Raw genomic sequence first — 60,948 nt, forward strand, 5'->3', positions numbered from 1 at the left:
AATCAAACGAGGTGTTACGCAAACTGACTCGGACGTCCGGCCATTAAAATCTTTTGAGTCACTCTTTTTGAAAAATTGTTGCCGTAAGGTGTCGGCTAGTGCTAATCTTTTACTTTTCTTTTTGAGCCACTTGTGTGCCCATCTAATCATCCCGTGTCCAACACGGTGACGGAACTCGTCCGCTTCCTACGGCGCGCCGTTAGCTTCTCAACGTCCGCCAACTCCGTTACTAGGCCGTCCGCTAAATGTCAAACCTGGTGTGCGTTGCTAACACCTCCACGCGCTTAATCAATCAGACTCTAACGGACGGCAAAGGAATTCCAAGAATTTACCAAAGAATGATCTAGTAGTTAATTACTTTACTTAATTTGTAATTCAAATGAATTATTCGTTCCATTCAAGTCTACTTGACAAATGTGACAGATACATAGCGACAGCCGGCATTCTGAGTTTTTCTTTTAATAGTCAAACCCAAATTACTCTTCCCGTTCGGATTTAATAGATCTTCGTTCAATTCTAATCGAAAAAAAAGAGAGTTATATTTTTAAATTAGTAATGAATTTTATATTCAATATGAATTTTGTTTAATAGATGCCGATTAGTTCTATAATACAATATTTTTAAAATTACATAAAACATTATAAATTACAAAATATAATCGATTGAAAAGTGGCACGAACTCGTAAAAATGACTATTAAATCCGGACAAAGGGAGTATGTGTTTTTAGCTTCCACCGAGTTTGGATTTTTTTGTGCGTACGGGTAAGTGACATATGTCTTTAGTAGTTTTAATATAAATTTTGATTAATTCTTATTGTTTTACAATTCATCCCCGACAAATAAATAAATAACAAGAAAAATGGGTTGCTTTTAAAAATGTGTGTAAGAGGAGGACATAAAATCAGTTTCAAAATTTTGGCATTCGAAGTATTTTTGGTGGTGAAATTTTTATTGTTTGATTGTCAATCCCTCGAAGTCGAGACGAATCGAAAAGAGTATTAAATTTTTAACCAAAAAACTAAAATAATAAAGTACACTTTAGACAATCTAAACAAAACTGCAACACATTTCATAGCCCAGGAGAAGGGCCGATAACCGATCTAAACAATCTAAGTAAATTATTAAGGTTTGATTTCAAAGTGTTAAAAAAAAAAAGTTTGCTTCAAAAATTTACTATATCAACTAATGTTAAAACTGGATTAAAGCTTGATTTTTTTACGGACTGAGCTATCTCAAACAAATTTTCATCAAATCGGTCACTCGTAACTTGAATTTTTAACAACTCGAACGAGCCGAGGAGTAGCTCGCCCGAGCTTTGACTTAAAAACTTCACAGAGCTCAAACGAATACTATTCGAATTACTACTAGTATTTACACGAGCGTGGGGTGCGCGTGGTCAGAAAGGGAGTGGGGAATCCGTTTTCCTTCCTGCGGTGGATTACCTCACCGTATCGGTTGGTGTATCCTAATCCAACACGCCATTCGTTACGTGTGGCTCCTAAAATTCTCATCGGAATTTTCTCCAGGGGCAGTTTCGTCCCAACACCACCAATCCCCGCCTTTAAATTGAGGCCTCCTCTTGCCCTAATTCCATTGCAATTGCTCTCTCTGATTTCTCATCTGTCTCTCATAATCCGATTGCTTCAATTCTTCTCACTTCTCTCTCAAGGTATGGGGCTTCTTCCTCCTCTCCCTTCTCTTGTTTTTGTTCATATCTTCGTTGTGTTTCGTGTATATATAGACTTGTTCTAGATCTTTCATTGAATCGGTCGATTTTGCTTTTGCTGGTTGTCTTAATGAATCAAACGATTTTCTAGATCTGTTTGGGAATCAAATGATTTTGCCCCCTAGATCAAACGATTTTTGCCCTAGGTAGATCTGTTAATGGATCAAACGAGTTTGCCCCAGGTAGATCTGTGGATGGATCGAACGATTTTTTCCTGGTTGATCTGTTGATGGATCTAACGATTTCGCTCACGTTATATCTAGATCTGCGTGAGATTGCACATAATATAGCGTTAACCGCTTGCTTTTTTTATTAATCGCAACTTTTTTAGAAAACAATCAACTTCATAGATTTTGTTCATTCGAGATCGGTACGGAAAGTTCCAAACTATATCGTTAATTGCTCTACTTTCTTCTGGTGAATTTCCTTTTGTGTTTTTGTTGTATTTTCCAATTTAAATCTGTCTGTTCGGAAAATGGCCTCAGATCTGCTGATTTCTGGAATTTTTTTAATGTATTTTTCATAAATTTCATTTACGGTCTGTTTGGTCGAGGAAAACCTATTGTTTATTCTCGATAACGGATGTCTTATTTCCGTTGATTTCTGATTTGATTGTTTATTGAATACTGCAGATGCAGATCTTCGTGAAAACTCTGACCGGCAAGACCATCACCCTCGAGGTGGAAAGCTCCGACACCATCGACAACGTCAAGGCTAAGATCCAAGACAAGGAGGGTATCCCTCCGGATCAGCAGAGGCTCATCTTCGCTGGGAAGCAGCTCGAGGATGGACGTACCCTGGCTGATTACAACATCCAGAAGGAGTCAACCCTCCATTTGGTGCTCCGTCTAAGGGGTGGGATGCAGATCTTCGTTAAGACCTTGACCGGCAAGACCATCACCTTGGAGGTGGAAAGCTCAGACACCATTGACAACGTCAAGGCCAAGATCCAGGACAAGGAGGGAATCCCCCCAGACCAGCAGAGGCTCATCTTCGCCGGCAAACAGCTCGAGGACGGCCGAACCCTTGCGGACTACAATATCCAGAAGGAATCGACCCTTCACTTGGTGCTGCGTCTCCGTGGTGGGATGCAAATCTTTGTGAAGACTTTGACCGGGAAGACAATCACTTTGGAGGTGGAGAGCTCCGACACCATTGACAACGTCAAGGCCAAAATTCAGGACAAGGAGGGGATCCCTCCGGATCAGCAGAGGCTTATCTTTGCCGGAAAGCAGCTCGAGGACGGCCGTACCTTGGCCGACTATAATATTCAGAAGGAGTCCACCCTTCACTTGGTCCTCCGCCTCCGTGGTGGGATGCAGATTTTCGTGAAGACTTTGACCGGAAAGACCATCACCTTGGAGGTGGAGAGCTCTGACACCATTGACAACGTGAAGGCCAAGATCCAGGACAAGGAGGGAATCCCTCCGGACCAGCAGAGGCTCATCTTCGCCGGCAAACAGCTCGAGGATGGCCGCACCCTCGCGGATTACAACATCCAGAAGGAGTCCACACTCCACTTGGTGCTGCGTCTCAGGGGAGGCATGCAGATCTTTGTCAAGACCTTGACTGGGAAGACCATCACTCTGGAGGTGGAGAGCTCCGACACTATTGACAATGTGAAGGCCAAGATCCAGGACAAGGAGGGTATCCCCCCGGATCAGCAGAGGTTGATCTTTGCTGGGAAGCAGCTTGAGGATGGAAGGACTTTGGCTGACTACAACATTCAGAAGGAGTCCACCCTGCATCTAGTCCTCCGTCTCCGTGGTGGGTTTTGAGCTGTGTCCGGTGGTGCTTTAATTAAGTTTGTAATATCTGTGTCTTGTGCGGTGGTTGGTTTGTGGGTATGAGGAGTCGTATGGGGTTTGTGATTGTATGGACAATCTGTTTTCTTTTCTTTTCGTTTCTGTGTTTGGGTACTATGGCGGCGTGCTATGGCGGCGTGTGATCTTAGAGGCCAATGGCCATAAGATCTTGTTGGGTCTGGAACATCGAATAAAAATTTAGTTTTTAATATTTTTGGCTTATTATTACGATTAGTTTTGTGCTTATTTTGCATTCTCTGGTAAAGTCTCGTCTTGGTTAGAAGCACGTTGTATTATGGCTGTAGCATGAATGGGGTTTTGTTGTTGCATTGTTGATCATCCTGTTTTCTTTCAGATAGTAACGGTTGAACAAGAATAAGGGATGTCTTCTCCAATCAAGAGTAGAGTTGAGGAGCCCCTGTTTTGGGAGTTAGTTATTTAGGTTTTTCTCTTCTTATGTCTTCTCGAATGGGGTTTTGTTGTTGCATTGTCGATCATCCTGTTTTCTTTCAGATGGGGTTTTGTTGTTGCATTGTCGATCATCCTGTTTTCTTTCAGATAGTAACGAATGAACAAGAATAAGGGATGTCTTCTCGAATCAAGAGTAGAGTTGAGGAGCCCATGTTTTGGGAGTTAGGTATTAGGTTTTTCTCTTCAGCGTCGGACGATTCCAATATTCGTGTCGTGATTCATCATTACTCATTCACAAAACCCAGCTACCGGAGGTTTTAGATGGCGGTATCTGAGGCACACTTATCATGCCATAGAAGCTGAATGATGGTATGCGTTCATAGATTTTGACATACGTTACCAGTTCCAAATTTCACTTATTTCTGCTTCAGCATACTTGGGTTGTGGACATGCTGTGGCTTCAGAAATGCCTCGGGCCTTCAACGTTGTTCTGGGCTTTTCAACTTTTTTCACCGGATACGGGTCCATAACTGGCCCAGGCATTGGCTTCTAAGCCCAAATTCATTTGGACAGTCCAAAGTACTCCCTGGGCTATCAACTTGGTTCTTTTCTGCTCGTCTCCTCACTGTTTGCCATTCTACCGTAATTTGGATGTTTGTAGGTTTTAGAAAAGCTTCATGCGGTGTACCTCACTATCTCTGAAACTAGTAAATTGAAAATCCATAGCTTTTTGTTGATACTTTCGGGACCGTTAATGTGTGACTCGACTAATTTTGGAGAATTAATCGCACAGTGCACTAACAGGGTTTAATTAAAGACTGGAGTATGAATTTGATGATGACAGCTAGGTTTAAACACAGGTTTCAAACTTAAAAATTTAAGTGAAAACAAACCTTTAAGTCTCCACGATTAGGCCAAAACCTATTGTATCCACGATTAGGCCAAAACCTATTGTATTGTACTGTGTAATGACGAATCATTTTTTCTACCCTAATTTCACACTTCCTATTGTTGGGCTTCACCCAACATGTGAGAATTTATTGAGGGAGTGCTCGGTAATTATTCAAGAGTGTAGTTATGGTATATTCAGTTTTGGTTAGAAAATCCAATCCTATGGCAAGTTCGAAAAGATGCAGGGGAGCAAGAAAAAATCCTGTAATGTTTAACGTTATTTTTTGTTGCAGGTAAAGGTTTTTAAAATTTTTTTTTTTATGTTATTTACCTCTCATTATTCATTTATGATGATGTAACATTAAATGTAAAAGTTTAATGAGAGAATGTTTGAGCATGAAAAGAAAGTTTTAATTTTTTTCCCTAAATTTTATATTTAACTTTTGACATTTCAAAAGTGTTTAAAAAAAAAAGAATTTTATCATGAGAATGCCACATAAGAGAGAGCTTGATTTTATTTTTAAAAACTACATTTGCTTATTAGATAGTATAGATGGGATATTAGAGCATCCACAATGTAATAATTGATCGTGTCGTTTCCGGATCAAAAATAATTAATAAAACAGAATAATTATTACTATCTAAAAGATAGTGGTAAGTACTTCGAGTATCATCCTCAGGGATTACGAAGACTAAATTGCGATTGCTTTAATTGATTTCTAACTTAATTCGAAAAGAGATTTGATTGTTGATTTCTAAAATATTTAAAGTTGAATAAAAATAAGCAATAAAAAGTGAGAGTTTATGAGAGAAAAGATCTAGGGTTTCGAATCCACTCAGACCCGTTGTAACAATCTCTATACGATGATAAAGGTCTATTATTCGAATCAATCCAGATATCGTTAGGGTTTGCGGGCCCTCACGGTTTCGCCAAAAGATTTCTATGAATCATCGAATAGCATGAGGTATCGCCGCCTAGCACGAACCGTCTTACTAGTACGATCCGTCTCTATGGCACGGATCGTCTAATAGCATGACGCGTCTTACGGAGCATAACCCATCTTACCCAGCTATCACAGAACAATTAAGAACTGTTGCATGAACGTTGATAAAAATCTAGAAAATTATACACAAGATTTGATAGAGAAAATTAATACCGCAAATAAATCCTTATATCATACAACCACGATTTGAATAATAAAACACTAAATTAAAATATAAACATTATTACTCAAAAATCGAGTTTCATCTATACCCTAAAAGAGAATTTAGCCAGACATCGGAAGGGAAAGCATTGAGGTTCGGCTGACAGTAGACATGAAACTGTGAGATGGTTTTCCCGTAGCAAATATTCTCGACTTTTTGCTCGAAGCGGCAGCCTTTCTTTCTTTTCTCCACTGTCAATGCGTGTGTCCCCAAGATCGCCGTGGGTCTCCTTTTTTATAAGCTTATATGTGCAGCCATCAAAATAAAAACCCTGTTTTTCTTTTCTTATTATTATTCCCAGCCGACTCTCTTAATTGCAAGCCCAAAGTCCGCATGTTGGTCACCGCATAGGAATTAGATTGGGTACTTCTCGCTCTGGTTATCCATCACGAATTTTGGCCCATCGTTTTATTAAATTGACCGCAAGCTTTGTTTCGATACCGAGTAAAATTCAAAATTATACTTTATTTTGTATCAAAGCCTCTAAATACCTGCAACACAAAAATAGAGCATAAAACTCCAAGTAACAATACAAATTGACTTAGCAATGATAAATTAGAGGTGCGTATGTGAACATTTACACGCCTATCAATAATAAAAATTAGATAAACAAAAGTTATCACATCATCTTTTAATTATCCATTTAAAAGTTGTTAAAGTTAGCAATGTCAAATCTCACATTGTTTACTTTTTGCCCATAATCAAAAGAGAATAAATTCTTTACACCGCCGGTGTAAACATTTATTTCCTCCAAATCAATTTCATTGCGTCACGTCGTCATGTTTTATTAATTGGAACCACTGTTTTGACACGTGTCGTAATGTAATTGATTTGGAGGAAACAACTATTTACACCGGCGGTGTAAAGAATTTATTCTCTAATCAAAATGGGTTGACAAAAATTTAAATCTAACGAAGAATTTTTTTTCTTCTCAATCTAATGGTCTACATTGAATGACATTCTAGTAAAATAAGTGAAAGTGGAGAACATTTGTTAAGATTCATAAAATAATCAATATATTGTTAAATGCATAACCACTTGCCAAAATGGAGAGTGGGTTTCACCTACCAATAAAACATTTGCTTTATGGAGAGTAAATTTTACTTTTCCATGATGGGTGTACATGATTGAGAAGATGTGGGGTCCAATAAATTTGGTTATTGGCAAAATATTGCTAGTTTTAATTATTCAAAGGCCAAAATTTGATGAGTTGCTAAGAGGTTACTAAATTTGGTTATTATAACGTGAGCACTTTTTTGAACACACATTGCTAACTTTAGCAACTTTTTGATTTTGATTATTACATTGTGGATGCTCTTAGGAGGTTGTTAACTTTGATTATTACAATGTGATCACTTTTTTAAGCACACATTGCTAACTTTAGCAATCTTTTATTTTTGATTATTACAATGTGGATGCTCTAAAAATGCTCACATTGGAATAACCAAACTTAACAACATCTTAACAACTCATCAAATTTTGGCTTTTGAATAATCAAAATTAGCAACATTTTCCCAATAATCAATTTTTTTTTCTCTTAATCAAGTACACCGTCATTATACAAAAACCTTCTCTCTCTTCCCTTTTCTTTCTCTCTCTCAATAATGTTTTCAAAAAATAATTTAAAAAATATATTTTCAGATATTTTTTTTATAACGTGTGTGTTTTTAAAAAACTGTTTTTGAAATTTCAAAATTCTTCTACACAAAGCTGTTTTTAAAAAACCTGTGTTTTTGGTGAACGGTTTTTGAAATTTCAAAACTGTTTTTTACATGAAATCTGTCTTTAAAAAATCATATTTACAATTTTTGAATTTTCAAAACTGTTTCTGTAAATACAATTCTTTCAAAAATTCTCATAACTATATTTACAGTTTTTAAGTAAACAAAGTGGGTTTTTTGAAAAAACTATTTTTTTTTTCCAAAAACTTTTTTTCATACAACTATTTTTGACATAAACTGTTTTTTTTTCTTTAAAATTTTTTTTTTCAAAAAATATGCGTGAAATAAAGGGAAAAAGTTTGGAGCGTCCATTGGTTTGATTACGGATAAAAAATAACCAATGTGAGATTTTACATTGTTAACTTTAGCAACCTCTAAATGCATAATCAAAATTTAATGTATCATGTTTTGCTTATTCCACTGTGGATGGACTAATCAAAATTGGATAATCAAAAGGTGATGTAAATTGGATAATCAAAAGTTGCCACATCACCTTTTGATTATCCATTTGAAGGGAGGTATTTATATGTGTGTGAGACATACACAATTGGGAGAGCAAGAGAGAAAAATATATTGTGAGAGTTTGGGAGAGATACAAAAAAAATATTAGTGAGCGTTGGTTTAGAGATTAATATTTTTCTATCTCATCGCTCTCAATTTCTCTTTCGTTTGCGGAATAGATATCGAGATTGAACCGCAAAAATCCTATGTTCTTTATCGTGCTTGTTTAATTTTGCGTTGTGCTTGTTTAATTTTGTGGCGTGCTTCCGTTGCAGCGACGGACTAAAACGCGGATCAAAATCAACACCGTGAACAACATTGATTTGCCAAAACGCGGATCAAAACGCGCGTTGATAAAAACACCTCGCAATTTCCTTCGAGCAGCTTCCGTCGAACTTTCAGAAAAGCAGAAGAGAAGACCCGCGACGACCCACAGACCCCATTAAAATCAAAAGGTAAATAAAAGCATAGTACTACTCTTCTTCACAGTTCATATTCTTCACCCTTTCCATCACTCCTCTTCCTCAATCTCCCTCTCTCTCATCACTCAATAATTCCCCTGATCTCAACCCAGTTTTCTCTCTCATCATGGCGGATTCCGGCGAGGGCGGAGGAGTGTGCTGCCGGTGCTGCTTCAGCTTCATCCTCACCTCGGGCCTCACCGCCCTCTTCATGTGGCTGAGCCTCCGCACCTCCAACCCGATCTGCTCCATCCAGGATATCTACGTCCCGCCCCTCAACAAATCCGAGAACTCCACCTACTACAAGATCTACTTCGACCTCAAGCTCGACAACGAGAACAAGGACAAGGGAGTCTACTACGACGCCCTCAACCTCACCTTCAACTACCCCCCGACGAACCGAACCTCCCCCATCGGCTCCCTCTCCCTCCCGGCCTTCTACCAGGGGCACAAGAAGAACGCGCGCCGCAAGGAATGGGTGGACGTAACCGGGGTGCCGTGGGCGGAGGCGCGCGCGGCGGCGGCGAACGGGTCGGCGGTTTTCCGGGTGGACTTGGCGACGGCGGTGAGGTTCAAGATCATGGCGTGGAAGACCAAGAAGCACAAGCTGCTCCTCGGCGCCGACGTGGAGGTCGATGAGTTCGGCGGGAAGAAGCTCAAGAAGAAGGGGGTTAGGCTCAAGTCCGGGTGCTATCGTGCGCGGCGGGGACCGTTGGTGGTTATTTTTAGTGTCTTAGGCTTGCTGTTAATTATCTAAAATTAGCATTGCCACTAGTTTTTCCAATATTTTATTTAAGTTTCATATTATTGATTGGGACCATTGGCTTCCTTTTTTTGATTTCTGAATTGTTTGTATTTTTTGATTCCGAAATGCAAAAAAATTATTTCCAATGAAGTCGTAATTGCTCGATCAAGTCGAATTTGAAAATAGCATAAAATTTGAGATATAATGGCATGATTACTTGTACTGTGAAATTAAGTGAAAGAAATCGATCCCATGTCATTTTCGGGGTTGTGGAGAGTGTAATAAGTGTGTTAAAATGGCAAACCATTCTTAATATTTTTGGGTATATACATAATTACCTATCCTGTTAAAGTGCTAATTTGAATGAGCAAAGAGGTAAATACAAATGCTAGAAACGAAACCATTACAGAAATGGACAATTTGCTAGAATGGGGTTCGCTGCAGTTAATTATCAATGTGCTTGGAGACAATCATCAATGTGCTTGGAGACAGGTATAGAATATTTCAGATTTACCAATTTGGAAACTTGTTTTAAAATAAAAAATAATTACATAATATATAAGTTATTCTAACATGGTATCAGAGCAAACTCTATACAAATATAACTAGTAACTTAATACGAGTATAGACTTTGTTCGGGTACCAAATTAGAAATACCAATATACTACCTAACTCATAGTTTAAGCTAGACAACTCATATTATAATTGCATTAGGAAGTTTGTTCTTAGACAATGTGGGACAAAACAAGATGTGAAGCCCCAACTATTGCAAAAATCATAAGCAGCCACACTTTTTTTTTAAATAACCGAATGTTAATGGGACAACTTACGCGCACCTCGACTAATTCTCGAACCAAGAATTTAACGATCGGACAAACCTCCAGTACTCCTATCGTGCGTGGCGGGGACCGTTGGTTATTTTTAGTGTGTTAGGTTTGCTGTTAATTATATAAAAATTAGCATTGCCACTAGTTTTTCACTATTTTATTTAAGTTTCATATTATTGATTGGGACCATTGGCTTCTTTTTTAAATTTCTGAATTGTTTGTATTTTGATTCCGAAATGCAAATTTTTTCTTTTCGATGAAGTCGTAATTGCTTGATCAGGTCAAATCTAAAAACAGCGTAAATTGTGAAATATAATGGCATGGTTACCTGTACTTTGAAATAAGGTAGAAAAAATCGATCCCATGTCATTTTCAGGTCATTGAGAGTATAATACTCATGGGCTATATAAATAATTACCTACCCTATTTAAGCACTAATTTGAATGAGAATATCAAACAAATGCTAGAAAGGGAATTGATTTATACATTTTTTTTTATATCCATACTCCTTTTTTTTTGTCTTTCAGCAAAAAAATACATATACTCTCAACACTAAAATCCAAAAAAGGGAGTGTGATTATTAAAAAATGGAGGGTAGAAATCCATTCCCGCTGGAAACCATGACAGAAATGGGCAATTTGCTAGAATGGGGTTCACTGCAGTTAGTTTGCAGACAGGTATAGGATATTCCAGATTTACTAATTCGAAAACCTGTTTTAAAATTAAAAAAAAATAGTTACTTAATATATAAATTATTCTAATATGATATCAGAGCACACTCTATACAAAATAAAACTAGTAACCTAATACTAGTATAGACTTCATTATGGTACCAGGTTAGAAATACCAATATACTACCTAACTCGTATCACAATTGCATTAGGAAGTTTGTTCTTATACAATGTGGGACAAAAGCTCGGCAGCTACGCATTAGGAGGTGGGTGCTTTTGGATCCTTGGTGGTTTGGTTGGTATTTCTTCAATCTAATTGATCAGCTCACTGCATTTTCAACAATCTTGATGGCTTGATCTACTTCAAAATTCACATACTCCTTGTCTTTAAAAATTGACCTTTTAATCTGAGATTATGGCGTTTGGCATGAATTTTCTTTTGACAAAAACTACCTCCACTAGCTTGCTTGTAAGCGTCGTTGGGCTCTTATGAATGAGAATTATTGGCTTGGATTAAAACAAAAACTTATTAGGTGAATTTAATTTACTAAAACTAATTACCAGGTATTTATTAGGTAAAATTCACCTAATAAAGTGCAATGGTATTTATGATTCCAACACTAATTACCCACTTCCATATATCTTATTCACTTCAACTAAAAATACATGCCATTAACATGTAAAAGTAGGCTGGATTGTCATCAATATGCTAACAGATTTAAATAAGAAACAATCAAGCATAAATTGTGTAACAATAATTCTCCGTACACTTGTTTTAAATAAAAAAAATAGTTACACATTATACTAATTTTTGCAACATGGTATCAGAGCATCCTCTCTTTAGAAAATGCTCTCATACCATATTACAAATTACAAATACTAATATACTACTTAACTCATAATTAAAATAAGACTTTCCCTATTATTAGTTCGTTAAGAAGTTTATTCTTAGACAATGTGGGACAAAACAAGGGGTGAAGCCCCAACTATTACAAAAATCATAAGCAGCCACACTTCTTTTTTTTTCATAACCGAATGTCTGGGAAAGTTTACGCGCACCTCAACTAATTTTCGGACCAAGAAATTAACGATCGGACAAACCTTCACTAATATTTAGAATGTTTAACCTTCGTGGTAGTCAAACTTGTGACTCTTGGGATAGACAGCTACATACGCATTGGAGGTGGGTGCTTTTGGAAATTGGTGGTTTGGTTTTGTTTTTCTTCTACCTAACAGATCAGTCCATTGAAAATTTGCCCATGTTGCTGGCTTGATCTACTTCAAATTCTCATAGCCCTGGCCTTAAAGAATTGACCCTTTATCCAAAGTCATGGCATTTGCCTTGCCTTTTCTTCCAGGCAAAGAACTCGTAACTTCCCTGAATTTAGCTTCTATGACGTGCAAGGCAACTGTTGCAAAAAATCACAACCAAATGGTAAAATCAACTAATGCTACAGTAGAAGGATATTAGGAGAGGATGACAGTTAGTTAACCCAGTAGATGTTCTTGGCAATAGTCACGTGTCTGCAAGCGGAGGGGACAGTATTGAATTCTGTTTGGCGGCTGCTGCCGCTCGAGTTATCACAAGAAGCATGAATTCGGGTCGAAGGGCAGGAGTTTTTTTTTTTCTTTTCGTCAAGCCCCTTTGATAGAGATAAAACGAGAACCCAGCCTTTTGGCTTCAACTCGCTCGAATAAAAGGCATGAAATCGTGAAAACACCTTACGGGTCGGACATACTTCTTGCCTTAGCCATACAATGCCTAAATAATCAAAAAGGATTTGGGTCATAGTAGCAGAAGTTTCTCTTCATCATTCTGTAATATTGGAAGGACATAGTTTTGTTCCAGTCCTTGATTAGAACTTGCACAAACAGCAAGTTGACTAGGGCCCCTCTTTGGCCTGATTGTCTGTTGAGTCCAACGATTCGATGTATAAATTAAAAACGTACCCAAGTTAAGACTCGGCTTGACTAGACACATTTTTAGTAGTCAAGCTCGAGTTTAACCCCTGTTTACTAAACGAGTCGAGCTTAACACTCAAAAGCTCAACTCGTTTAAAGAGATTGGTTAAGTAAAATTATTCAGACCAGACTCATGGGATTCTGCTCGTTAACTAACGAGCCGAACTTATTAACAAAGAAAAAAAAAAACGAGTCGAGTTCGAGTTCTAATTTTATAACCGAGGTCGAATACTATATAAAGCTAGATCTGCACGGCTCGGTTCGTTTGCAACTTGAGTACTCCGTATGTTTTTCTAGCATCTGAGTTTTTTCCCCTTCCACGACGTCCAAGTGAGAATTAGAAGCAGCTGCGCCGTTTCTGTTGCGGGATGGCGAAGATGGGAGTGGGACTGGGGCTTGAGCCGGTGGTGGGGTCGCTAGCGCCGTCGAGGAAGAGAGAGTACAGGGTCACCAACAGGCTCCAAGAGGGGAAGCGCCCCCTCTACGCCGTCGTTTTCAACTTCATCGACTCCAGATACTTCAACGTCTTCGCCACCGTCGGCGGCAATCGGGTACCCATCTCCTTTCCCTTTCCTTCCTCTCGTTTGCTTTCTCGATAAAAGTCTCGTTTGCTTTCTCGATAAAAGAGATACTGGTAATTTAGGGCAGGCTTGTTGAGCATCTCTCTCTCTCTCTCTCTCTCTCTCTCTCTCTCTCAAGCTCGAGAGAACTGAAGCAGGTCTCCAGTCACGGTGGGTAGGAGAATCGCGAACGTTAATTGCGAAAGCTTTGATTCAGTTGGCTGAAATACCAAAACAAAATGCCAGACTTAAGCTATGTTTTTCTTCTGCTGCAGTAGTCATAGTTCGTTTCAAGCAAATGAACGGTAAAGATTATGCCAGACTTAAGATTGATGCATTGCCAAACTTAGTGCCAAATTTGGCAGAACAAATGGGATTTCCAAAATTTGGCCGGAGGTATAGCTAAATGATGGAATGGAGCCTGGTTTTGGTCATCTTGCCAAGTTTCGTCAATGGAACTTAGTTCTCATACCCAATGGAGGTGCTCTAAAAATACCCTTATATACAATGTAGGCTAAGAAGAACAGACACAAGACACGGATATGACACGACAAGGACATGGAGATACGTTATTTCTCTAAAATGTAGGGCACGTACACGTTGAGGATACGTTCAATTATGTATCTGAATACTTTATATCTTTGTGTATATACATCACCATCCGTTCCAAATTATTTAATAGATCATAAGATACACCACGTTACGTAAAATTTCGTTGACATGAGACTTGAGAAAATCTTAAAATGAAACGGGCACAGTTAGGAATCCTCGTGTAATCCTTAGCGATGTCGTATTTCGATATCTTTTCTAGTCACATGTTAGCAAGTGTCTAAGAAGTGTTGATCACAGATTTATTTCTTAGGTATAGAAGCCAAAGAAGTGTCAGACATGTTGTAGAAAGAGTGTCAGAAACGTGTCCGAATTAAAATATTCATTTCTTATTATGGACACGAAAAAAAGAGTAATCGGACATGCGTCTGAGAGTGTCTGAGGAGTTTCGGTATCCGACACGTGTCAAACACAGACATGCCACCTTCTTTTAAGTGTCTGTGCTTCTTAGAATGTAGGTGATTGTTGCAGAATAAAAGAGTTTCTTTAAGCTTTTTCAGCGAGGAGTTTGGGCCGATGGTTAACGATACTATATTGGTTATACTGTCCAAGTCTAAGGAAAGAATTTGGATCCCAAATTGACGGGTTAGTGTGAGCTTATCCATGCGGTTATGCACTTAGGAATTCCTTTTGTGAACTACTCTGTCTTTGGTGCTTTCCCTCGAGCCCCACTGTTATGCGCTACATTCAACTGGGTCTGGGGTTGAATCAATTTTTTTATCTGTTCTTTCAATGCAAAGAGCGAAGAAAAGAAGAAGAAATATTAAGTCTTTCTGATTGGGTCTTATATTAGGAAGTGTATGAGTGATATTACTTCTCAATCCAATTTATTCTGCCTTTTCATTGGGATTGGTTTTTTTCCTGTACCCTTATTTTATATTCTATCAAACGTATAAGCAGCTTCAATTAATAGGGGAGGGAAGGGTTTGTTTGTAGATAGGCTAAGAACATGGCAGCAATCAACTGTCTATGCGGCAAGCATCAGTAGGAATCCATAAAGAGTTGAATGAATAACTAAAATGATAGAGGGATATAATGAAAATGTGTTGAAAAAACTGAAGTCTAAAGTAGGAGGAAAAGTAGGAAGAAGAAATTTAGGGTCATGTGATTGGTTTACATAGTCCAGGTAACCTCATGTCTGGTGTTTAAGTGCAACTATTTCAAATCCGTTGGACAACTAATCCCCAAATTGTGCCATATAGAGTAGCTTGGGAGATGTGGCATTGGTAATCCCGTCACTACTAGTCCGGTTTGACAACTCAATCAAATGGGGGAGTTATTCTCTTTGTACTTTTGGTAGCTATTTTTCTGTTACTCCCTTGAAGGTGCTCATTGCTCAATGATGCTGCCACTTAATGAAAAAGCTTCACATGGTTGTACCAAGTGTTCACTGGTAAAAACACATTCAATTAAATATCACTTTGTAGTTTTATATGCTTAGTTAAGCAGTTTGGTGCCATACCTTTCAGTTCTAGGTGATATTAGGCTGAAGTTCCACTGTTGACTGCCATGAGACTGTTCACTGCTATGAAACAGAATGTATATCTTTGCCTTAGAATTGGCTCTCACTGGATCTGTACGGCTTAGGGTTGTGAAATCTATGGAACGGCCTCCGTATTGCTTATTCTCAGGGCTGCTGTTTAGGAAAGTAGAAGTCCATAAATGGTTACGGCCTTACGGGGATAGACTGTCACTGTGCTGCACTTGAAGATACTACCTTCATTAAAATGATTTCTCGATACTCGTCATAAATATAAAAACGATAACAATTTCAAAGTTATATATTTGACCTGCTAGTGTCGCCGTTACTGATTCCTTATTTCAGGTGACCGTGTACCAGTGTCTTGACGGGGGTGTTATTGCTGTGTTGCAATCTTACATTGACGACGATGTAAGAACCAAGACTTTCTGTTTGATGCATTTAGAATATTTATCTATAAGACTCTCTTCTTAAAGATATTTACGGTTTCCATGTGTTTTCTCAATCAGAAAGATGAATCCTTTTACACTGTGACATGGGCGTGCAGTACTGACGGGACTCCATTATTAGTTGCTGGAGGAATCAATGGTATTATCCGTGTCATTGATGCAGGCAATGAGAAGATACACAAGGTATTGGATACTAGATATTTGTGATCTACTTTTCATTGTATTTATGTTAGTACTTGCTCTAGTGTGCTGGCGATAATGCTCTGTGTAAAAGAAAAATTTTGGACAGAAGGGATCCGATTGTCTATCTTTTTGGCTGTGAACATCTAAATAATGGAACTCCTAGTTATCGTTTTCCTTTCTAACATTTTATTATGTAGCTAGGATGACACTCACAAATTGCTCTGTTACGTGGTGTCCCTATGCCACATATTGTCTATAGACCTCCTAAATGCAGACTTTTATGTTTTAACTGATATAGCAGATAGTTTTACTGTTAGCCAAAAGGGTCATAACTAAACTTACTGCATTATCGGGTGACTTATTTATTTATTAACTTTGCATGTTTATACAATGGAAACCTTACTGCCTGGCTCTGCACCCATTTGGTATATAACATGTCTATACAATGGAAACCTTACTGCCTGGCTCTGCACCCATTTGGTATATAATTGTGCAAACATGATTCTTGTCACTTATTGCCTCAAAATTTTTTGATATCCAGAGTTTTGTGGGCCATGGGGACTCAATAAATGAAATTAGAACGCAGCCATTGAGACCATCACTTGTAGTGTCTGCAAGCAAAGTAAGTGTTTCAACAATATATGGGCAACTTCCATGTTAATTAATAGTGTTTTCCTTTGTGACACCATAATTACTGATCTAGATTGGATCAGGATGAATCAGTTCGGCTGTGGAATGTTCATACCGGAATATGCATTTTGATATTTGCTGGTGCCGGCGGTCATCGCAATGAAGTCTTGAGCGTGGTAAGTCTAGATTATGAAGATTAATGTGCCATCCCTTCCAAAGTCTTTTGACAATCGCCAATGTGAAGTGAGGATTTAAACCTTATTGAAACTGGGATCTCTAACTCTCTTGTGGCTGCTTTTAGGACTTTCATCCTTCAGATATATATCGTATTGCAAGTTGTGGAATGGATAACACTGTCAAGATCTGGTCAATGAAAGGTAAAATTTGGTTCTACTATTGGCTATTAAGAAAGAAGGAAAGAAGTTGGTTTGCTATTAGAAGATGTCATGGAGCTTGGCAAGGCTGAGTGCCGCTTGCATGATAAAGAGAATATAGATAGTGATCCATCTTTTGTTTCCCCAATGCATGGAACCTGAGTTTTGAAATTTAACTTATTATATTTGTTGGGATTTCTAAAATAGCTGGGCCCTATTTAAAGAGTGAATGTTCTTACGGTTGGTTAAAGAGAAGGTTGAAGGGTGGGACCATAGACTTAGAATGTTTCATCTCTTGGCTTTTGTTGTCCAACTTAATGGACATGCAATGATGTTGCGTTATTGTTGTTGAGCTCGAAGATGTTTCCTTTTAGTTATTACTTGTCAGAATTTTCCTTGATATAAGGCTTTCTTTTGTATGCTTTTTGAATTACTGTTTTTATTGGTCAATTTTTGAGCCAAATAGGTTGAGCCGTGCAAGCTGGATTTTGAACAGCCATGGACACTAGAGCCAAATAGTAATTCTCAGTTATATAAACAGAGTACAATTGAACGGCAAACAAAGAGAAGAAAAGTAAGTTTAGTAATGGTGGAATATTTGTTCTAATTTTCTAGATGTGATATGGTCACGTACTGGGAAGCATTAAGGGCAGAGGTCGACCAAAAAAATGACTTTGGAGGCAATAGTTTGAAAGGATCTATGTTTGTTGGATATCACGGAACAAGATGCCCTTGACAGAGCTCCAATGGACAAAACAGATTCTTATAGCCAACCCAAATTGATTGGGACTTGAGGCTTGGTTTGGTTTGATTTGATTTGTCTAATTTGTTTGAAGAAACTTGGTGAATAGAGAAATACATAGTATTGTTTATCGAGAGAGCTAGGAGTAAAAGACTAAAGACTGTTGTGAATTCTGGTATAATTATCGCAAAGTGGCAACTGTCAACTTCAACTCTCCATCTCATGCTTTGCAGTCCTAGCTTTTCCCATTGCGGCTGTGCAAAAACCTGGGGTACAAAGTCAGGGAAGTATAGATGAGTTGTCCTTAGTGTTTTAGTGATCCTTTCTCTTTTTGGCTTGCCTTAGTGTTGCATAAATGAGCTTGCCCTTAGGATCACTATAAAGGAACTTATCTCGGTGTTGTAGTGAAGGTGCTGCCGTTTATTCTGGTTTTCTGCAACTAATTAGGGTTGTTTCATTTCGATTTTGTGGACCGTTTAATGAGTGTGGGCCCATGGCTGATTTTTTAGAAACTTGTGTTTATGAGTCAACGTGCGATTTTTTGTTCCCTCTTCCCTGTGACCAGGTGGCCAATATCCACAATCTTCCTAGTTAAATGGTCTGGCAAATTGGCCACATCTACACTAGCAAGAGTAAACATCAACCTGTACTCTGTAAGTTTTAATCCTTCTTTTTCCATTTTCTTAAATTTATGCAGAGTTCTGGACATATGTAGAAAAGTCTTTCACATGGACAGATCTTCCTTCAAAATTCCCGACAAAATATGTACAGTTCCCTGTGAGTAGCTGCACTTCCCAATTTTACAGATAGTGTATTTCTTGAAGTTGTATCTAATTATTCTCTGTGATTTCAGGTATTTATAGCTTCAGTCCATTCAAACTATGTCGACTGTAATAGATGGCTTGGTGATTTTATTTTGTCTAAGGTGAGTGAGTTTACCTTGATTTTTCTGATTCATCCTTTCTTTTGTTTTGTTTTTATTGGCTAGAAGTTGTGGGAGCTCTATAAACTTTTGCCTGTGGTGAACTTGACTGCTGGGATAATTGGGGGCTTGTATGCAGCATGAAAATATGTTGTGTTTTGGCTCCTAGAATGATTTCTACAAACAGGTAGCTCACTTATGTTCAGCAAATATTTTGGGCATGTCATTTCAACAGAGTGGTTTCTCTTTAGACGATTGTGATTGTTAAGAGACCAATATTCTAATTGATGGCTGCAAAGGAAAACTAATTTTGTGACTACCAGAATAACTTACCATGGGATGATTCACATCATGCACGGGGAGGCCACTTAAATTGAATGGGTTTTTCATATTTCCAAAAATGTAACTACCAACTTCTTTGAAAAAGCAGAGGACAATGCGAAATGTATTGCATCATTGCGATACAATTGCTATACTGATCATGACTCTTTTAAGTGGTGGAGGAAGTTTGCTGACACCTTGGTAATGGTTATAATTCCATGCTTGTTTCTGCCTGACACCCTTGATATTACGCTGAGATAAATGCCAATATTTATAGTGCTTATCCAGTTGATTGTTTTGCTAATGTTCAGAGTGTGGACAATGAAATCGTATTGTGGGAGCCAAAAATGAAGGAACAGTCTCCAGGAGAGGTTAGAATATTCTCATGTCGTTGCCATTCTGAAACTTTTAACTTCCGTGTAGTGGTCTTCTATTTCTGATTCTGACTGGAAATTTAAATCCTGCCATTTTGCTCTCTTTTCCTTCAAATGTTTCCTTGTAATATCTGTGCAGGGTTCAGTTGACATCCTTCAAAAATATCCAGTTCCGGAGTGTGACATTTGGTTCATCAAATTTTCATACGACTTTCATTACAATTCAGCGGCTATAGGTATGCAAGTTGAACTCGATTGTTATGTTCCTGACACTTTTATTTGTTTTTCTCTCTTTTTAGCCATGTTGATATTGATTAAAGCATATTGTTTAGCCTCATACCGTCATTTGGCTAATATCCTACCAATTTGCCTTGGGATCATAGCTTCTTCAACCTTTTTACCAGGGAATAGAGAAGGGAAGATTTTCGTGTGGGAACTCCAGTCAAGCCCTCCTGTTCTCGTCGCTAGGTTTGTTTTCGTTGCTCTTGGTCATCAAAATCATTTATAGAAACCATGCATTTCTTCATGCGATTTGGGTTTTGACGCTCTTTAAGAGTTTCATGCTCCTTTTTTCTATTTCAGGTTGTCTCACATTCAGTCAAAATCTGCAATTAGACAGACCGCCATGTCTTTCGATGGAAGGTAACTTCCCCATACATTTGCTGGCCTATGGTTTACATTGTAAACTCAAACACGTGTATAATCAATCCCGTATGTATATGTTGCAGCACGATTCTCAGCTGTTGCGAGGATGGAACGATCTGGCGCTGGGACACTGTAGCAACTTCCTGAGCTTCGCGATTCGCGTGTCCAGAGATGTGATTATATCGGAGCACCATTGCACTGAAATTGTTGGTTGAAACATTGTAGTGGAGAGGGAATGAAATCCTTGTATTCTGCTGTAGTGAAGCTGACAGATAAATCCTATGGGCCACTGGGAAAGTGACAAGGCAATATCATAGGGGATATTGTATTTATGGTTTAATCCTTGCTTTTGCAAAATTTATAGGATAAAATTGCATGAATTTTTAAGTGAAGAAAATTTGAGCAACCATCCGTGGACCGTGGTAGGAAAACTCATGGGGCTTCAGCGGATCCGGGGATCTTGGAAGAGTTTGTTTTCAATCCGGACCGTTAAAAACATTTTTGGACGGCTTGGATGATGCCCTATAGCCTTGCAGTGCACCTCTGCACTATAGGGTTTGAACCCAACTTCAGCATGGAGCTTTTGCCAAATTTCAACAATTACAGGTCAAAACTCTTGTGCTAAGAGATTGATAGTGTCAGGTTTGAATTATACTCTGGTGAGATGTAAGTGCTTGAGGTTGAATGTTCGAATACCTTGAGGGACAAACATTTCAAACCTTGAGGCCACTAGAAGGTTTGCCCAATTGTTAACTTCAGAGTTTTAAAATTAGTCGAGTTGCGCACAAGCTGATTCGGACATCCGGTCACACTAAATTATAATAGAGAAATTACATATTTTCTACTGCATGTTTCATCAGAAGCAGTCTAGTGTTCAACAATTGAAACAAATAAAAGCTTGTAATAAAATCAATTGTGCAGTTCAAAGTTGCTCCAGTGTGAAAAGCCATGTACACACCTAACTAAAACGACGGGAAGAAGTACACATATTTATAGATTGAGCACCACATTAAACGACGGGAAGAAGTAATAAAATGACGGGAAGAAGTATAATACAAACAAAGAACGATTGAGCGCAACAGTCTTGTAGATAAAAATCATGTACGTATTTATAGATTGAGTGTCATCACCTAAAAACAAAGGACAAAGGGGAAAAGTAAAATGCAAACAAAGAACAAATGTAAACAGGAGAATTTGAACGGGTGTAGTAAGCCATCGCAGCCGTCCAAAAATATTTTCAACAGTCCGGAGTTATCATTGATTGCTGAGATAGACGATTGAGATGACTCACTACACCCTTTAGAAAAGTTAACATGGTATCAAAATTTAGGCTAGAGACGTTTGGATCCAGGGACCCCCTGCAGTGAGCAAAGTCACAATAAGGTGTAGTGAGCCATTGCAGCCGTCCAAAAATGTTTTCAACGGTTCGGATTTAAATCCGATTCATTGATTGTTGAGATAGATGGCTGAGATGACTCACTACACCCTTTAATGACTTTGCTCACTGTAGGGTCCCTAGATCCGAACGTCTCTAACCTAAATTCTGAAACCATGTTTACTTTTCAATTATTTTCAGAATTTAAAATTTAAGTTGTTACAAAAATCAACCAAAGAATGCCTACTAGGCTATACATGTATTTGGTGGAATAGTTAGGAATGGAGTTAATTTTTTTTTTTTCCCAAAACGATAACATGTGGTATTATAGATAGTACATCAAGAGAAAACTTCATTCCTAAATAAGGGATAAAAAACCAAATAGGAGGGGACGTAGTCCAAAAATTATATCCAACTCCAACTAAACCAATTACTCCAAACAAACGGAACAATGCAAAAAATAACAAAAAACACCCACACAAGGGTGATAGAAACCCCACAAACAGAGAGAAATCCCACATAGGAGACACCAAAGAAGAGAACCAGAAAAAAAATAGAGAAAAATCAATAATGGATCCGGACGGAGTCCGTCGTACCGAAGCAGACTTCATCCACCAACCTAGATCTCCCACTCCGGCAGGGGGAGGACGCCTCTAGCGACCACGATCTTCAAGGCACAACCTCCAAAATGACGAAGGAGGGGTGGTGGATGGTGGTTTGAAAAGGAGGAGAATGGGGGAAGGAGAGAAAATCTCCGAAATCTAGAAAAAAAACCCTCACGAGGGAGAGAAATCCCTCCCGTCACCCATTGAGGCGTAAAACCCAGGGGGAAGGGAAGGAGGGAGATGGGGCGGCGACTTCTTTAGGATTATATAGAGTCTTTAGAGTTAGAGAGAGAGTGAATGGAGTTAATTGGACACCCTCACTTGCTCGCCGATAAAATAAAAAACAAATATCACTAAAACAAATATTGACATAAGGGAAAATCTAGTGGTTCTTTGAGATTTTTTTACTACTTGATAAAAATAGTTGGAAATGAATTCTTCAACACTCTTACCGTAAGAGCCCGTTCCGCAAACGAAAAAAAGTCCTTATTTTTTAAGAAGATAATTTCAAGCTCAAAAATTATGATTTTATTGAAATTTAAAGATATGCAATATAGATCTTGTTTGAAAGATCTCGAAGAAATCTTTTATACGATGCAAAAAAAATTGAAAACTTATTTTTCATTTACATTATTTTTCAGTTTGAAAATGTGAAATAAACTGCTTATTTTTTAAGAAGATTTCTGAAATGGAGCTTAGCTGGCTCCGCCGGCAAACAATCATTGGAGTAAAAGTAATTCAAAGATCGATGATAAAAAAATAATACTAATAATGCAAAGATCTACTCTTTTGTTTTAACGATGAATCTACCGATCGATATTGACATAAAGGGTACATCTAGTTGCACTTTTAAGTAATTTGTTGTGCGTAGTTGGAGGAAAGAATTATGGAGTGTTTTTGGCACTGTCGCATTGTGCTCCAATATATGATGAAAACGAACTGATTTTGTGTTTATCATGCCTGTGGTGGTAGCCAATATGGCATTGGGTAACTCTCATTGGGTTTGGGTCTTATGTGGTCACAAAGTCGAGGCCTGCCGATGCTACCACGCTCCCGTTTGAGTTCCATGATTTACCTATTGCCTTTTTTGGCCTCAGGAGCCCTCGTTGCAGGTCTAGAGTCTCTGTCGCCATGCCCAAAGGAGGGTTGCTAGTTGCTATCCACCCAGATGCATAATCTGTACCTACAAGTATAGATTCGGTTTGGACTTGTTTTGGATCTCCAAAAAATGATCCGAATTGCTCATTTTGTTTATGATCCCTGTAAAAAATTAGCTCACCTACATTTCGGTAAAGGCATTTATAAAACCAACTTTACATATGAATACATATACACATATGTACTCCGGGCTGGTTCCACCCACATAAATTTTAACACAATTTGTGACACTTCATTTCAGCCATTGAAATCAATGACTAAATAAGCCAAGTGGCTTATTTTTTTTCACATTTGTTAATTTTTCATCAATTTTTTAGGGATTATTGCTTCATCGTGACAAAATGAATCTAAAAAGTAAAAAATTACGATCGAAACATAATTTTTTTGAATAAAGACAAAAATAAGCTAATAAGTCAATTTTTTTGTCTTTATTAAAAAAAAATGGATTTCTATCTTAATTTTTTACTTTTTAAATTTCTCTTGTCACGAACAAGCAATAATCTCTTAAAATTTAATAAAAAACTAACAAATGCGAATTTTTTTTGAATAAACACAAAAAAATAAGCCAAGTGACATTATTTAGCTGAACGGCCCTAGGATTAATCTTCTGCCCTCCCTCTCCTCACCTAATCCCACCCTCCTTCCCCACCACACAACCTGACCTTTTTCCTGAACCAACTTCAGCTGCAGCCGACTCCTCCTTCTCTGGCCGTCTGGCGATTCTTTTTCAGTTACTGAAACAATAAATTAACCACATAAAACATCACATCCTTCGACACAAAACACTATAACAACCGCCGCTCCAGATCCCCTCCTGCCATTCTTCGTCGGCGGCGCCGCATCATAGAAACGCGGAGGTCGGAGAAAGCCTTATTATTGTAACCTTATCCCTTTCCTATTCAAACACTTGCAGAGAGACACATAGAGACGGACCAACCAAACCACAGTCCCCCCATATTAATTCATCAATTCCAGTTTGTTAAAAAGCAACACCCACTTCAAAACCACCTCCACATTCTCAATCGTAATGACATCTACGTGTCTGAGTAATATCCTAAAATTGAAGCAAATGCCGTAGCAGTTGGACCGAGAATTTTGATTTTGGATCTTTGAGTATGGGATCTAGTAGTAGCAACCCAAATGCAGTAGAGTCCTCGTCGTCGTCGCTCCCGTCATCGGTGCGTTCCGCACCGGTGGTTGCTAGGAGGCGGAGGCGACGGCGAGATCGGGTGCGTGACGTGCGTCGTCGGCGGAGGGGGAGGACGGGAGAGGAGAGCACACTCTCTCGTGTATGTATATGATTTTCCAATAACTAAATTAACCGTACGAGAGAGAGAGGGGAGTCGCCGAAGACGAAGGTGCCGGCTGCCAGCCGGAGTTGGTTATGTGAAAGGCGGGGTTGTGTGGTGGGGAAGGAGAGAGGGAGGAATTAGATGAGGAGAGGGAGAGGGAAGAGATAGAGTGTTATATTCTTAGTCATTGATTTCAATGGCTGAGATTGAGTATCACAAATTATGTAAAAATATGTGTAGGTAGAACCGGCCCGTATGTGTTTATATTGGGCACGTTTAATGTACATATTTCATTTTTGTGGTGCACTATTTATAATTCAAATAAAGTGGACCACTAATGGACCGCAAAATATCATCAAATCCATAAATAAGTTTGGACCAACATTAATTTGACATCAGTTTGCAATTATTTTAGCACTCCGATGATATTTTGCGGTCCATTAGTGGTCCGCTAAATTATGATCACACAGATTTCCCTAAATTAATTCATAATTTGGAAAATCGCAATTATTTTAGCACTCAACTTTTTTATTTATTTGTAAATACACTCCAATTTTTGTCCTACTGTGCTTAAAAATACACAAAACAAGCACTAAAAAACAAATTTTAAAATGCATTCATATAAAAATGGAGCGCTGAAATCATTTTCCTTTGAACTACTTATATTTCGCTACTGATATCGTATTTTAACTCATCTTGTAAATATTCGCTATTAGCACCCATACGTTGAACAAAAAACATCAAACTTGTACGCAACCTTATTTTAAATCAATATAGTACAATGCATATGGTTGCACGTTCCACAAAATTTTGAGAATGTAGCTGGCAAATAATAGAAGCACGTGTATCTCTTTATGGGGGTGTTTTGGCAAGGCCATTTTTGTCTTTTTGCATTCTCCTTATTGCAGTGTGGGTGTTTGACAACTCAATTCTAAAACCCATTTTTGCCCAAGTAGATTTGCTGATTTTGATAAAGGAAAAGAGAATGGAGAATGGGATGGGGTCCGGAGGAGCTTTTCTCATTTTGGCTTTTCCCATTTTCTGTTGATTGATCAAAATACCTAAAAGTATTTTCACATATTTACCGGTTCTGTCCTCCCATTTATTTCATTATCCTCTTCTCACCTCTCGACACCAGATACGGAGAGAGAATATTTATTCTAAACTACTATCAAATAAAAAAATTCCAATAAAAAAAAGTCGAATGTGGTAATTGAAAAATTCAAATGAAAAAAGTTGAACATCTCCATTTGTTGCTGTGTGGTATGAAAAATTCGTCCTTACACGTCAATCTGAAAAATCAAAGGAAAAAATATTTACACTTGTTTTAACACAATAATAAAAGCAAACGGCAATCTTGTAAAAATTCAATCCATAATTTATTTTCGTCATTCATCTATCAACACTACTACTATTTTAAAATACATTCTGCACGTATCTCACAAACACTCTATCATACTAAAAAATACATTCCGACCATAATTCAAAAGCCAAAAAGACAAAAAGCTAAAAATAAAAAGTAAAAAAGTAATTAAAGTTACCAAACACTCTCATAATTAGTTTTGGCATTTTAATGAAGTGCATGCATGTAAATGGACGTACGCCAAATAATGTGGTAAATTCATTTGATTTCCAAACAAATTGATATGATCCAAATTCACAAGCATTGGACATTGGATTTGACAAATGAATGACAAACAAAGTTACATGCACAATCTTTTAGTACTTTTCATGGCTAATCCAACCCCTTTTTTTTTTTTTTTTACAAAACTTAATTTCATTTTGGTTTACAAAAAATCAAAGAAACTTATATTCGCACTCCACTTTTTACTAATGGCGCTCCACTTTTAACGTGAAGATGAACAAAGTGCAGCACCATCAGTAAAAAATGGAGCTTGAATATCAAAAACCAAAATCAAATCCTTAATTAGTATTACTAGCTCGTTTGTTTGCAGTCAAAATTTTGAACGGGAGGAGGGAGATATAATAAAAGAGGGATACGATTGAAGGGGGATTATTTTGGAAGGGAAATAAAAGTTACTTGATTTGGTTTATAGTTATTTTGTGGGGTGGATAAAATACAAATATGTAAAATTTTCATTTTGCCCCTGAACAATTTTGTAACAGTTATAATCGGTAATGCTCCAAGCTGGATAAAATTTAGACGCAACATGGGTTTCTAAAACTTATACTCCTACTAATTATCCTCCTCCAAGGGAAGGGAGGGTGTATATCCGGGAAGAAAAAATCAAACAAACACCGAGGGGGCGTTTTCGCTAACCGTTAAGTTATGGACTACTTCTTGTACTCCATAAACGTCAAGCCGTTTCCACTAAATTATAAGTTGTAGAAAATGTGTTGGGCCAGTAGAAGAAAATTTGTTGAATATTTTAGTTTAACGCAAATAACTCAACTTTTGACAAAGAAGAAGAAGAAGAAGAAGTTTAGTATGAACAACTTTATAAAAATCAATGAGTTGTAGCGTAAACCTTTTAGTGAAAACGGGACTTGAATATAGTACGTCGAAGCCCGATGTAGAACCAAGCCAGCCACTCTCTCTCCTCTAAATCCCGACGGTCCAAAACATGTTTGGGACGGCTTGAACGCACGCTCGGGTATAACATGGGCTATAGGTATAACATGGGCTATACCCTAAAAAAACAGGCCCCCTAGTACGTGTCTGTGTGCAAATTTCCCAGATGGCTTGGGCGTTGGTCAATATCGGCTGTGAAATATTAATGGTTTCAATTTTCAACTCCGCGTATAAATGGCGTAGAAAATGGACTACTATTAGATTTTTTTTTTTTTTAATAATCAAAAGGGTGGAAGGGGGCAACTAGCGTAGCAACTTTCATTGGACGTGACCATAAGAGCTTCTTACCCGCCAATGAAACGTCCGGTTCTAGCCATAACTATCGTCCGGAAGGACGGGCACCACTTATTGCACAACTGATGAAAAGTCCCCCTTTTAGTTAACAGACGGGTTTCAAACACCTGTCGGGACTCTAATCTCCGCGTTAAGGGGATTAGTGCCCCCACCAACTGGAAATCGAATCGCAGATTCTCATCGGATTCCATCGCCGTCGGAGTCGTCCCTACGTCTTAGGCTAGCTTTCCCATGCGGCATGGAAAACACCGTTATTCCCGCACTTCCCATCATAATAATGGAGTAATTGTTTTGGTAACAATTTTTTAATTTTATTTTAGCTTGGGGCACACACAAAAAAACCAACTTCAATAAAATGGATATACTAATTGATAGTAATTCAAACAAATCATCTTTTATGATTTATATATAAGTTTACAAGCATCGAACCCGTGTTATTCACGGGAATCGGAATAAGAGATCAAATTATAATACTAGCAGCAAACCCGTGCTTCGCAAAAGAATCGGAATAAAAGACTAAATTATAGTAATAGTATATGCTTTCATTACTTTCAAGTTTCAACCATAAAAGAGTTTTTATTTCCTGAATTTTATATAAAATGCGTAAAAATGTTGAAGTTTTGCCTTTTGTATAATGAGATTGTATTTCCCCCCCTGGTTCTTTGGCTTGGATTTTAATAAAAGAAAACTGTTTAAAAAAAAGAAAACACCCACTCAGGCTTGTTTTTATTTCCTCGATTTTTTTTTAAACAAATTAATATTTTTCCTATCCTGAATGAAGTGTTATTACATGCAAAAGGAACATAATAAATTGCAATATCGGCATTTTCATCATTTCAAATAATCACGAATTACGTTTGGAATGTGATACTACTTTGTATAGACAAAAAGTTATATTTCTAAGCTATTTGAGTTCGAACTTAAAAAGTTAGGTCAACTAACCTCAACTTCTTCGTAATCTCTTACGAATCTAACCTATCGACAATGATAGCATTATTATTCTGAATTACAATACAGAAAATTCCTTTTATTTATGGACTCAAGAAGTACTTTATATATACACCTGCATGAAGAATTGCATATTACTAACGGGAAAAGTATTTAGGCTCATTAATATTTTTCTAGTAAAAACATAAGATAAGATACCTAGTTGTATCGAACTTTTCACTGAGACTTTTATAAATATATATATATATATATATATATATATATATATATAATTTTACAAATTTTTACTAGTGATTATATATACGTTAATCTGCAATCTGTTTTTCTGTATTAGTGTGATGATAATTATCAAAACTTGGACCCCAAACTTGTTACTAAAAACGAGTGAAAAAGCTGTTGCACTTTTCACCGCGTTGACCTTTTACCGTCATGACTGTGCCGACGTAGAGAGAGAGAGAGCGAGGTGTAAAAGGTGTACACAAAGTGGGAAAAAAAAAATTGACGATCCAAGCCCAAACGGGCCAAACCTGCTGATGCCATATGTACACAGTTCGTCTCTCGGGAGGGAGTTCTGATTTTAGTTAAAATGCAGACTTTTTTTTTTCGATCGAATTTTAATGATTCGAGTCGCTCAATGTGTTTATAGAACATAATTTTAAAGGTATCTGCGTGAAATCGGCAAAAAAAAAGACTGAAAAATGCTTCATTTGAACAGTTTCGAACAATTTTTTATTGAACGGTTCAAATAAAAATTGCTCAAATCAAGCTCTTTTCGGTCATTTGTTTTTCTAAGTTCTCACAAGTATTCTTAAAATCATGTTCTGATTATATTGAGTGGCTCAAATTATTGAAATTCGATCTAAAAATGGAAGAAATAGAGAGATTCACATTTTAACTAAAATGAGGACCCTCTCATGAGAGACAGACTTTATATGTACATATCCCTTATACTTATAGATTTGAGACTCGTATTAGATCTCACAAAGAATATTTGAATTGCTCATTTCGCTCAAAATATTATGTGTAGCGTCCCTAATAAAAAATCAACTTAATCAAATATCGCTACAGGTGTTTATAGAATATACAGTACAACTTTGCTTTAGAATTTAGTCGTGAATTATGGGACAAAATTGTAAGTTTCATAAATGTTCCTACCAATTGAGTGTAAACCGTAAAAAAAAAAAATTGAACAAAATAAGCGGTTTCGATCATCTTTACGGGATTTGACACGGGTCCCAAAGCGACATGTATACGGTGTACTCGTATTCTTTTTCGATCCAAACCTTGCCGTGCGAGGAGATTAAACACCGACCCGATCCAATTTATAGAGAGAGAAACGAACAAACAAACAGAGACGTAAACGGATAGTCTTTTATTTTCCCCCTTCATTATCCGATCTTCCAATCGATCCCTTCCCCTTCTCTCTCTCTCTCTCTCTCTCTCTACACCTTCTCTCTCTGTATCTATAGATTTCCCCCAATATTTGTCAGCGGTTTTCCGACCAAAACCCTAACACAATCATTCCGATTAATATTCTTTCATTCAATAATTTTATCTCCCTGTTCAATTACCCCCGAAGAAAAAACTGTTGATATCATCTGTATAATACTGTTTTGATTTTTAGCTAGGTTTTCGGTTTGGTTATATAGGGAAGGAGGAAAAAGTTTCCAGCTTTTTGTTTGTTTCCGATTGATTCTCGGAAGCGATTTTGTAAAACAACAAAAAAAAGGAAGTTGGTTTGATGGTGGAACGGGACGACGTATTTGAAGCGTTTTTGTTCTGATTTGGTGAGGGTTTTTTGTTCCACCAGCGATTTTCTCCAAGTGTTTGGAGGGGATGGAGACAGCTGTGAGATGAAAGTTTGTTCATTTGTGAATGGTTAGGGCTTTTTAAAGGGAACTAGAACTGGGCTGATGTTATGATCAGTTTTTTTTGCCAGTCAGTTGGGTTTGGAGAATCAGAGGGTTTTGATATTTCTGTGTTCTCTTGTGAGTTGTTGGGATGAGGAATGATGGCCAGAAGCATCCTGGGCGGGCCAACGGGTTCATTCCGACGTCGTTTCGTGCCCTTTCGAGCTACCTGAGGATCGTTTCTTCCGGTGCTTCGAGTGTCGCGAGGTCGGCGGCATCGGCTGCTTCGGCGATTGTGGAGAGAGATAATGATAACAGCCACGATCAGGTACTTCTTTAGTGGATTTCGTCCAATTTTATTGTCAGAGTCTAAGTCACATTATGCACGTGCATGAAAGCCTCTTTCGATAGCTTCCAAAACTACTAATATTCGCGACCGTATAGAGAGGATTGAGGGAGGGAGAGCAGGGTCATAGTGAAGGATTATGTGAGGAAAAACTGATGAGTGATGCCCTTAAGGAGAATGTGGCAATTGCTTTCTGCATGCAATTCTTTAGCTAGCTGTTTTTTGGGAGTGTGGTGTTCTAATTTCTGCTAGGGGAAACTATTAGAAGATGGCTAGATTCTGTGCATGATCTCAGATAGTATGCCCTTAGGAGGATGTGGCAATTACTTTCTGCATGCAATTCTTTAGCTAGCTGTTTTTTGGGAGTGTGTTGTTCTAATTTCTGTAGGGGAAACTATTTGAAGATGGCTAGATTCTGTGCATGATCTCAGATAGTAAGTCAGTTGGAGACGTTGATTTAGAATATCTGTGACAAACGAAGAATAATGTGGAAGAGCATTAAAACATGAGAATTCTGTATTGGTGTTCAAGTTTTGTTTGGGCATTGTTTTCACCTCAACCACTGCCAACTGCATGGCTGTTTGCGTGACTATTGTTGGTTTAGGGTTGAATCTAGCATGATTTATGTATTACATGTTGCAATTACTTACTCCAATGAAATCTTCAATTATCTTTTTTTAGGGAAGTACAGTATTATGATTTCTGTTAGGAAGACTATTAATTTGTGGCTAGATTTTGTGCCTGATCTCATATAGTTTAGAGCAGTTGATTTAGAATATCTTGGGTCCAAGTGTCCAAATATACAGATTATGAAGATATAAATCTGGATTATTCCATGGAAGGTCTTTAGATGCTTTACATGAAAGTTGTTAAATGTTAAGCATGATACGGCGTTGCATGGGAGTTGTGGCCAAGCTGCCAAGTCACCACTCAAGGGCTTGCACTATGAGGCTTAATCTCTGAAATTTGAACGCCTTCATATTCATTGAAGGTGAAGAAAAGTGTAGATGAAAGTTATCCAATGTTTTCGGACAAAGTTGTCGTGCATGTGCTTTTGGTTTGTTTTTATACTGCAGATCTCATGTCCAATTGCACTTTTGCTTAAAGGATTTTTCCAGTTCATTGGCCAGTTGAAGATATTGTTGCGTTTGTGAGAAGATTTCCATGTGCCTTGTTGGTATTGGTCAGTTGGGGTATAATGTTGTTTGGTCGAGTTGTTGAGGATGCGATTTATTGCGGTGTCCAAAGATCACTAGTCACGTGTTTAGTAACTGTTGGATGGGCTTGAACATAGATGCACTTCAATTGACTTGTCGTGGTTTAATTTATTAGGTTCTCACGTGGCCGTTGTTCTTTTAGATAACCAGACAAGTATGAAGAAACACGTTATGGTTGTATTGTCGGCATTTATTTTTTAAGTTCACAATTTATTTTACCACGTCCTTGGTTTAGTAAGCAGCCAAAAGTTCAAAATGCCAGCCGTTTAATTCACGCTTTGCACAAGGAATCAAGGATATGACTGGTATTTGTTCTGACAATCCAACAAGTTTTTGAGATATTTATTATAGTCTAAAGGCATGTCGGAATGTATTATAATCTCAACTTCTAAATTGCCCGTACTACCTGATTGCTCTACGGGATAGTTGTAATTTCCACAAAGCGTCAGTTACCATTTTGAGATATTTTTCTATTTGATCATATAATGCAACATTATTTTACATAGAGACACATTGCCTAAAAAGTGAGGATAGAGAGTGGTAGATTTATTAGGAGAATATTCTCTATAGCTTTTAGAAAAGAAATTATCCGATAGCTATAAATTTAACATGAAGTGATCTAATGGCATTCATATGTGTAGACATTTTTAACAGAAACCACCCTGTTTTATTTGTTTTTACATTTATTTCTGCCTTGTGTCTGATGAATGATTTGGATCTCCATTGGATTTGTAAATGCTAACCACATGTTGTTCCCCTAATGGTGCAATTTTGAGTTCGAAATGTGAATTTTATTTTGTGTGTGATAGAGTAACAGAAATTGGGCAGTTTTCGTTTGTCATTTTGAGACGTGGCATCTGGTTTGTCAAGTTTGTTGGATCTTAGTTTTTGGCCCGGAACTTTTTTAAATGCTGACTAATATAGTTCCATAAAAAACCCGAGTTAAATGGCTTAGCTGATTTACAATCCGTTACCTATATATGTTTTTGTCCTAATCGGCAAATCCAGGGTATCTTCTTAATGAAAGTCTAAATGAGTGGAGTTGTGTTTCATTCAGTTATATTTGCATTATTTAATACTTTTAGGAAGTATCCTATTATTATTAGAAGAGATTTGGCGCATTCTTTGGAGAGTGGGAGCAAGTGCCTCCACTTGCCACAGCATAGTTCCACCCCTGGTGGCCTTCCTCTACCCTTGATTTTGCCTCCTATTACTGAAGGTGGGATTTAGCCACATTCTAGGTTCGCTAACTGGAGTTTTACAATAGGTCTTCGTGGATGATGATTGAATATTCAGAACGGTGTTTGTTCTGCAAATATATGTTATTGCTATTGGATACATATTCACATTGACGATATGGCCACCTATTGGCCAGTATCGGATAGTTTCGATCGGTATTGGAGGTCCCATAGTTTTCAAAGGCGCGCGCCGATATGGCCACCTATTGGCCGGTATCGGATAGTGTCGATTGGTATTGGAGGTCCCATAGTTTTCAAAGGCGCGCGCCTAGTCCCAAGGCAAGGCGACTTGAAAAAGTCAAGCAAAAGCACACTTCTTTCAAATCGGTCAAAAAAACGCGCTTTTTTTAGTAAAGTGCACACAACAACGAGCTTTTTTCAAAAAAGCGCACATAACACAATTATTTTCAGAAAGTAATATTTTTTCACACAGGTGCGCCTCTCTTCGAAAAGGCGCGCGCCTCGCTTTGTGCTTCTCGCCTCAGGCCAATAGAACTTTGCGCTTCGATGCGCCTTTTGCCCTTGACAACTATAGGAGGTCCAGATACGATCTGTAAGGAGTAAGGACTGATATCTAGAACCCATGGGATAAGTGCATGGGAGCCTCCAAAAGAAAGTTCAGTACATGTCGGTATTCTAGTCAAATTTTCTCGTTTCTACTGATTTGAAGTCTACGTTACAATATTTAAACTATTTGTTTTGAACATTCTTGGCATTTCATACTTCTTCGCTGAAAAGTATCTGTTAGAGATCCAAAGGAATGGACGGGAAAATCGTACCCACATGATGCCGTTGGTGGGCATTCTTCTCTATGTAGATTGTAGACAGTAGACACATAAACCATAGGTTGCACAATTGATGTACTGTGGATTTTTCATTATAACTTTATGAGAAAATCAAAGGAAACACCAATTACTGCTATACTGAAAACTCTTCAATGAAAGCACAATACAAATTCCAATTTTTTTTAAAAGGATAGGTCAAATACGCAACTGCTGACTGTACATGAGGTTAAAATTGTTCTTCCTCCTCATCAGAAGTCAGTCTGGTAGCATGCCCTAGAGAACTATTTATAACATCGCATTGGAGATCCAATTGACGAATTTCTATTGGTAAATCTAGCTAGCAGTTGTTTTTAGAGGAGTTCGATTGTATTGCGAGTTTGTGCTGTCTTGGCTTCTTGGGAGATGTGAAATGTTGATGTGATGAGTTTTTTTACAAGTTGCCCATGCTATAAGGGCAGAGGTATGTCTACAACAGTAAGGATGATATTGGTTTGAGTTTGATGTAATTTATTGGGTGATATGACTTTCAATTGTGATGTATAGCCAAACCCCAACAATGGTGGCCAGATGCTTCTTACCATTGAATATTGTGATTTTCTTACGTCTTTATGCCTCTTATGCATTTTCAAAGTCTCTCATCCACCAAGCCGTGCTCAAACTTATGTCGTGGATCATTTGAAGTGGTTGCTAAGAACAAGCTAAGAACTATCTCAAAATTTATGTCACCTTGATCTCTGCTAACTCATTTTATTCCTTGGGGTCTTATGAATTTGTGCATTTTTTTCCTTTCTTTTGTGTTCTTGTCATTTCCGATTCTTATATTTGAGATCCAAGAGTGGACATGACTCATTTCCTTTTTTTGACTCACATAATGAAGGTGCTCTGGGCTGGGTTTGACATTTTAGAATGGGAGGGAGGCGTCACCCGCCGAGTTCTCTTGCTGGGGTATCGGTCTGGTTTTCAGGTTTGGGATGTTGAAGAAGCAGATAATGTTCGTGTCCTAGTCTCCAGGCATGATGGCCCTGTATCGTTTATGCATGTGTTGCCTAAACCCATAGCATCAAAGAGATTTGGGGATAAATTTGCAGATAGCCGTCCTATGCTGGCCGTTTGTGCGGATGGATCCCTTTGTGGAGGTGGTAATTTTCCGGATGCTATAGGCATGCCATGTAATGGAAGCACCCAAAATTTCCATGATCCAGTAAATGGTGGTTTTACACCAACTGTCATTCGGTTTTACTCCTTAAGATCTCAATCTTATGTTCATGTGCTGAAGTTCCGATCACCCATTTATTCGGTTCGGTGCAGCACTAGACTTGTTGCTATTTCACAAGCAGCGCAGGTATGTTCGCTTGTGTGCTTCTTGACTCTTCTCTCTTTGCACATAAGAGCTTTAAGAGTGGAGTTTTTTTTTACAGATACACTGTTTTGATGCTGCAACCTTAGAAAGGGACTATACTATTGTTACCAATCAGGTAGTTACCGGGTGCTCTGGATTTGGTGGAATAGGCTATGGACCTCTTGCAGTTGGTCCTAGGTGGCTGGCTTACAGTGGCAGTCCAGTTACAGTTTCAAATTCTGGGCGTGTTACTCCACAACATCTTACCCCTTCTGCAAGTGTTTCTGGTTCTGCTTCCAATGGGAGCCTGGTTGTGCACTATGCAAAAGAATCGAGCAAGCAACTTGCTGCAGGGATTGTGACTCTTGGGGACATGGGATATAAGAAGCTGTCTAGGTACTACTCTGATCTCTTACCTGAGAGCGACAGCTCTGTACAACTTGGGAATCCTGGCTGGAGGGTTAATGGGACTATCAATGGCCATTCGCCAGATGCAGAGAATGTTGGAATGGTATGTTCAATTCTACTCAAGTTTGATTCTCTTGTTTATTGTATTTACTGCTAGCTAACTTCTCTCTCTGTCTCAATTTACGTGTGATTGTCATGATTCTCTTGAACTTTGCCTTTCTCTGTTTAAGTTTGTATCTTCAGAAGTTACAGAATCAAATTTTGTTTTTTTTAATGAAATTCCCATTTGAATTGAGCTAGGAACGTTTCTCGGTATTTTGACCTACATCTGGCCTTGTGCAGATTCCACGCTTGTGGTTTCTTAATTCTTACTCCGTATATGGATAGTCCGTGAGGGGAACTGATTTTAGCATGCTATACTATTCATATTATTGACTGCTTATGCATGCTTGTATATGCTTAAAAGTCCTGCTATTCTTACTGTAACAGTCCTTGGTTTGATAGGTAATTGTCAGAGATATCGTCAGTAAGTCTGTCATTGCCCAATTCAGAGCGCATAAGAGCCCAATTTCGTCGTTATGCTTTGATCCTAGTGGGACCCTTTTAGTTACAGCTTCAGTTCAGGGTCACAACATTAATGTTTTCCGGATAATGCCGTTGCAATCAGGAAGTTCCTCTGGATCTGATTCCCGTGCATCTTACATACATCTGTATAGGTTGCAACGAGGTTTTACAAATGCAGTAAGGCCTTCTATTGCTTTTGTTTTCAGGTTAAATTTGTTATTGCTTGGAGATTGAGTCATCTTATATTTACTACTTTCAAAACTCTCTTTCAGGTTATACAGGATATCAGTTTCAGTGACGACAGTCACTGGATCATGATTAGTTCCTCGAGAGGGACAAGCCATTTGTTTGCTATATCTCCTTCAGGGGGATTGGTCAATGTTCAGCCACCTGATGCTCTTTGTACTAGTAAAAACAATGGACCAGGTATTATGAACAAGCCTGCAGTTCATTGGGTGCCAAATTCAGGTTCACACTCGCTTAATCAACAGTGCCTCTGTGGATCCGGTTCTCCTGTTACCCTTTCTGTTGTCAGCAGAATAAGGAGTGGAAGCAATGGTTGGAAAAGCACTGTAAGTGGTGCTGCAGCAGCTGCCACGGGTAGGATGAGTTCCCTTCCTGGGGCTATTGCTTCAGCTTTCCACAAGTGCAAAGGCAATGATTTCCATGCGGGTAACAGCTCTTTGAAGGCATTGAATCACCTCTTGGTTTTCTCTCCGTCTGGCAGTCTGATCCAATATGCACTGCAGGCATCTTCTGGCTTAGAATCTGCTGCTGTGGTGTCTGGATTGGGGCCTCGGGACTCTTCTCCTGAGAATGATGCAAGGTTAGTAGTTGAGGCAATCCAGAAGTGGAATATTTGTCAGAAACAGAATCGGAGAGAACGGGAAGATAATAGTGACATTTATGGTGAAAATGGGAATTCGGACAGTAGTAAAATTTTCCCTGAAATAACAGAAAAGGATGGTGTCTATCCTGAGGTTAGGGGTCCAACCACTAAACCAAAGAATATTCCTGAGGAAAGAAATCATTTATTTATTGCTGAAGCTGAATTGCAGATGCATCAAGCCCGCTTTCCATTGTGGGCAAAACATGAGGTATTCACCAATGCTCATCTGGTGATTTAGATTTTTGTTTGTTTAATAATGCACATTCTGCATGTCTACGGAGCTGATCAAGAGATTTAGATTTGCGTTTGTTTAATGCACATTCTTCTTGTCTATTTGGATGAACACTCTGACATCTTTGTTGTTTTGTTGCACGGAAGATATACTTTCAGTCCATGACAATCGATGGTATCAAAATAGATGGGGAAGCTACTTCTGGAGGGGAAATTGAGATCGAGAGGATTCCCACTCGTATGATTGAAGCAAGGTCTAAAGATCTAGTTCCAATATTTGAATATCTTCACACTCCCAAATTCCAGCAGGCGAGGTATGCTATACATAAATCTCTTCTTTTTTGTTTTAGTTTTGATGGGTTTAGCTGTTGCTTAGTTAGATTGTAACATGGTTTTATTCATTGTTCAATAGTAGCTTGTATTTGTGTCTCTTTTTTTTTGGTGTTGTCTGGATCCTAGCTAGTCATAGTTTTGTACTCCGTATCAGGCTTCAGTCACGTAGTTATTGCTTTAGATGCCTTCTATGTAGCACAATTCAATTTTACCCATCTCTGAAGTAATTATTCCTTCTTTTCCCCATATTTTGTTTGTTTCAGTACTCCTGCTTTAAGTAGCAGTAGTAGTAGTAGTAGCCGTCTGCTGCATCAGATGTCTGGGCCGTCTGACGATGGCAGGCTTTCACGCAGAAGCAGCTCCGGCTCTCTTGACTCCATGAATGATAGTAGCAGTGCTGTTGCTGAACTTCACGGCCGCAGTGAAGAAATTGGTTGGCAAAGCCTTCGTATACCACCAGAAACAACCAAGATGTTTGTAAATAATGACGACAACCCTAAATCAAACACTCCGCTTGAGATTGTACATAATAGAGAGAGCTCAATGATGGAGGCCCAAGATAAGTTTGTAAATAATAACGTGACAGGTCTGAAAATGGAGAATCACTTTGAAGATGAAGGTGATGAGTACGACTAAAGGTAACTTTTCAATAGCCTTCTTTATGTTCTTTGTAAGGTCTAAGTTATTTGAACCGCAAGGCCAACTGATCAAGACTTTGGACTTCGGGGCTTGCTCCCTCCTAATGTCTGAGTATGCAAACCTCCCAGGTTCTATCAACTTTTATCAGGTTAGTCCATATGGTTGGCTCCCTGCTGGTGGCCAGTGGGATTGGGCCCCTAGGGATTAGTTGAGGTTTGCTCCTAAACAAAAAAGGAGTCCTTGACCCTGCTTATTAAGGGGAGGTCGAATACCAAACCCTTTCTCTCGAGTATACCCATTACCAAAATGCGTAAGCTGGTCTAGATACCTTGAAATATCAAAAAATGGTCTAAGTTGTTCGGTGCCTTGTCTTCCTTTTTTTTTCCCAGATTGGTAAAAAACTTTGGAAGCCAGTGGTATTAACTCATTAAACCAAGCAAGCAGTTTATCTCAGTGCCCTAGGACACTCCAATGGCGTGTCCATATTTTATCGACAATAGGGATGTGCTATCCCTACCATGCTTGATGTTCTTGTACTTCTTGTACTTTGTACGCACTGATGATGTACTAGCTATTGTTAGTGAAATTTGCAAAGTTTGTTATCTCAATGCATAGACTAGGGTAATCACAAATCACATGTTTCATGGTGTAACCACCATTATATTTTTACTTCCATTTTCAGATGAGTCATATCAACTGATTTTTCATTACTATCGTTTCAGTACCTTGCTGTATTATTTCCCAAGACTATGGTAGCTTATATGGCAACCCGTGCCATTAATCTTGTTACTCTAGACCGTCCTTGTAAGGATTCTATTTTGTTTTTAGCGCCCAATCTCCTTGACCTCCGTTGTTTTTTCTAATGTTTGAAACAAAAGGAGGGGAGTGAATTCCCTTTGTTGATTTATGATTCCTTCGATACTCTGAGATGATTGACCTCCTGTTTGGATGATATAGCACATGCACATTTGACTGCTGTTTCCTTCCATTTCTTTTACCCATTCATTCCTCTGTACTTGGTCGAGAATTTAAACTTATTTCCGATGTACAGTTTTATTGATTTGGTGCATGTATTTTCGAGTTAACGGTATCATTTCACAGGTGTGCAGGTATTATTTTGTTCTCCTGGTACCTTGTCAGTGTTAATGTTGTGAGTGGAAGTTTAGAGGAGTGAGGTGCTGCAGCGCACTTGATGCCGATGCAGAATTGTGGATAGTTTGTTCTTGGAGTTTGTTCTGTTGAAATTGTAAATACCAAACAGTACATCTACATCTATATATATCATATAATCAGTGTTCGTATTAATGTGTATATTATAGTTTCAATTTTTTTTTGTTTCCATCTCAGTGCACTTGAATTGGTTAGGTGTTTTATCTTGATTAATTTTTATGTTGTGGTCCATGCAGTTTAAATCCTAGAACGTCTGTCAATTTTCTTTTGCTCATGTTACCACTGCAGATATGCATATTGATTGTGTGCTGTTTTGAAGTTTTATTACATGTTGGATCACAATTTTATGAATGATTTTACCTAGGAAATGATAGGAAACAAGAGAAATAGATTGAAACTTCAATTCATTACATCTCTTTATCGTCATGTGACTGTAAATTGTGGACTTATTACTCCACTAGATAGCAAAAGGAAGAGCAAAAATAGTTCAGTTCTTGGAATGCAAATGGACATTTGGTTTGAGCTTCCAGTCTTTGATTGTTTGCAAATGTATTTTGGGTCTTCTAATTGTTGGTATATATATTCTTTAAATGTGGCACTACGATAGGAAATGGGTTTGCACTTTGCAGCCAATGCCATCTTTAGAAAATACTGGAGTAGATTTCTTTTTAAAAAGTAAAAGTTCGGGTTTGCAGCCCAGGCCATCTTCAGATTTTTTGCTATTTATCTGAGCAAGACAACCAATAACACAAAGAGGTTAGGGAGTTGAGACCTCCCACTCCCTCCATTTTTGGACTCCTAGATCTGATTTCTAAGAACCAGATTAGTGAGGTGGCGGCATTTCCATCCACCGTCATTTCCATTTTTGGTCTCCTAGATCTGGTTCTGGTTTCTTAGAAACAGTTTTTGGTCTCCTAGATCTGGTTCTGGTTCCTTAGAAACAGTTCAGCGTCATTTCCATTTTTGGACTCCTAGATTTGGTTCTGGTTTCTTAGAAACAGTTCAGCAGCGATGGTGGCGGCGTCTGCGGCAGCGATGGTGCTTCAGCCTTCAGTTTGCGGTGGGAACGAGGTCATTTCCATTTTTGGACTCCTAGATCTCGTTCTGGTTTCTTAGAAACAGTTCAGCGGCGAAGGTGGCGACGTCTGCAGCGGCTTCAGGTGCTTCAGCCTTCAATTTGCAATGGGAACGAGCTCAAGTTGGTATGACAGAGCCTTCAGTTTGCAATGGGAACGAACTCAAGTTGGTATGACAGGTCCTTCCAAGTGAGTCTGCTCTGTTTTCATACCTGGCTACTCTACACTTGGCATCTCCAATCCCCCTTCCAGGAGATTCCGACATCTTGACTCTAAGTTTCCTTATTTTTTTTGTTTGTTATTTTTCTGTATTTTCGAACCGATGGAGTTCCGGTCCTTTGTATTTTGTTTTTATATATAAATCAAGTTTATTTCTGATTTAAAAAAAAAAACTAATCTCCTCAGAGAAGTGACAAAGGACCTCAAGATTCCTACTTTATCCGAAGTATCTGAGAAAGCAGATTGTTGGGAAGGCAACTCGTACAGTCGACTGGAACATAAGCTGCTGGAATGTAACTCAGCTTATTAACATCTACATGCAGACACCAGCATTAGTCGATTTGTGCAAGATCCAAAATAGCAAGCTTTCCATAACCATCAAATGCAGCTTCAAAACTAAAACAGACGAGAGCGATGACAAACTAAAACGAGCGCTAGAGTTACAGTGGAAACCCATTACAATTTCAGGCTTGGGCTTCCAATTAGGCAACTGGTGGGCGGAGAACATGATCCTGTGAGGTATCCACCTCAGCAGGAGGCATGAACTGCCACATGGCGACTCCAGGGTAGCTAATGATAGGCACCATTTTGTTGCCAGCAGCTTGGCCTGGAGCAGCAAAAGCAGCAGCCGGGATTGCGGGAGGTGGAGGTATAAACCTGGGTTGGGCATTCATGGTCTTTAGCTGTTGCTCCAACCTCTCTTTCTCGGCCTTCAGCCTCTGCTTCTCATCCCGAAGCTCAATCTTCTCAGCCTAGAGGAGTAACAAGGGCATTGATTATGAAGCAGAAAATAGTAATGGGAAGCTTTCATTCGTTTGGGAGGTTTGCTAATCACCTTCAACTCCTTGATCTTATCCTGTAGACACGAATTCGAATCCTTCAACTTTTGAGCGTCCCCCCTTAAATGTGTCACCATTCGGACGGCATCAACCAAAATAGCAGACTTGTCTGTTTTGGGTGGCCTCCCGGGCTCAAGGATAGAAGCCAATTTAATGAACCTACAAGAAGAAAATGGTTACAAGACTGAACAAGATTGAGTGCATGATATGATAAAACAGTTGATAAGCACACTTGTCATTTAGCCTATCCCTCCGCAACTTCTCCCGACATGCTTTGGAACTTGATGCACCCGACAATTCCGATCTTGCCCTGTAACCAAGAAATAAAAAGAGGTGAGGAAAAAGATGGGACGAAGGATGGAGATTTGTCTGCTACCAGAATTGCATGTTCCGTCATGTTTAGCTTTTGCTTTCGCATATAAGTAGCTTACTCTTACATTCATCCAGGGCTTGGCTAACATCACCAAATCATGATTCATTTACTCCATCCATACAGCATACAACGCAAAGTGAGGATGGCCGTGACATCAATGCTGTCAAGACAACGGGGAGGAAAGGAAGATGGAACTCTTTCTGCCATCACCTCAGCAGTGCAGCTTATTGTCTGAAGCTATACGAAACTCAATATGTATGATACACCTCAAATAACATACAGAAGCTTTGCAGCATCATTAATTTGCGGATGGTGGCATTTTCTGATTCACTTGACAAGTGACTACTAACCAAGACTAGGAAGCAGGCTTGCCAGTGAAACCAATACAAAAAGTATTTCGTTGAAGGAGAGGGTAGACTCAATAATTTACATCAATCTGTACTATTAAGTTCCTACCTGAATCCAGAAATTGACAGGAGTACAGGTGGTTTACCTCTTTTTTGAGCCGGTTTCCCTGTGATTGTCTGAATACCCAAACGAGCCATCGTTTTCATAACTACAAATCACATCAGACACGAGGAAGATGTGAGGAACATACAAAAACACTTAAAAGTATCTGATAACATGCTTATTAACCAAACATTCGGCATAGACCCTCTAGTTTTAATATGAAGTGGCCCTTAAACTAGTCTTCATAAATTATACAGTATTTGGTACAACTGAGAGAGAGACATACGAGTCTTAAACTGTCAGTACTAACATGCTATAACTTCGGTTTTGATGTAACGTCTTTCGAGAACAAATGAAACAGAATTTCTATTTTAGTAAGCAATCAGAGGAAATACAATACATTTGACAGTAGTGAACCTACATGCCCTGATCAGCTGATAAGTGAGAGATGCACATTCTTTATCTGCCTTTCTAAGAACCACTCACAAAAACTGCTGCAAGAACAGTTTTTCCCCCTCTAGGAAAGAGGGTGATTGGCATGACAGACATTGCCTTGTGAAAATATCTCGCCATACAGAGGGATGGAATCAAGAAGTTTTTTTTTTTTTGAGGAATGGCAAGAATCTCATAGAATATAGGTTAGAAGGTTAGTAAGTTAGTAGACGCTGAGCCTCGAACTCGAGACCTTGTGAACTTGGAACAAGCACCCAACCAACAAGGCCAGCTTGCAAGTTCGGAACAGGAAGTTGAAACAGAACTCCTTCGCAACAGAGCTGGTCCTCCGAAAATAATATGGGCATCTCTAGAATCCTAAACACACTTATCAGCTAGAAATTACCAGAAAAAAAAGAGCACAATTCGGATCCAACCATTTGATAAAGCTCAGTCACCCTAAGCCAAAATATGCCTCCAAGATAAATTTTGATTTGAGAAAAGTAATAACCATTTCATTGCCATCTTCACCCAATCATGTGATCACAAATTTCAACAAATCACCCACTTAAACCAAAAAATTGTCAAACAAAAGAATACACGACCTACTGTTAAACAAAATATGCAACTGTTAAAGCCTTCTTAGTATGGAAACCTTTGACGCAACTTCAGTAATCAGTATATCCGGAATTCACAAAAAGAAACAAGAAAACACATAAAATTAGAACCAACAAAACACATGAAGTTTCCCAATAGATACCAATAAAAGCAAGGTAAAAAAAAAAGAAAAACAACTCCTGCTACTATTTACCCAAAAAAGAATCAATAGAAAGGTAAAATCCCCAGGCTTTTCATGTGATCAAGGTTAAATGAAGGTGAATTGAACTGACATGCATGTGCAATATTACCATATTTGAGAATAATTTAAGTGAGACAAAAACAAATGGGTCTCAATAAAAACCTAACCTTTTTCAGAATTCACCACACCCCATACAAACCCATGAATAATTACCAAAGGGTACCCAAAAATGAACACAAATATTTAGGAATTCCTACTAGTAAAAAGGGAAAATCCCCAAGCTTCTTCATTTGATCCAGGTTCAATGAAGGCGAATTGAACATAGATGCATGTGCAATTTTACCATATTGGGGAAGAATTTACAAAAAGGTACAATAAAAACCTAATCTTTTCTACAATTCGCAGCACCCCATAAAAACCCATGCATAATTTGCCCAAAAAAGAACACAAACAAGAATGAATTCACACAAAACACAAGAAATCAAATAAAACCACTAGAAAGTCCAAATCCCCTCATCCTATCTCCTCATTCGATCCAAGTTCAATGAAAGGGAACTGAAATTCACAAAGGAGAAGTAAGATCTACGTACCCAACATCAGAGGGACCGTTCAAGGGCTGCATGGCCCAGCTAAACCCAGAATTGGGAGCACCGAAATTGGAAGCAGGGACAGCGATATCCTCGATCAAGCCGTAATCGAACAGCCAATTGGTGTTCTCAGGCGAAACCATTCCCGATCGGTGGCCGGAAAATTCGACTGGTTTACGGTGAGTGAACGAATTATTGACAGAGGGTTTAATTCGGTTGGGTTGTTTGAAGTTGTTCTTGGTTTTATTTACCTCCCGGATTGGGAAGGACAAGGATAATCTGAAGACGACTGGAGGGAAAAGGAGGCAATTTTGACGCGTGGGAATGAGATTCTTCCCACACGTGCGCAGAGTTAGTGCTGCATGTTTGACATGTTTGCACCGTAAATTGCACAGAGCACACACTTGTTAAATGTGGGCGTGGTGGATTAATGGAATCAACATCTTTTCATGTGACGATCCATTATACGGCGCGAAATAAGAATGGTTGTGAGTTTTTCCGACAATCCGCGTCAGTCATTTTATAGGCTTCGACGTATGTTCGGTGTAAGCATTTTGCAGAAAATCAAGTCAAGTGGACATCGATGATTCAATGGTTTTCTGAGCAAAACGCGTGTCACAAGACAAATGAATGATAATATTTTGACCATGCATTTATCGTGAGACGAATAAGATTCGAACAAGTCTTCTTTAATATTGGATCGACTTGATTTCTAGCATGAGATATAAATTCATCGAGCAACTAAATAAACGACTTGGATCATCAGGAGCAACTAAATATCGGATCGACCTGATTTTTAGCCGGAAAGGTTAATCCATCGGTTCAAAGTTCAAACCCTTAGTAGACTCGCAGAAAAATCTCTGAGATTTTGATGCTCTTCTGAGTCTTTGAATATATCAAGGAATGGATGGTTTCCAGTTTCCACTGGTATTTGATGGATAAGGACAGTGCTGTGAAAGCATTGTGAGAGGTCCTGATGCAATGTCTGGGTCATGTGGATGTAGAAAGAGGCCTTTAAATTCAATGGCATGACCAGTTTTTTTTATTTTTTATAATCGGAGATGTCCGGGCCAACTTACACGCATCTCAACTAATTCTGGAGGCTAAAAATCCCAAGGTTTGAAATGTTTGGCCTCCGTCAGAATAAAACCTATGACCTCATAAATGAACACTTATTGCTTTACCACAAACACTTGGTAGAAACCAGCTTTAGCTTGGTGAAGATTTGGTCCATTCTCTTTTAGGAGTGTGTCTGATGGGTTCGACTCAGTGCTGATTTGTTGCGGTTTTTCTTTGTTTTTTGTTTTATTTTGTTGTATTTTCTTTGTTATTGTAGTTATAATTTTTTCATTTTAATATAAATAGAATGATCTTTAGCTAAAAGAAAAAAAAAAAAATCCCTAGCAAACCCACATTCGATAACTCACCCAGTATCCTGTACCTGTTACCCACTTTAAGTGCTCCAAGGAAAATGTCCTTGAGATTTGGGGTGGTGGGATGCTAGGACACCTGAAAGTGTTTCATGAAAGAGAAATAAACGGTTCAAGTTTATGATGCCGTGAATCTGAACTGTTTATTTCTCTTTCATGTTTCTTTTTATGGAACACTTTCACGTATTTTATCAAGGCTCATTTGGGGGGCCCACCTCCACTAACAGTAGAAAAAAATTATTCAGTAATTTTGAAGTACCGCCATATAATACCTAACACATATATTACCACGCTCAATATATGATGACTGAATCAAAGTGAAAGTGATTTATGATACGATTTAATTCATGATTCGGAAAAAGAGCCCTTCCATTCTCAACTCGATTTACAATTAGACGACTCCGATTACAAAAGTATTATTGGTACATTATTTTGAAAGAAGATTTCTTATGAAAGTTCTAAAAAAAATTACTACATAACAAATGTGAGGCTACATGATATTGCATGATTCCATTCTAGACTCTAGAGATATAGTACGAGTATAAAGTAGAAGCTTTGTAGCCCCTTAATATGCTTTGTAGCCCCTTAGTATGTGCCGAAGTCAGCTTTTTATAAAAGTGAGATCATAAGTCCATTGTGGGAATTTGACCTAGTGCACTTGGATTTCAAATTTAGAAATCAACAAATTGAGTAGAATTTTAGTGGGTGAAGAATGTCAAAAGATTAAAGAAACCACTGCTAGTGCAGTTGGTTGTCTACTTTTTCTCATTTGTAGAGGTTTTGATTCGAGCTCCACGAAGGGTGAGCTTTGAGGGCTAGAATTATAGATAGCGTCTGAACCCTCCTGTGCTAACTCTTACATCCTCCACTAACCCCTGCTAATTTATACAATCTTGAAGAAAAAAAAGAATGTCAAAAGATTGCGTAGCTTGTACCATATTTTTTAGTCTCTCTTTTGAACTTGAACACCGAGTGTATATAACGAGCAATATTAGGTACACAAAAAATATATCCTGAAAAGATAAATAACGGTACAAATATTTTGAGTCTCTCTTTTGAGCTTGAACATTGAGTGTATATAACGAGCAGTGATAGGTGCCCAAAACATATACTCCGAATGTAGATTTACCTTTTCGAAGTATATTTTTTTGAATACTATAGAAATATTGGTATATAACTTGTGATGTGTCAATACAAATATACCAACACCTCCATCAATAACTGTAACACTGCCCTATTGTTTTGCTTGAACTCGTTTTTATAGTGTGGATCTCACACCGTAGAAATTGACGGGACATAAATCATTTGTTTTTTTAGACCTTATGTAATTTCCAAGAATGGCTTTGAGATTGGTTTATGTGAGACCCTTGTCCCACATCGGTGGAGAATGGGAGAATTGTGCAGTATATAATGAAATGTGGCGAGCTATTGTATAATATAAAGTTAACTTTTTAAGCCACGTGGTTAGACTGAGAATTAATAAGATATTTGGACAGACAAGAACAATATGATTCTCTCAAATTAGCCCTCTCATTGTTGCCTCTATCTCGACTATGGCTAGGCTTCTGAATGACATACCATACTTGGCTATCAGGGTTGAACTGCAGAGGTGCCGTTCAAGTTATTGCAACCGCCGGATAGTATTTTTAATGGTCCAGATTTGTTTTCAATCTTCTATCGGCGATAAAAGACTTTTACCGGTAAAAAATTTAACAAATCTGAACCATTGATTTTTAGTATGAACGGTTCAGATTGAACCACGTATCCTTCTCGACAGTTGACTGCAGAGAAGCCGGATCCAGTTGAAAATTCTGAAGGGAGAGGTATCAACCACAGCTTTCCTCCTCTCCATAACCAATGCTTTTCAAGTTTCGAAGTTGTTCTAGCTCTCACTTTATATTGAAAAGGCTAATGGCACATTGAATTGAAAATTGAGCATTAAAAAAGGGCATCTTTATCTTTCTGGTTGGAGAATGAATGAGTTGGGAATTTTTGATAGGGCTTTGTGCATCTCATGATGGTTCATGTGTTGTTTCCACCACCCACCAATTAGGTGCTGTTCGGGGCTGCTACACATTGAATTGAATACTAGCAGTGCCTACTGCCTAGTGAGGATTCCAACTATCACCTCGGGTGGTAGCTAAGATGGCAATGGGTCACTCTCATTGAGTTTGGCTTTGTGTGGTCACGGGTTCGTGGCGTGTTAGCGTTTTCTCTCTTCCGTTTGAATCTCATGATTCGCCTATTGCCTTCTTTGACCTCAGATGAGGCGATTGTGCACCTAGAGTCTCATTCAGGGGTCCCGCCGCTAATCTGCAGTCCCTATGGTCACGCCCAAGGGAGGATTGTCACGCTTGGTCGCTCCACCTTTTTCATCGTTTTTTGTGGGTATTGGAAATGGGTACTCCAGCCTTGCCTAGGGGAGGAAGAGAGTGAAATCAAGAGCTGGGCTGGGCCGGGCCGGATTGGTGGAGTATGAAGGCCCAGTAACCCACATGCTTCCATCGCACACGAATAGTAAATTCACCTTCTTCTTTATTATGGGTTCGTTGTTGAAAAAAAAAAAAGTTGTTCGGATAAAAAAACGAAGCTTTGACCGCCAAAAAAAATGGTTGCATGAAAGGCCTTCTGGCACTCGTAGAGATTTCTATCAAAAAAACACAGACTACAAACTGGGGGGTGGATTTCTTTGTGATCCTTCCTGTATAGTTGTCTTCGTATGTTGGGCCGTGAGAGATGACGCCGGTCTTGGTGTACTTGCAGAACCAGGGGGGATGTTCTTCCGGGAAGAAGCTCCGACGAACTTGTCAGTAGATGGAGAAGAGAAGATGAAGTTTAGTGAAAAAATATGCTAGTAAAGGAAAGAGAGTGTTGTTGTCCAAGAGTTTAGAGAGAGTTTCTTAGTGGCAATGCTCTTCTATTTATAGGCGAAGGGGTAGGATGCTGGGCAAGTTGCCCCTACTTCCCATGTGTCGCGTAATGCTCGGATGACGTCCTGCAGCAGGGCCATTTAATGAACACCACTTTTCAAGTTTTACAGAGCCACATGAGTCGATGTCAGAAAGGTCACATCGTTCAGAGATGTCACTTCGAATATCAGAAAGGACAGCTTACTTATCAAAAGATATTTCTGAAAGGTTCCATAATCGCCTGTATTCGGTGGAACCCACTTCTCACACATGCAGAGTCTCCGAGCATCTGATGTTCTCTCCGAAGAACAACATAGCCGAACAAGAGGACATACCGAGTGTTTGGGAAAGATTACCGAGCGAACTCAAATACATTTACGTTCGGAAAAGTCCACGGGGTCCGTCTATCCTTCGGATATTTCGGCCCCCTACACAAACTATGACACGATCCATTAAGTGAAAGATGAACAGATTACACCAAAATGGAAAACTTATGTCTAATATCCAAACACAAGTTGCAAACTCTCTTCACATACAGCAAAGATGCAGACCGAAACAAGTTCGGCAATGTCATGACTCATGAGATGGCCATGAACTCTGGTGGAATACCGATGGAAAAAAAAAAGGAAAAATGATTTTGTCACTCCCTTTTTTGTTAACGCTACTTCCCTGCAAGTGTATTTTTGGTGCAAACCAAAAGTATCTCGCTTGAAAATGGCAAGCTCACCACCTCACAGCATCAACCACACCAAAGGCCGGAGCTCCGTCTTCGGCAAGACCACCGGCGACCACTGAGTCCAGGCACATAAAGACTTACCGTAAATTGTACGGACTGCCTATTGCTATAATAGAATACAGAATGGAAACTTAAATTTATTGACATTGTATGTACTTGTTCATCCCAAACCTTACCGTGTTAGCAAACTGATAAAATGGATCTAGGCAATGGTTTGGTCCAAGCATTTTTTCCTCGGATGGTTTTAATAACTCAAGGAGTTCAAACCAACTTACACGTAACTCTATTTATATCCTAAGGTTTTTTTCTAAGAATGTTGGGCTCTTGCCGAAGCCCAAACTAGCAAGGAGGTCAAGGCCTAACTGACCTGGGCCATTACAGGGGCCTTCCAGAATAAATTTCTAATACAAAGGGCAACTAAAATTACATGGAACCAAAGAAAAGATTCAATTTACCATAATGACCAAACCACCCTCGACGAGGATATCATTCTGGTGGTCAGCATTTGTCAAAAAGCACACTTCAAACGGATATAACTGAAACAAAAAAGCACACACCTTCTCTCTCCTCTGCTCCCAAGGCTGCCATTCTCACTCACCATCAGCATTTCACCATGGCTCGTTTAGCAAACTTGAATGGAGTCTCCGAAGCTTTACCAGCCATTCCTAAGTTTCCCCATTTCAAGAGGACCCAAAAGAAGACAACAATTCTGGGATTTCATGGCAATAATAAAGCACAGGAATTTCAAGAACAACAAATGCCAACTACAAGGAGGATGGCGATAGGCCTTGCCTCAATCGCACTCTTTGGAAATGTTGGCAATGGAAATTCTCTTGCCGATGATAATGGGTATTGGCTCAACGGTCCTCTACCGAAACGTCAAGTCCAGAACAGTAAGTTCTCTCATTGAAAAACTAGAGCTGTTAAATGAACCTAGTCGAGCCGAGCTACTGAATTGTTTAAGTTCAGCTTGCAAGTTTGATGAGTTTGTCAAAGTAGGATCTGGTTTCTCAACTGTTAGAGCGATTGGGCCGAGACTCAATGATCCGAACCATTAATCTTGTAGGGCAAATCATTCGTGTTAATCTCAGGTTGATCGGACATAGCTAACCGCATGATCAAATTTATTAACACCCCTCGGATGACTATGCCTGATCATTTGAATTCCTTTACATGACTGATTTCATCATTGAGTGCTGCAAGATAAACAGTTTGGAATATTAAGTTGGACTCTCGGTGGATCCAGAAACATCTCTAACTCTACTTGCAATATGATTTGTGAACTACAAGCAAGCTTGGTCCTGACTTTGAGAATAGATTCAAAATTGGCTTGCTTATGTTTGATTAGGCTCAATCGAATCAAGCTCGTTTTCCTATCTGAAATTTAGTTAAGCTTACAAAATGATCTTTACAGTCTGATCAACCTACGTCATTTACCAAATGAACCGACCTCAAATGAACTTTTTTAAGGAGCCAAACAAAGAGTACCGTGCTTTTTTGTGTGTGTACATGCAATAAACCTACACTAAGCTTAATCTAAGGGCCTAGGGAATGGAACCCTACGGTGAGAATCTAACACGGGACCTCATCCTGCGAAAGGGATCCCCTTACCGTGCTTGTACTACATACTCCTATATGTTGTTAAACTCTGTGGTTCTCACAAAGCTTTGATTTGAACTCTTTTTTCCCTGGTTGATTTTTATGAATCTAGAGATTGCAAATGAGGAGACAGGGACTCGTTCTTTCCTCAAGACGGGAATTTTCACTGCGAATATTGGGACCAAGAGTAGAGCATATAGGATTAAAAGACTTGCCTTTGATCTCCTAGCACTGGGAGATTTACTTCCCCGCAATGCCTGGAACTTCGTTCGGATGTATATCCGCAACAAGGCCTCCATCATGTACTATGATTTCGACGAATTGATCTCAAATGCACAGGTGGACGACAAGCAGCCTCTCACCGATCTTGCCAACAGATTGTTCGACAACGTTGAAAAGGTACGAAAAAAGTAACCACTTACTCAGAAAACTGCAGCAATGGGATTTAGTTTGGTCACATTCTCTCCTTCTATATTGTGTTTTCAGCACCTAATGTCCACAAGTCTGACAAATTTGTCGATGCTTTGACAGCTTGAAGATGCTGTAAGAAAGCACGATCTTCCTCGGACAGAATCGTGTTATCAAGAAACTACTGGTATTCTCCATGAGGTAAGGAGTCGACTGGCATGAACCGAGATATGATTTCTGCCTCAAAATTCAAGTGACTCTGAAAGTCAGAAGAGCAATGTTCTTTGTTTGGCTATTCAACGCGACCCAATTAATGCAGTACTCGATCGTTCATAGCGTTACTAAGCCTTCCCTATTCTTCATTGCCTGTTGTTTCCATCTCAATAACAACTCTGTCTGAATTTAACTAAGGATATTCCAGTAGGGTGTTGACTATAAGTACATCGTCGTTGGATCGCTGCAAAAACATATCAAATGACTTGGTGGAAGACATACTATCAGTGATACAAGACTAATGTTCATTCTCTTCACAACTACTGTATAAATTTGAAGCAAACTGTTGACCGGAAGTGCTTTATTTTTTAATAAGTACTAATAACATGGCATGTAGAGACGCGTAAGCTGGCCCGGAACCTGAGTTATCTAAAAAAACAGTAACAATAACATGCATGCAGAGATAGTTGCTGCAAGCCCAAGTAAGCAAAGTGACTTTCCCTCTGAGGAAGGATTGGGACCTGGGTGAAAAGTCTTCTCAAGTTCCCACCTCAGTTCATTGAGCTGAACAGGTTTTGGAAAGAGGAGACACTTGGGTATGCTTCACTTTTCAGAAATGGCATACACACACATAAACACTCCCTCTGATGGCCCATTGCATGGATTTCACTTTTTCTTTCTTTAGCATCTCTGAGCCAAATCAAATTTCCTCTACTTCATTGAGGAAATCAAAATTTCCAGGAACTTCAGAAACAGAAAGAAAGAAAGAAACCATACATACCCTTACAAGTGCATTTCTTCTCTGTCCTTTTCCAACAGATTGTTAAGCTTCTCTTGCTCCTAGAGGTAAATATATACCTTCAAGCTCTTGGAATCATTGTATACAAAGCCCAAGTCTCCTATATAATCAGTCATTTTGTCAATGCCATTCTTGGTGCTAAATTTGCCATTGAATGGCAAAATTCTCTACACCCTTGTGCCAAACTCAATACTAAATTTTAGCAATGCCATTCTCGGTGCTAAATTTGGCATCGAATTGTGCAATTGCTAAACTTGCCACATCATTCAAGCCATTTGGTTTGCAGGGATAAAATAAAACGTGGATTTGAGATTGTGCCGAAATAGCACCAAAGCCGTTGCAGCACCATTGTTATTGTTTTATTTTCTAACACCGCAGCAATTTTTTAAAAAATGACTTTTGGCAATACCATTTTGGCACCCACGGGTGGACTTAGCTCTTATTCAGTCGGATGTTCTTTGATTTGAAAATAAACAAGAAGAATTGTGAAAATAGTATCTAGCAATGTAATTACACGGCTGTATAAAATTGCAATAATAATGGGCGGTATGCAATCCATCATTGTGTCACATTTTTCCTAAAAACAGAGAAAAAAAAATCAAGATTTTCACTTAAAACCCAAAAATCCTCATTGTGCTTTCAATGAAATTAACTAATCACTCAAAGCCGACTTACCTTTAAGGTTGAATATGCTCTCGGTGAATAATGCTTCAATACCTAGCTTTGTAAACTCAATGTATATCCCTGCAATCGGAACCTGTATTGCTAGCCTGTCCGTGTCAACCGGAGAGATCTTGGGGTTAGCCTCGTTGGTGGGTTTGCTCCCCACACAATTAATCAGGTTCTATTATAAGGATCGGTCGTAAAAAAGTAATTTCTTGTAAATTTTCTAGAAGTGAAGTAGATGTCATCATGCCTTTGACTGGAGGGAATTAGGCCTTGTTCGGCTTATTCAATTTTTTTTCGCATTTGTTAGTTTTTCGTCAATTTTTAAAGAATTATTGGATGACGAAAGGAATCTAAAAAGTAAAAAAAAAAATACTATCAAAATACAATTTTTTTAATAAAAAAAAAGGCTTATTAGCTTATTTTTGTTTTTATTCAAAAAAATTGAGTTTTACTTTTTAGATTCCTTTCTTCATGAAGAAGCAATAATTCTAAAAAAAACTAACAAATGCGGGAAAAAAATTGAATAAGGCCAAAAAATAATCCAGAATGGATTAAAAATTGAATAAGACCACACAATTAATCAGGTTCTATTATAACGATCGGTCGTAAAAAAGTAATTTCTTGTAAATTTTCTAGTCGTGAAGTAGATGTCCTCATGCCTTTGACCGGAGGGAATTAGGCCTTGTTCGGCTTATTCAATTTTTTTTCGCATTTGTTAGTTTTTCGTCAATTTTTAAAGAATTATTGGATGATGAAAGGAATCTAAAAAGTAAAAAAAAATACGATCAAAATACAATTTTTTTAATAAAAACAAAAAAAATTGTCTTATTAGCTTATTTTTGTTTTTATTCAAAAAAATTGAGTTTTACTTTTTAGATTCATTTCTTCATGAAGAAGCAATAATTCTAAAAACTAACAAATGCGGGAAAAAAAATTGAATAAGGCCAAAAAATAATCCAGGATGGATTATTTACCTGAACAAGTTCGATCGAAGGATAGCAGAGAGAAAAAAGTAATGTGAGTTATAATAGGAATTGCTGTTACGAAAAAAATAAAAAGAAAGTTAAGAAGAAAAGAAGCTGAAAAATGGAGATGCGGGGTATCGATCCCCGTACCTCTCGCATGCTAAGCGAGCGCTCTACCATCTGAGCTACATCCCCCCTCGTGCTAGATCTTTGAATTGATATTTATTAACATGTGGAAACTACTTTTGTTCCTGTTTCGTGTTTCCAACTGTATGCTTTTCCTTATTATTCTATCTTTGGGAAGATTCATGTTTCTAGGTTTGAATTGCACTCAGGCAAGTAAATAAAGCATGGATTATGTCCCGTAAAAGGGATTGTAATGCCGTTTCCAAGTCTATTTATAGCAGTCTACAGGGTCAAAGGTATGATGACCCGGATCCGGGACTCTGTAGTGCAATATCTCAGTCGTCCATTGCAGCAATCAATGATCCGAATTTAAAAAAATACCCTTTGTGGACCTTCAGTTGCTTTGATAAAATATCACACAGGTCCCCCCCCCCCCCCTGCATATCTCTTGAAACCCACTGCTTGTGTTGTTTAATGCATTCAACTAATGATGTGTGTTTGATATGTTTTGAAATCACAGGAACTGATATACTTTTGCTTCCTTTTGGTTCTGTTTTGAGGCATCAGGTGTGGTTTAGTCATCTGTCTAATTGTATCACTATCAGTGGGGTTCCGTCTGATTCCAATTGCATAGATACTGCTGGAGAGTGGAGAGCACATGTCCTCACAGGTATGGCTACAGGCTACTGGACCCAGAATTTCTTATTTGTTTAAGAGACGTATACATACGTACGATTTGTAGGACCGAAGATGGTATAGCTTTTAGTGCTATACAGATTCACTACACATGATGATCCCAGTAGTCATTTAGCATCTAATGCTATTATCTCTGTATGCTCAACAGTCGTGTTTGTGTGTGCATGAGAAATACCAAAAATGGCATTACTAAAATGGTTAGCAGAGTGATGAAGTCGTTCTTGAGAATTATGTACTAATTATTCTCAAATTGAATAGTAAAATGGATAGCCATGGTTTCCGTTTTCATGGTTTCGTTAACAGTAATCATTCTGCTTGTGTTTCAACCGCGCCAAGCAAGAGCTTGTTGGAGTTTGACCATGCCTGCATGTTGTTGGTTTTCTCTTCATCATTGGTGCTGGTTGTTAAACTTGGAATTTGTTTGGTTATAGAGTTTTAATTTGTATCCAAGAATCTGCTAAAGTAGTCCTCAAATAATCGATTATGTAGTTTCCAATTTGCGCATATGAATTCCCATTCAACACTGTAAGCTAGCGGATATAAATAAACAGTTCAATCTATTCTTTCCGTGAAGTAATATCTTGAGTCTTTGTCACATTTCAGACTCTTCACTGGGCTTATCCTCCTTTGAAATAGTCAAGGGGCACAACACAACTATATACTTTTGCAATTGGTATTACATACTTGAACCACAAACACACTGTGTTGAAAAAACATGGCCTGGTGAATTATACGTTGTTCTCAAATTCACTCGGTCTCTTCTATTTCCCCAGCACTTCCTTGAGCATTATCGCATTCCAAAGGCTTCTTAGGAATCTTAATCTCTAAAAACACGTCATTACTCAAATATGCCTCAATTTTCCTCCAATCTGCATTTTCAGGCAGTTCAAGCCTTCGAACATACCCATGTTCCCACCAGTGGCCAGTCCTCCAGTCCTTTGTCTTCGACTCTTTCAGCTGCTTCCATAGCCCAGTAATCACCACCACCTTCCCATGTTCAACAAACACTTGAACACTACCTTTCCCAACTCCTGTGATAACAAATCAGCTGTGTCAAGATAATTCTCCATCTCTTCTAAAAGTACCTTCTTAAATAAGCAAGTGTTTGGATTTGCCTTCGTGTGAGATAGAACTAAGTGAACAAGCCCATTGGATCAAAGAGACATCCAAACACTTACCTGGTAAATCTGCTTTCAGAACATAATCAGAACCTGTTTGGAGCCAATCGACAGTGCTCTGAGTACCGGAGGAGCTCCGGAGTTTAGATAGTAAAACATCAGACTCGAAATCCCATAGGGGAAAGGCATCGGATGGATCAAAGAATTTCCCAAACAACCACGGACTGAACAATGAACCATCGCCAAAAACTGTTTGCACGGTTGGACTACCTTTGGACATCAACTTTCCAAAAACATCTTCCGTCAGGGGAACACACCATTTCTGTGGAGTTTGATCTTCTGATCGAACTTCAAGCTGCCGGCAACTGGTCATTCTGGGTTAAAAAACTTCAAATAATCAGAATTGCATTGAATGGAGTATGAGAACTTGTGCTTCTTATATCTTGATGAGTGCTGCCTTTTGGAAAAAGAAGAGAACAAATTCTCTTGGAATATATGGGAATGGAAAAGCAAAGGAATATTTCTTTTTATTGATCTTTCACATTGGCAAGATAGAATTGTGGCAGGCTGATTAAGTTGATTAGGCATGGGTAGATTCCCTTTCCAGCCCACGGCAAATAAGTGGTGGTCTCCAATTCTCACATGGGAAAAAAGAAAGATGCAATTTGCTGGTTAGGGCATTCAAAATATGTCCATTCAGTTCTGGTACTTTGTTTCATTTTTCTATCTTTTCTGTTTCAGGGATTTTGCAAGACATGGGTTTATTTTTTTTGTAATAGACATGAGTGTAGTATACGTAATCGCTCCATATTTCTTATGGGAAATTGAAGAATTTCGGCAATTGTTTATTTTAGAAAGGATTCACGTTAGAAGCACAGTGTTTTATGCCCATGAAAGCCGGATTTTAAGTCCCGCAATACGAATACCTTCTTTCGCAACAATAAAAAAATAAAAAAATCATTTAACTATTTACAATTTGATATTCGTGTAAAATGCCATTATTCGACAGGGTGATTAGCTTTTCCACGTAATCGTGCTTACGTAATCATAAACCTATTATTGCAAGCAAAGTTTGAGTGAATCATAAACCTATTATTGCAAGCAAAGTTTGAGTGAAAGGAATATTTTGAATTCATCAGTTGTCTATTGGTGATGGGTTCATAAAGCAACTCCTTTCATGAATCATGAGCCTTTCTTTTCCACCTTTGAAATTTTCTAATGAGGAAATGAAGTTTCACACAGTCTGCATAAACTATGTGCAATGCAATTAATGGTTTTGGGTTTGGCATCTCTATGTCTACTTTTTTCCAAATGGCATGAGTTTAGAGGATGTTTAAATTTGTGGCCATGGGAATTTGACAGCCATGCACTAATTGTGTTCCCCACTGCCAATCTTGAGAAAACTGGAACCACCCCATTGCTTTTTGATGAAAGGTTGCAAATAAGTGATAGGATAAAAAACAGGATATATTTCCTTTGTGTTCATTGGGGGTGTGCAGTGTAGCTAATTGGTGCATGAAGCAGCTGGGATAAAGATATAGATAGACCCCCTTCACTATTGACAGAATAATGACATGAAATATTCTCTTTTGGGTATGATGCCACTCATTTAAAGCCATAGACCTCTTTTTCCTTGTCAAAATTTGCACATCTAGATAGCAGGCAGGAGTATTTTTTTTTTTATAACCGGATGTCCGGGTCAATTTGTGGGCACCTCTAGTGGCCCCAAGATTTGAAGTGTTTGGCCTCCGTGGGAATAGGACATGTGGTCTCATGGAGGAACACTTATTGCTTTCTCACAATCACTTGGCCAAACCCACTGGGGTTCCCATCTAGATAGCAGTTATAGCATCTCCGGTAGTTGCTATGCAAGTGCCATTATCTAGTTTAGCTAGCCACCAAATTTATAAACTTCCCAACAACCTAGGCATTTGAGCTATTCAAGTTCCGATAACATTTTTTTCATCCAAGAACCTTAGCCTCTTGAGCTCCCTGTTCATGGCTTCTTTCTTCAACTTGAAAATAGTGGAATAGCCTGACCAAGTAGACCAACCACCATGTTCACAAAAACGGTGTGTTTTCTTCGAGTCAATGTTCTGACCACAACTATATCCGTATGGAGATTGTGGGAGTCGCCCTTGGTCCTATAATTTGTGACGACGATGAATCTTTCCAAAGAGAGAAATAGCAGGATTGTAAATTTTGTTGTCGTCGAGTATGGTGGAGTACAGAGCAGACCATGTCTTGAAGGATTCGTCGTTCCTTTTGTGAGCTGAGATAGATGTTGTGTAGCTGTGTAGGAGAGATGAGAGAGAGACCCAACGAGTGAGTTATTGTAGTGAGTTACTGTGCGACACCCCAAATTGTCGAGTTTGAAACTAAGCTGCTAGGTCTTTTTTTTTCTTTGGGTTTGGGGCTAGGAATTTTAGCTAATAATCAAGTTTGCTTAGTCTGTTGTAGATGCTCTAAGCAGTCGCTAAAGCATTTAGTAGCAAAAATTCCATTAAGTCTACTCACCCATCAGTGAATCCATTTGACCTTTATATCTTGATTCGGTATGTGAAATGATTGAATTTGAGTAGCTTGAACTAAACTTGTGGCTTTGAGAATTTCTCACGTTTTTCGGAGAAAGAGTGTATGGTTTTGTATAAGTTTGCCTCACAACTAACATGTAAAAATCATTCTCAAATCTCTTACATTTGTATAGCTCGCCTTAATTAATTAGTTAAAGGTTTAATTTCTTTCTTCTCATTTGGCTTGGCATGGTAGTTCTATCTAGTATTGTCACATAACTTTCCAGTTTTGGTCTAATTGGCAATTGCAATATTCAACGGACTAAATTGAAATACATATGAAACGTAGGGAGCAAAGTGTGGTTTCCTCACCCATCGTGTAAGAGCACAGCCCCCAGTAAAGAACCGAAATGCTACTGGTACATACAATCTGTGCACACAGATTGTGCACAGATTTTGTGATAGGGCCCACCATGGATTCCACACAAATAATCCAAGCTGTTCATTAAATGTAAAATATTTTTTCAAGGGTTTTTATAAAAAATCAGCTCAATTCAATACCTATAGGTGCTTGATCTAATCATCTAACTTTTCATTACCCAAAAATCTGAATGAAAATTTAGATAATTGGATCGAGTACTTATAAGTATTAGATTGTGCTGATTTTTTACGGGGGCTCTTGAAAAAATATTTTACATTTAATGAACGGCTCGGATCATTTATGTGGGACCCGTGGTGGGCCCCACTACAAAATCTGTGCACAATCTGTGCACAGATTGTCTGTACCAGTGGCATGGTTCAAGACTTTACGTGCGTAAAGGAGTCTACACTTGAAAACATCCGACCGTCCAATCTCACAAAAATCAACGGCTGAAAATACCGATCCGCGTAATCGCTTCCTATTGGCTGACCCGTTACAAGAAAACCACTATATAAATCCGGCAGACGAAAAACCGAATTTCCGTATCATTCCCCTCTTTCCCTCCCTCCCTTTGAATTCAAACCCTCTCTCTCTCTACGATGGCCGGAAGAGGAAAGTCTCTGGGCTCCGCTGCACCGAAGAAAGCCACCTCCCGCAGCAGCAAGGCCGGCCTCCAGTTCCCCGTAGGCCGCATCGCTCGCTTCCTCAAAACCGGCAAGTACGCCGAGCGCGTCGGCGGCGGAGCCCCAGTCTACCTTGCCGCCGTCCTCGAATACCTCGCTGCTGAGGTAACTCTCCCTCCATTCACACGTTCATATGTTTTGATTTCATATATCTGGTTCGGATTCTGAATTGAATTTGCAAAAACTGATTTATTAGGTTTTGGAGTTGGCCGGGAACGCGGCAAGGGACAACAAGAAGACGCGAGTGGTGCCGCGTCACATCCAGCTGGCGGTGAGGAACGACGAGGAGCTGAGCAAGTTGCTTGGGTCCGTCACGATTGCCAATGGAGGGGTGATGCCTAACATTCACGCTCACTTGCTGCCGAAGAAGGCAGGCGGTACTGCTTCTTCCAAGGTGGATGATGACAATTAGATTTCAATACGTCCGTGGGTTCTTGTTTCAATTCCTTTGGTCTATTGGAAAGTGGATATGAATCGAAAAGGTTTAGGGTTAGGTTTATTACTACAGTAGTAGGTAGGGTTTTAAATTGTGAATGCTTAGAGCTTAGTTTTTGGGAAAAGGTTAATGGAGTAGTGATGTGTATGTAATTCCAAGTATCTAATGAAAAATTCCTTTCTATCTGGTTATCATTGGTGTCGAATTCTCGATTGAATGTGTTGTTTTCAAGTCAGCTGCACTTTTTATTTATTTTCTGTTGCATTGAGTAAACATAAACCCCCATGTGTGTTAGGAACCAATGCAAGAAGCGGGCGTAAGAGCATTTTCAATTCATATTCCATTTCTTCATTTTGGAGGAAAAATAGTTTCCAACTTATCCTCTAAAACTCTCTTCTATTTGGGAGGATGAACTTTGATCCTCTAAATATAGAGGGTGAAGGAAAAAATAGAGAATCTTCTCCAAATATGTATTGGAGTTGAGAAATAGAGTGTTGGGTTAGAGTTGAGATAAATACTACAATCCTCTAAATCTACTTTTTAAATAAAATAGATTAATTTGATCATCTCAAATAGAGATTTGGAGGGTGTTAGATTGGAAATGCTCTAAGAAAAAGAAGTTAGAACATCTCCAGCCTTGACTTATTTTAAGATTCAAATTTAAAAATGGGGCAAAAATCGCAAAAATCTCTCTCCAATTTTTGACCCAAACCCTTTTCCATTTTGGGTTTTACCCATTTTTTTGCCCAAATCTGAGATAATTTTTGCCTTGACCCATTTTTCTAACGGCTAATTAGAGAGAGAGAGAAAGAGGAAGATGTGTAAAATTTGGGTTTGATGGTTGGAGATGTATCTACCCAAAATGAGTTTTTATCTAAAATTTAACTCAAATTTGAGAAAAAAATATGAGTGAAGGCTGGAGATGCTCTTAGAACTCGAGAATTGGGGTTAGATTTTGCACT

The 60,948-nt window shown here is 38.6% G+C and overlaps 8 protein-coding genes and 1 non-coding gene across 12 annotated transcripts; 6 read left to right on the forward strand and 3 right to left on the reverse strand.

Moving 5' to 3' along the window:
• Positions 1–1,403: 1,403 nt before the first annotated feature.
• LOC131321582 (polyubiquitin) lies at positions 1,404–3,742 on the forward strand. Its single transcript, XM_058352461.1, has 2 exons — positions 1,404–1,669; positions 2,359–3,742. The coding sequence occupies exon 2, from the start codon at positions 2,359–2,361 to the stop codon at positions 3,502–3,504; it is 1,146 nt and encodes a 381-aa protein (XP_058208444.1). The 5' UTR covers positions 1,404–1,669; the 3' UTR covers positions 3,505–3,742.
• Positions 3,743–8,560: 4,818 nt separating this feature from the next.
• LOC131321583 (protein NDR1-like) lies at positions 8,561–9,617 on the forward strand. The gene has a single exon (XM_058352463.1). The coding sequence runs from the start codon at positions 8,850–8,852 to the stop codon at positions 9,477–9,479; it is 630 nt and encodes a 209-aa protein (XP_058208446.1). The 5' UTR covers positions 8,561–8,849; the 3' UTR covers positions 9,480–9,617.
• Positions 9,618–13,195: 3,578 nt separating this feature from the next.
• LOC131321584 (polycomb group protein FIE1) lies at positions 13,196–20,613 on the forward strand. The gene is made up of 13 exons (XM_058352464.1): positions 13,196–13,478; positions 15,922–15,987; positions 16,086–16,208; positions 16,750–16,830; positions 16,922–17,014; positions 17,140–17,215; positions 18,652–18,731; positions 18,808–18,879; positions 19,509–19,568; positions 19,711–19,807; positions 19,976–20,039; positions 20,154–20,213; positions 20,300–20,613. The coding sequence occupies exons 1-13, from the start codon at positions 13,296–13,298 to the stop codon at positions 20,361–20,363; spliced, it is 1,119 nt and encodes a 372-aa protein (XP_058208447.1). The 5' UTR covers positions 13,196–13,295; the 3' UTR covers positions 20,364–20,613.
• A 9,153-nt stretch (positions 20,614–29,766) lies between these two features.
• Positions 29,767–39,625, forward strand: LOC131321585 (autophagy-related protein 18f). 4 transcript variants are annotated; one of them, XR_009198585.1, is made up of 9 exons: positions 29,767–30,659; positions 34,795–35,259; positions 35,336–35,767; positions 36,169–36,405; positions 36,501–37,325; positions 37,496–37,662; positions 37,945–38,319; positions 39,043–39,124; positions 39,422–39,625. XR_009198585.1 is itself a non-coding variant. In XM_058352465.1 (8 exons), the coding sequence occupies exons 1-7, from the start codon at positions 30,483–30,485 to the stop codon at positions 38,315–38,317; spliced, it is 2,676 nt and encodes an 891-aa protein (XP_058208448.1). In that variant the 5' UTR covers positions 29,767–30,482; the 3' UTR covers positions 38,318–38,319; positions 39,422–39,625. The 4 variants fall into 4 exon arrangements, 2 of the variants coding, with proteins under 2 accessions (XP_058208448.1, XP_058208449.1); XR_009198586.1 differs by having other exon boundaries at positions 39,430–39,625; XM_058352465.1 differs by lacking the exon at positions 39,043–39,124.
• Positions 39,626–41,125: 1,500 nt separating this feature from the next.
• LOC131321586 (transcription factor ILR3-like) lies at positions 41,126–45,163 on the reverse strand. Its single transcript, XM_058352467.1, has 5 exons — positions 44,269–45,163; positions 42,491–42,553; positions 41,857–41,934; positions 41,621–41,783; positions 41,126–41,537 (listed from the first exon to the last, which is right to left on the reverse strand). Exons 1-5 carry the CDS (start codon positions 44,406–44,408, stop codon positions 41,268–41,270), a joined length of 714 nt encoding a protein of 237 aa, XP_058208450.1. The 5' UTR covers positions 44,409–45,163; the 3' UTR covers positions 41,126–41,267.
• Positions 45,164–49,863: 4,700 nt separating this feature from the next.
• LOC131321587 (photosynthetic NDH subunit of lumenal location 3, chloroplastic) lies at positions 49,864–51,877 on the forward strand. The gene is made up of 3 exons (XM_058352468.1): positions 49,864–50,233; positions 51,052–51,338; positions 51,471–51,877. The coding sequence occupies exons 1-3, from the start codon at positions 49,954–49,956 to the stop codon at positions 51,567–51,569; spliced, it is 666 nt and encodes a 221-aa protein (XP_058208451.1). The 5' UTR covers positions 49,864–49,953; the 3' UTR covers positions 51,570–51,877.
• Positions 51,878–54,115: 2,238 nt separating this feature from the next.
• Positions 54,116–54,188, reverse strand: TRNAA-AGC (transfer RNA alanine (anticodon AGC)). Its single transcript has one exon. It is a non-coding gene; the product is annotated as a tRNA-Ala (tRNA).
• A 1,167-nt stretch (positions 54,189–55,355) lies between these two features.
• LOC131321588 (21.7 kDa class VI heat shock protein) lies at positions 55,356–56,515 on the reverse strand. Its single transcript, XM_058352469.1, has 2 exons — positions 55,994–56,515; positions 55,356–55,846 (listed from the first exon to the last, which is right to left on the reverse strand). The coding sequence occupies exons 1-2, from the start codon at positions 56,304–56,306 to the stop codon at positions 55,563–55,565; spliced, it is 597 nt and encodes a 198-aa protein (XP_058208452.1). The 5' UTR covers positions 56,307–56,515; the 3' UTR covers positions 55,356–55,562.
• A 2,892-nt stretch (positions 56,516–59,407) lies between these two features.
• Positions 59,408–60,177, forward strand: LOC131321590 (probable histone H2A.3). The gene is made up of 2 exons (XM_058352470.1): positions 59,408–59,655; positions 59,747–60,177. Exons 1-2 carry the CDS (start codon positions 59,467–59,469, stop codon positions 59,960–59,962), a joined length of 405 nt encoding a protein of 134 aa, XP_058208453.1. The 5' UTR covers positions 59,408–59,466; the 3' UTR covers positions 59,963–60,177.
• The last annotated feature ends 771 nt before the right edge of the window (positions 60,178–60,948 follow it).

This window comes from Rhododendron vialii, chromosome 4a (assembly GCF_030253575.1).
Source record: "Rhododendron vialii isolate Sample 1 chromosome 4a, ASM3025357v1".
Taxonomy (NCBI): domain Eukaryota; kingdom Viridiplantae; phylum Streptophyta; class Magnoliopsida; order Ericales; family Ericaceae; genus Rhododendron; species Rhododendron vialii.

Bases quoted from the DNA above. Each gene is read 5' to 3' on its own strand.
- LOC131321582 (XM_058352461.1), top strand. From the start codon at position 2,359: ATGCAGATCTTCGTGAAAACTCTGACCGGCAAGACCATCACCCTCGAG.
- LOC131321588 (XM_058352469.1), bottom strand. From the start codon at position 56,306: ATGACCAGTTGCCGGCAGCTTGAAGTTCGATCAGAAGATCAAACTCCA. The intron at 55,847-55,993 runs GTAAGTGTTTGG...TTGTTATCACAG, and splicing joins TCTGAAAGCAGATTTACCAG to GAGTTGGGAAAGGTAGTGTT.
- LOC131321587 (XM_058352468.1), top strand. From the start codon at position 49,954: ATGGCTCGTTTAGCAAACTTGAATGGAGTCTCCGAAGCTTTACCAGCC. The intron at 50,234-51,051 runs GTAAGTTCTCTC...TTATGAATCTAG, and splicing joins GAAACGTCAAGTCCAGAACA to AGATTGCAAATGAGGAGACA. The intron at 51,339-51,470 runs GTACGAAAAAAG...ATGCTTTGACAG, and splicing joins TGTTCGACAACGTTGAAAAG to CTTGAAGATGCTGTAAGAAA.
- LOC131321585 (XM_058352465.1), top strand. From the start codon at position 30,483: ATGAGGAATGATGGCCAGAAGCATCCTGGGCGGGCCAACGGGTTCATT. The intron at 30,660-34,794 runs GTACTTCTTTAG...CACATAATGAAG, and splicing joins ATGATAACAGCCACGATCAG to GTGCTCTGGGCTGGGTTTGA. The intron at 37,663-37,944 runs GTATGCTATACA...TGTTTGTTTCAG, and splicing joins CCCAAATTCCAGCAGGCGAG to TACTCCTGCTTTAAGTAGCA.
- LOC131321586 (XM_058352467.1), bottom strand. From the start codon at position 44,408: ATGGTTTCGCCTGAGAACACCAATTGGCTGTTCGATTACGGCTTGATC. The intron at 42,554-44,268 runs GTACGTAGATCT...TGTGATTTGTAG, and splicing joins AACGGTCCCTCTGATGTTGG to TTATGAAAACGATGGCTCGT. The intron at 41,784-41,856 runs GTGTGCTTATCA...TTCTTCTTGTAG, and splicing joins AGGGATAGGCTAAATGACAA to GTTCATTAAATTGGCTTCTA.
- LOC131321590 (XM_058352470.1), top strand. From the start codon at position 59,467: ATGGCCGGAAGAGGAAAGTCTCTGGGCTCCGCTGCACCGAAGAAAGCC. The intron at 59,656-59,746 runs GTAACTCTCCCT...CTGATTTATTAG, and splicing joins TCGAATACCTCGCTGCTGAG to GTTTTGGAGTTGGCCGGGAA.
- LOC131321584 (XM_058352464.1), top strand. From the start codon at position 13,296: ATGGCGAAGATGGGAGTGGGACTGGGGCTTGAGCCGGTGGTGGGGTCG. The intron at 13,479-15,921 runs GTACCCATCTCC...TCCTTATTTCAG, and splicing joins CCACCGTCGGCGGCAATCGG to GTGACCGTGTACCAGTGTCT. The intron at 19,569-19,710 runs GTTAGAATATTC...ATATCTGTGCAG, and splicing joins AGGAACAGTCTCCAGGAGAG to GGTTCAGTTGACATCCTTCA.
- LOC131321583 (XM_058352463.1), top strand. From the start codon at position 8,850: ATGGCGGATTCCGGCGAGGGCGGAGGAGTGTGCTGCCGGTGCTGCTTC.